Consider the following 72,089-nt stretch of genomic DNA (forward strand, 5'->3'; position numbering starts at 1 on the left):
GGAAGACTTCTTCCACACCATTCAGTATCCCAAGGAAGCATTTCACTTCAGCATTGCAAAAATGAACTGTCCGTCTCTGTAGAGATAAATATTGTTATTGAGGCTCTATCAATAGATTTTCTTTTGCTCCGTCTCAGTCTCCTCCATTAAGGAATGTTAGCCTCACATCTGGAAGGCCAGGTCTAGTGACCAGGTGTTAATTTATAGCTACACTGAGATGACCTAGAAAATAAGCATCTCTTCATTGAACATAAAAACCTTTAGTTCAGTAGCTGTAATTTTTGAGAAAAAAATGAGAAACTTCTTTAAAAATATACATTACAGAGATTTAAAAAACTGAAGCCAGGCCAAAACAAATGACTACATGTTTAAGTTCTATTTCAAAAGCAGATTTTTAACACCAAAACCATCAGAGAATTTTTCTGAAGGGCTGCACATAGGCCTTAGATCAGATCAACTCCAGGGACAGATTTTCCTTTCCGCTGTCCCTCTTTTGATAATCTTTGAGGTTAAGCAAAGAAGAGGATTAGCCCCTGGGTTTCCCTAGAGACCCTTACAAACTGCATAGTGGGGGATCTCAGGAGGCTTGTAGGCAAAGAAAATGCCAAGATTCAGCTGGAGTTTAATGGTTTAAAAGACTTTTAATGGGGCCATAAACAAAACACATCACTAAACACAGAGGCTTTGAGCAGCAGTCCCGTGCCTGTTTTCCAGCCACAGATTCACATGAAAATCTCCGGAGCCTGCACAGGAGACAGTGGCTATTAGGCAACTATTTAGCTTTTTGTGCTATGTTTATTTTGGGTGGAAAAGGTCATGTCATAGAAGCAGTGACAAAATTACAATCTGGGAGTTTTGTCAGTACAACTACTCTTACACCAGTGACTCTTGTTGGAAAAGCTGAACTGGCCAAAAATCACAAACCAGCCCATCTCTGCCCGTCGTGGTTCTGTTAGCAGATGTCAGTAGTGTAGCACAGGCTCTGTTTGCAGAACTCTAACCATAGGTTTTCTGTTACAAAACACAGCCCTGAAACAAACCTGCAATCAACTCAAAAACAAGAAAATGTAGGATTATAAAAAAAAAAAAAAAGCAAAAACAAAAAAACAAAGTGACTGGCTCTGTGTTTCTTTTAATTTCCCTAATGGTACCAGATGAACTTTGGAAGTAGCCACATGGAAAAAAGGTAGGGAATGAAAGCTTCCCAGTTTAAATTGTCAACATCATAATACCTCTGGCAGGGATATAACATCTGCAGAGCCCAAGATTTGGAGGCCATTCAGTTGGAAACTTCTGCATGTGAGACTAAATTCCTGCCCACTTGTATTAGAGAAAAATCTGTGTGCCTATTTATTTATTTTAGAGAAGGGCTTGGTTTTATCTTTCAGGCCAATTGCCAGTGCTCCTCATTAAGTTCTGCCTCTAAAAGTTTCTCCTGCAATTACAGCTAAATCAAACCCTGTTCCCTCCCTGTCCTTAATGCTGAAAGCAAAACTCAGTGAAATTGTGCCAATGCTCCTCTGTGATGGAAGGAAAGGATGCAATATCCACCTCTGAACAATGAATTCACCTATTCAGATTTTTTCAGGTTGCCATGAAGTCTGAGACTGGACACAGTGGTGACAGAAAAAAACAGAGGCTTATTGGAGTGCAGAGAAACAGGATGAAACTTTTCCTGTCACAGAGGAGAGATGCCCAACACTCATGTAAATAAGAACAAAGCCATCCTAATACTCTAAAAACAAGGTTATGACATAGCACAGCTGGATTTAGTAATTTTTATACCTCATTCACTGTTTTGAAGGCTAAAGTGACACCTGTGCATTGGAGTAAAGGAAAAAGTTAAGCATTATAGTACTCAGCATGTACAGCCTTCTTTATCAGTATTTTAGAAGGACTTTCTTCCTGCAAAATAGAACAGATTTTCTAAGTCCATTCTTTCTAAAGCAAGAAGGGGCTTGCTGGGCTCTCAAACCCAGCCACCATCTCTGTGTTACAGGGTCCTATTATGACCTTCACCTTTGTTAGATTCTGCAGAGATCAGAAAGAAAAAACAACAATAAAAAAACCACAACCAATTAATTTATTTGGGAATTTAGATTTTTAAACCTTTTTCTGGAAGAGGAGGACACTGAAAGGGTATAGAAGAGGAAATACTAGGAGTTCCAGCTGAAGTAATTCCCTCTATAAACTCATTTTATCAGTGCTCTGTACTGGTCTCCTTACACCTCTCCCCATCCTTTGGCCTTGGGGTGTAAGAGAAATCAAGAGATTAGGTTTGGGGTTCTGGGTAGAATTTAGGTCAGCTCAGCACAGCCCCAGGACACCTTACAGAGACTTTAGATGCTCTCACAAGACAGAGGAAGCAGAATCTGAAGCAAAAAGAAATGCTTCTCTTTACAAGCAGGAAGAGGTGAGTTTCCCAGTTCATTGCTAAGCAGCAACAGAGCAATCCAGTAATCTCATTTTCACTGGCAAATCACTTCCAATCAGTGCCTTTAGCCCAAACTGAGACCAACATACTTAAAACAAAGTGGACATGGACTGTTAAAGGCAACAGCCATGAATATTCTTTATGTTAAATACAACCAGAGTGAAGGACTGTCAGTGGGGAGACCTCAGGGAAATCTGGGACCTGAAAAGTCTTCTGCTGGTGGCTTTTTTACTGTACTGACTGTAAAAGGAGAAGGACAAGGATAATTAGACTTCTAATGCAGGTGAAATATTTAGTGCCTAAAGGTGTGGTTTTGCAAAAGCTAAAACTCCCCTCCCTCCCCACGACACTTTTATGACCCTTCCCTCGTTCTTGACTGAATTTGCAGTGAACCAATGTGGGGAGCAGCACCAAAAGAAAATCACACTGAACAAGGCAATCATTTGCTGCCAGAAACAGCTCCCTGAGCCTGACCTGCTGCATGGGGGACAGTGCCCAGAGCTGTGGGTGCATCAGTGTCTGTGGAAGGATGGGGCAGGGGGACAGACAGGCAGACAGACAGACCAAGACTGGCTTAAACTGCTGTGGAAACAAAACTCAAGTCGGATGGAATAAATCCAGGCAATGGGTTTCTTCCAGAGATTATTTCACCATCACACTGACTTTAGAAAATAAGCTGAAAGTTCTACAGATACAGATGTGCATATAAAAGCTGGTGTGATTTTTATTGCAGCTGGTGCAGGGGGTTTTACACCTTCATCTGTGCACCACAACAGGCAAGTACATCACTGGGTTACATACACAGTGCAAACTCTGGCTGCCAGAGGCTTGCTAAAAGGGTTTAGGTCAAGTACATTCCACACTTCAGGTTTTATTAACAGCAAAACAAATTCTTGTTTCCTTAAAAGAAGCTGTCTGTTGTAAAGGATATAGCCAAAAGAAATGTGTTCGTATTTTTTTAATAACAATGTGGTTGAAGCAGGAGTTCTTTAAAAATATTTTTTTTCTAGCATTTGAATCATTAGATCCAGATAGGAAGTCTAAGACTGAAAGGTTATGGATAAATGGTTAATGAAATGGAAATAAAACTGAAGTCTCATTGCAAAACTAAATAAACAAGTAAGTAAAGTAGATATTAAAAAATGGGAAAAAAACTGTGAGGGGAAGAATAGCGAAAATATTAAAAGGTTAAACAAGCATGGGATAACTTCAATCACTTACTGCAGGAAGAAACGGGCAGAAACTAAACAAAAAAAATTCAAAGATGAAATAGATAAAGAAAACCATTAGAAACCATAAAAATAAAACCAAATCAGTGGAAAACAATGAAAAGCTGCAGCGAGCAGTTTAGATCACCTACAGGTAGAAACATGGTGAGAAGTTCACCTGTCCCTCCTAAAGGCACTGAGAGAGTAAACCCCTCAGTGCTTATAAGAATTTTGGCTATGAGACTTCAGTCAGGTATTTAAATGCAAACCCTAATTATTACTTCTGTAAAGCTCCTTTTACACATTCTTATTCCAAGCTCAGTGCATGACACCTGCACCTTTGACATAAGCACCTTCTGTGCCATTCATTCAGCAATCAAAGCCAGAGCTGCAGAGCACAGCCTGGAACCCAAAGAGCTGAAGCAGCTGGGGAGATGCAGTTTGCAGCCACGAGCAGCTGCCAGGTCAAAATAATGTTTCAGCCAGGGCTTCTACTGGGTCAACAGGCACAGGCAGAACCCAATGGGTTGCTGAAATCAGATCTAGTCAACTTTAGCTTTTGCACGCTTGCTTGGCTCGTGTGGATCTGAAGGCTGATATCCGAGAGCACCATCTCTGAAGTGCTCTCAGATGGAGAGCATCCTCACTCCAGCCGCCCGAACAGGAAGATGTTTATATCTCTTGTCATCTCCCATTCATCTGGATTTTTAACACACAGCAGCCCAGTCTGGTTGCCAGGAAGGCGAAGAAAAGGTCAACAAACTCCTTTGGTGCAAGTTAGTTTGTCAAACTCCATTCTGGGCAGCATGACTTTACATGTTAATGTGAGTGTTCGCCTCTGTGCCAATAGCCCCTATTGTGTGCATTTGCAACACGAGATTTATGGTAAAGCTTGCAACATTTTTCAGGCATAATAAGCGTTTATTCACCATCCCAGGTCTATAAGCAGAGGCCTGACAAGTAATTATTGACACATTGTGCAGAAATAAAAGCAGTGGGCGAGCTGCTGTTGCGAATGGCAGCGTGGGTAGGGGGAAGGAGGGGCCGTGTCAAAGGAGTGACAGCCTTGGTGCCCAACATTGTCAAAGCCGACAGTGACTTGCACTGTTGTGTGTGCCTGACTGTATTTGTGCTCCCTGTCACTGGGGTGTGACATGCCAAAACAGAGGAGCGCTCCTTTTCTCATGCTAATGCTTTGTGATGACAGCTCTGTGATCCCCGGCTGTGTTCACACTCAACAAGTCAAGGTGTGACAGGCAGCAGAGCCCTTTGTCAGCGGGGGCTGTGCTGCCCCCATCAAACCCCCCATTCCTCCCGGACCAGAGGGGACCTGAGCCTCAGAGGACACTCACACCACCCTGCCACCTTTCCTGGGGATTCCAGCTGGAGCTGAGCATCCTGCTCCCAGGTTACTGCCACCCCACGGTGCCCACCACAGAGCCTTGTGCCACCGCTGGGTGAGGAGGGGATGAATTTGAAAACCTTCTCCCAAGTAACTTTTCACCAGCAGGGGCTCAAATCTGCTTTGCTCTGTTGCATAGGGAACAACTTGTTAACTTCAAGCTAAGCCTAGGAAAGCTCTGCAGAGGTTTTATGGTGGTTTAGCCCAACTAGTAAACTCTGCTCAGGATTAATTGAGTCTCTGGACTGCACAAGATATCAGCAGACAGGATTAGAATGTATTAGCACAGCAGTGTGAAGGGAGGTTGCTCGACGCCTGCTTATATTATACTTGGCTGTAAAACCGAAAGTCACATTAGCACCAAGTTCATCCAAAACACCAAAGCAGCCCTAAAACTGTATTTTATATGTGAAAGAAAGCTGGGCATGAAAGGGCAGAGTTCAGGCTGCCTAGACTAAGCAATGTGTTGGCTTCTTGGGACTTGGGGCTTGCAAATGGCTTGAAGAAGTACATTAGCCTGGCAACTTACATGAAGCTTATTCAAATGATCCAAAACTCAATGATCAGCAAAGCTGGGCTAGGAAACTGGCCAGAACAGGCTTTTTTTGCATGATTTATGGTGCTTCCTGCTTCTGGTTCCCAGGAATAACCAGGAAGTGAACTGAGTAAAAATGGAAAATAATTTTTAGAAAAGTAATGATCTCTTTTTTCAAAGGTTAAAGAAGTTCACTGCAAAAAAAATTGTGTCAACATTCAGACCTTTGTTTGTTTATTTATCCAAATTCTACCCATCAGCTGAGAGATTATTATTCTGAAATGTTAACATTATTGATGAGAAAGACAAAGTTAACTACCATCCAAAATCAAAGCTATGCTATCAGAAAGCACAGGTTACTTACTGTGATTATTTCCCCTCCCTAGTGACACCACCGGGAATCAGGGATCCCATTACATCAGGCATCCTGAACACAAAATGACCTCCACAACACAAAATCTGCTCCAAACAGCTTGACCCAAGGTTTCAGCACACTAAGGTGGTTAAAGGGGTAAATAGAGGGTGGAGAGGAAGACTTGAATGAAAATTATTTTATTACTTGCAATTCCAGCATCAGAGAGGTTGGGATTTTCAAAGCTGTCTGTGACATCTGGAGACCATTGCTCTGCTCAGAGGTACCACCATGCCATGAGCTCCCAGAGCTGTGCTAGAATGCTTTTCCTGCTCTCCCACCCCACAAGTCAGAGGCAGCTGAACCTCGATCTGCTGAGCAGCTGAGGCAGGGAGGGGAAGGCAGAGGTCCTGCACAGCGGGAGGGACGATGCTCAAAGGGCTCTGCTGGAAGGGACTGGCCCAGCTGCAGTGCAGAGCTGAGCCCCAGCCTGTCACCCAGCCCAGGGAGCCTCCCCTGCCGTGGGGCTGAACCCAGCACACTCCTGCACACCTCAGCTCATGGGAAACTCAGGTATCTGCACTGACAGAAATCCTGAGGAGCAGCAGGAAGAGCTTCAAAAATAGGAGGTTCAGGAAACTGCAAGGAAAAACCCCCACCCTCCAGTATGCACACATTACTTTGGCAAAGGCTGTCCAACAGAACCTGCAGTTTTATATTCCCACTCCTTGCTTTACCCCACATCCCAAGGTTTCTGTCGATCCTTGGCTGTGTTCCAGCTGCATGGGACGTGTCTGTTCTCCCTGAGCAGGGTATTTGTGTTTCAGAGTGGATTTAGGTGCTGGTCTAAGTGTTAATAAAGACTGAAAACTTCCGTGTTTTCTATCAGATGATTCTTTAGCTCTCGGAGTATTAAAATACCTGTAAAAACTTTGATTTAGTCTGAGGCTGGCTTTAACTGATTTGCACAGAAAGAGCTTCACAAAACTTCCTTCAGCCAGATCCAGTCTGAGCAGTTCAAAGAAGGAAAGTCCTGAGATCAGTGCAGGTTAGGAAGAAGCACTCCATGTGTGAGAGAACCCCTGCCTCTTGCCATATCTGAGAGCTGACCTGCATTTCATCTGCTCTTTCACTCCTCACTCTTGACTAGAATTCCCTAAGCCCTGTGGTCTTTCCCTGTTTTCACTGAAGATTCCACCATCCTTTTGACTTCTGAAATCCTCTCTTTTCCCACAATGGGCTCCGATCTGTGCAAATAAGAACTTGCAGTGAACTATCAGCTGTGCCTGCCATTTCCACTCCAGTACTTCTATACACTGAGAAATTTATTTGAGGTTTCTAAAGGGCCTGCAGTGCAGTCTGCAGTCTGCAGATGCAGTGCTATCTGTATCTTTCATTTTGCTGATATCTCAAATTACCCTCTACTTTTTGGTTTATCTTTCTTTTTGTGTAGCCTGGGCTCCACAAACAGAATCAAAACTGCCAAGTACCCTTTCTCTCTCTCATCTTTGTATGTCTGTGTCCTCTGCCCTCCTTAGTCTGAATTTCTTGGATAATTCATCTCAAATGCTAGAAATTTCAGATGGGCCAAGGTACAAATTCCTGGCACTTGTAGATTTTCTTGGAGAGGAAACGTGAGTAATGAAGAGAAGGTGTAAAGGTGTAAAACTCAGCAGGAATAATATCATCCAACCTAGCTCACCTCGCCAGGGTCCATCAGAAATACAAGATTCTGCAAGTCTCCAGCAACCATCAACGTGCTGGTACAAATCTGCTTTCAGCTGTTCAGAACTGCTCTGGAAAATTGCCCTGTTATTAGATATTCATTGCACCTTTCCAATGAGACCCAGCTTTGCAGTTAAACCTGCCAGGAGGGAGGCAGGAAGGGAGGGGATGGGGTGGTGTGGGGCAGTGCTGTCCTGGGAGAGCTCAGTCTGGTTTCAGGGCTCCAGCACAGCCTGTGGCTGCAGTTCTCAGTGTGGGATTAGCCAGAAGCCCCTATTTTCTGTAAACAGAAGATATTTGCCATGTAAATTGTGGTTTCATCAGCACAGGAAAACCTTGGGTTTAGCTTGATCTATTTTTGTTTAATTAATGCAGAGGTTCCAGGACAAGAGGGTATTTTAAGTGCTACTTTTGGCAAGGCTTGCATTGCCACTAGAACAGGCTGGAAATGGGAGATGACAGGATTCTGCACTCACGCTGTCACAGTCACATCTCACCAAGCTGCCTTGGGGCCAGCGGGGGATCCAGAATTGCCAATTTTAATCAAAGCCATTATGGCCCAAAGGCAGCTCACCCTTCCCATCCACGGGGAGAGGCCCTGCCCAGCAAGGAAACATCCAGCACAAGGTGCCAAACACAAAGTCTGCCACTTCCTTTTAGTGTGAAACCATTTGGAACACCTCTGCTGCATCCCCATATTGACAACCTGGCAAACTGCAGGGCAGGGAGCTCCGCTCTGCAGTTGACACAGATTTGCATGGAATTTTGACAAATGTGTCCCTGTATTGCCTGGTGACATCAGAAGGGCCAAGGTGGCACCAGGTGGGCAGTCTGAGACCTGTGGTGGGTGATGGACAACCAGCCCTGCTGGGCTCTGCAGAACTGAGAGGGGATGAGGGGACCCAGGGGTGCAACACAGAGGGCCAGGAAACCTGGTGAAGAGTCCATTCCACTGCAACAAATAAAATCTGCCTTTTGGTGCTTTAACTGACCAAATGCCAGGCTCAGGGAATGTTCACAAATGTGTCTGTAGTCTGCCTGGGCTTAGACATCAGCTAAAACCATACAAATGTTATTTAAACCAGAGCACTTACAAACAGATTTATGTTTGGTAAGCATTAGCATAAGTCTGCAGTGTAACACTCCCTTAAATTATTCACCTCTGGAATTTGGTGGTGCCAAAAGTCACCATCTCCATCAATATGCTACACACCATAAAGCTATACATGAAAAGGAAAGTGATCTTTCCCCTAAAGTTATGGCATCCATATGCCAGTGCAAGAAGGGATGTAGAAGGCAAAAAACACTTGCAAAGCCACACAGTGGGAGAACAAACAACAACAACACCCTGGTCTTCTAAATTTGAGGTCACAAACCTATGCAGCCATGGGCACCAAATACAAAGCATGAATGTATACATACTATGGACACATACACAGGAGAAAAAAAAAAAAAAAAGGTTAAATTCAAATGAAACTTGCATAAAATTGGATAATTATTGACACACTGAAATAATTTCAAAATCAATCTCAAGAAAATTTAATGGCTGGTTTAAGCTAAATGAAATCCAAACAAATTGTGATTCAGTACACATTTAAAACATTCTCTTGATTTCATCTCTGCCCTGGAAGGATGCTAAATGCTTTGGTTAAGGCATTTGACTGTTTTGGGTCCAGGCTTACTTCTTACATTTAGTGATACCATACATTTAAAAAAAAAACCAACAAAAAACAAAACTTTATTTGTGTGGATCTGGTTCCAAACTTGTTTTGTACTATGTGCATATTTGCCACTAACTTTTTCATACTTTTTGGAATTTTCAGGAAGACTGAAGTCACTTTATAGTTCATATTTCACTCTGGAGAATATCAGGGTCACCAGGAAAACAGCTCTCCTCAACACACTAAAACTCTTGGAAACATTCTGGTCAGACAGTTCCTGTCAGAGCTTTCTGATTTGGGTATGAGCTGTCCCAGTGGTGTTCCATTGCTTGTGACACTGGGAGCCCAAAAAACATGAGACAGCTTTGGAAGCCCCCTGATTTACAGGTGAGAGCTGTTTGAGCCTCCAGCCAGACCTGTGGGAGCAGGAGGCAGAGCCTCAGTCAGCCCAGCACTGCCAGAGCCAGCACAGCCTGGCCTTGCCATTCCTGAGGGGTCTGGAGAACAATTCAGAAGTGAAATCTACTGCTCCAAAGCCCTCCCTCACTGCAGCAGATGATCAGGACTTGAGCAATCATGAAATACATAAGTAGAAATAAGTATTCGTGCCCAAGAGGATGAAGATTGAGTGTCCAACCACAAATATCTGGTGAAGAAAGTGATATTCCAAGTTTCTTTACAAACTCATTGATTTCTGAAGTAAATAAATCCATTCTGTCAGTCCTATAAGCATTTTTTGTGGCCCTACACAGCTGCCAGGTCTCATTTCCCTGTTCCATTTAATAACACCATACCACAATCTAACAGCGATCAGCAAGAGGCCTTGCAGAGATCCAGCCCTGTCTCAGGGTAACTTTTAGAGGATATAAAAATGCAAAGATCAGTTTTATCAACACTGAATGTGATACACCTCAAGTTAGGAGCTCTCCAAGCCTTGCTGATCTATTTTTCCAGAAAGCAAATGACTTTGATGTGTTCTCCTCATCTGTCACAGTTATCTGGCTCCTATTTACATGCAAATATAATAAAGTGATATTTGCAGTTAAAGACAAGATCTCTCTAATCTAGTTGTCACAGAATTGGTTTCCTCTTAGCAACCTTTTTTTTAAATGAAACTATTCCAAAAATATTTTAGCATGTTAGAGATCCTTAATGAATAGGCCAGTCCAGTCCAGTGAGTCATGGAAAGAAAAAGGGATACCAGACAAATCCTTGGGTTAATGCAGCCTGGACAGATGAATGTCTGGTCTATCTTTAGGCTGATCCAGCTTCCATCAAGCTCAAAATAAGGGAAGGCAAACCAAGGACATACATCCCCTCTCAGGATTATACATTTTCTTTATTCAGCACAGTCCTCCTCTCATACCTCTATGGAAATATATATTAAATAGCCTAAGTTTCTCAAGCATAATAACTCACTTGTAAACTTCTAGGAAATTCCATTATCACAAGCCCTTCTTTAATTTAGCTTCACAACATCTGGTGAACACAACAGTGCCACTTGCAAAAAAAAAAAACAAAAAAAAACACCAAAAAAAAACTTTCAAGTTCAGCTTCTAGCAGGATTTTGGGGAAGATGGAGAGAAAGCTGCAAACAATCCCAGGAATTCCAGTATGGCTAGAAACACTTTATAACTGTTAGGACAGCTGATAAATTGGTAGCATGAGGAAGAAGCCAGATTGGTCAAAAGGAGCACAAAGGCCTTACTTTTCCATTGACAAAACTCCTTGTGTTCAATGAAGTATCATTGGGATTCCAAGTCTTGTTGGTGGCAGGTTGAAAAGTTTGCCATAAATATTTTCTTCACATCCTGATGCTCCTGGAAATGCTCTCACAAAGAAAATACTCATGGTGGGACTGGGCCAACTTCCACCCCGCCTTGGGAAGTGCTCTGCCACTGCCCCAGTCCTGTCCTGCTCCTGACTGACAGCTCCAGTATTAAATGCTTTTCCTCTGCAGCAATAATTCATTAATTAATTTTAATGTAACCCACACTATGGATGCTAAATATGAACAAAAGCAGGGAGCACAGTGCCTGTGGAAAAGCAGGATGTGTAACTTTCTCAGTCTCGCCTGAGAAGCCTGGGAAATCATAAGGAGGAAATAAAACAATCCTCAGAGACAGAAGCCAGCCTTGCAGGTGCTGTTTGTCACTTTCTTGTTTTGTTGCAAGAGAAGGTGGAGGGGTGGTGAGCCCCACTGACCAATGATGGTGATGTATTAGTTCACTAACCAATAAGAGTTTTACCTTTCTGTACTTTCAAGTATCGGTCTATAAAAGAAGATCTGAGGTAACAAACCTTAAGAGCTCTCCTGTTCAACTCACAAGAGAGTCTGTGTCGTTCCCAACAGAGCAGCACACACCACCCTTAGGAATTCTGTAGTAACAGCAAAATTCAAGCTTACATCTGATACAACCTTCCAGCTGCAGAAGAAAAACCAGCTTGGTGTTCCACACAGTTCCTTTAAAAAAAACACACAAAAATACAGAAATATGAATTAATGGTTTTCTGCTTATCTGTTAGTTCAGGGGTTGTTCAGTCTTCCTGGCTAGGACAGTTCCATATACATTTAAAATATCAATCTAATCTGCCCAAAGAGCTATTGATTTATCAGCTCCATCTCGGTGTCGTTATTGAATGTCTTCAGAAATCTGCCAAATATGTCTATCCTTTCCACTGCTTCTCTCAGTCCTCCAGCCTCAATGTCAGCTCATCTATTGATCCAAAAGCAGTTCTGCTCTTCCAGTCTACTGCTCTCCCTCCTCTCCTCCTATTGTAGATGTGCTCATAATTGGTGCATAAAATTCAAGGGTAATACTTGTGCTCCTTCCCCAACAACATTCAGCTCATCAGTCCAGTTCCTCTGAAATAAAACTTTTGAAATGAAAATGAAAGGGAGAAGAGATGAACAAAAAATAATATTTTATAAAATATATGAAATAAAGAAGAAAGTGTATCTTTCCCTGGGGTGTTTTTTTATTATAATTTCAATGAGTATTCAGATGAGTAGCCTAATTTTTCTGGAGATTCTGGTCCTGTAAAAAGTCAGAAGAAGTTCAGAACATCCTGCAGCCTTCCTTGCACAATTCCAGTTCTGTGTGCTAGAGCCAATCCCATCCTTTGGCCATGAGCCTGACCCAAGGCCCTTTAAGTAGAAATCTCTGGAGATAATCATGTTTCTGTCCACACTCTACATTTACAGATCAATTCTGAAAAGACACTTCTGCCACAATTCAGGCAAAATATGCAGAAAATCCACCCAGTGATGACTTGAGGAACAGTCACATATTCATCCAGCGATTGGCTGCCATTTGTGACTGCAATTAATCTTTAATTAATGATTATTCCCCACTTGCCCATGTGTTCCAGTCACCTACTGCTCCCCTGACAAACTCCTGCAGGAGCACAGGGCAGAGAGGGGAGCTGTCACTTGTTTCCATCTGTGCTGCTTTGTGAAGTCAGTGACATCTTGCAAACTTGACACAGCAGCACAACCCAGCAAGCCCCGGCAGAAACGAGCAGCTCCCACCCCCAGGATGTTTTCATACATTTTTCTGCTGAGAACAGACAAGGCACTCAGGGAACCAGCTGACAGGCAAACAAACCCAGCTTCACCTCTCTTTCCACATTCCTCTCTAGTGTTCAATGCTTGGCTTCATTAAGAGCCCCAAGTCTTTTGAAATTTGAATTTGGTTGACCAGATTTTTCATTTGTGGGATTTCCTATGAGCAAATGCCATGTGAAAGCAGACATCAAGGAAGAATTTCACAAGCCTGTTAATTATTCTGCCTGCAAATATGCAGAGGGACAACAATCCCTTGGGTCATGTCCCCAGCAGCCTGTTACTAGAAGAACATGTGCTTGTGGGGAATGTTAAGTCAGGCAGGCAAAGTGTTGGTGTAATTGCTGTGTTTGTTCAAGGACAGCAAAGACTGTGCCTTACCATGTCTGCTTGGGGGAGTAAATAAACCAAAAAGCACCTGGAGCTGCTGGGATATTTTCTAAAGAAAAACAATAAGTTTGATTATATTACAGAACAAACAGTTATAAAACTGAAAAATGAATCAAGTGTTTTTACTACAGTAAAATGTAAAGCACCTGGGAAATAACTGTTGGTATTCAGTCTCATCCATGTGAATTTAGAATTTCCTCAAAAACCTTCACTAAGGATACTGTAGTCAGGTCTGTGTTTTTTCTTTTCTCAAAATCAGTGAAGTTATACTGATAGAAATTTTAAAGAAGACTCAGGTGTATAAAGATTAATTTCTCCAACATAAACATGTCACTAGGAATGCAGATTTGAATAATTCCTTTAAAAGCAACTTTGTGTAGCTGTAGCTGTAGAGGATTTAGAACTTCAAGCTATAAGAGTATGTTTAAAGCAGTGTGGTTTTCTAATGTAGGAAAGGTTGTAAGCTGTATTTATAAGCTCTGCCATCTGCAGAAATCCTGTGCTTCATTGGGATATGCATGGAACACTTTGCAGGATCAAACTCCCTATCAAGTAGTTTATGCAAATAAATAAAAAGCTCTTTGCTCAGAATCTTACAATTTGTGGCAGAACTGAAACCTGAAACTGGATTTGCCAAGCCCAAAGTTTATCTTTGTTGCTATATCACCTTTCCATTTTGCTAACTAAACTTCTTCAAGTCACTGCACCTTCCTAGTTTTAGTATAGAAATTTCAAAACTGGAATACAGTTCCTTGAGATGCAAGACTTACAAGAGAAGTAGCTGCCTCTGAAAAAAGAGAAGTGAGGTTTGCATGGGATAAACCATTTGTTTATTTTTTTCTGGACTCTAGGACTTGGTAGGAACATGCCCCAAGTGAATTTCCCTGTTATTGTAAGGTAATGCAGCTAATGCTGCAAACCTGATTGGACATGAGTACAATCAATAGAGATAAGCAGAAGCAGCAGCCAGATTTCTTGAATAAATGAATTCTTGCAAGTTACTTGCTCAGCTGCTCCATCAATGACAAAACTCCCATCGATTTCAGTGGGAAGTAGGATCAGGCCCTGATTTCTGACACTGCTGCTACCATTAGTCTGTTATATAACAGGTGATATGCAATTAATTATAATTTCAACTACACATATTTTTTTTTAAATAAACCTGTTCCTTTGTCCCCAAACTCCCACGGTCCACTGCCCTACAATTATTAATTTTTCCCAAAACTATAAAGCAACGGAGCAAAATGGCAGTGCCAGCACTGCAGTTCAGACCTCACAGACCAGATTAATAAATTGGATATGGGCATTGGGGTATTTCAGGAGTGCAGTAAGTTACAGACCAAGGACTTTCCTCTGGGTGCAATTTTCTGTTCCTATTTCACACAAAAGTAATGTATTTATTCCAGGATCTCTGTGAAAGTGAAAAAGAGAAATGAAACTCCCAGTTACTCAACTGGCTTAGTGTAAAGATCAATTCCCTCACCTTACAAGTCAAGCATCCTTGGGGCTGGAGAAATCCTGATCTGTGCCCTGAAACTGCTCCTTCCACAGAGGCAGGATGCAAACACAGACAGCAGCTGTGGGCTGAACAGCACCTACCTTTGTGGGCATAACTATGCAGAGGAAGAAAGGAGTTTCCTTCTAGAACAAAGAAAGTTTCTCTTGCTTTTACTCACTGCCAGTGAAAGCAAGCCCAGCCTGTGACTGCTTGCACATCGTGCTGCAGGTAGGGTGGCACATTTGTGTGAAAAGGAGTGTAAAAGAAGAGAGGTTGTTATTCTACCTGCCCAGCTGATGACTAATGGAATAAGAAGGGATTGATGTAAAGCCACATTATCTTCTCAAGAGAGAAAAAGAAACCCCAGAGAGAAAGCTCCAAGACACACACAGTTCAGAACTGAGCTTCAGAACAAGTTTTGAAAGCACTCTCCTCCCTCTGGCTGATGGAAAATCATCTCTGTGGCAGCTGTAGAAATCCACCCCCTGGAATATCAAAGATAATGCACTTTTCAGCTGCCCAACACCATGCAGCCACCAGAACAAACCTGGAGCTAACGTGGGGCTCCCAAGGAACAGGGAACAAGGGAACAGCACTGAGGGACCAGCAGAATGTTGGGGGAACAGAGAAAGACACTCCTTAGTGCCCAGTCTTGTGTGATCAAATAAATTTTCACTAAAATTCATTTAATATTATTGCATCAAATGCTGCAGCTGATTAAAAACAAAACAAAATAAACAAACAAACCAAAACCCACAAAAAAGCTTGCCCAAAACAAAGTCCAGCAAACCAAACAAAAAAAACCCTTAGGTCACACATTTCAAAATAGCTCTGCATCAGAAAAATTGTTTCCAAGTCTTTGGCAAAATCCCCATCAAATTCCTTAGAAACTGAATTTGGCTGAAGATGAGAATTTCTGAGAATCTTTTGACATTCATCAAAAGATTTTCAGAGATACCCAAGACTAGAAACTTAAATTTTGGTGCTAGTTTTAAAGCCACTTGACATTTCCTTCATTCTTTTTATTGTTTTTTCTTTTAAAGCTATCAGATCTTGCTAGGAAAAAATCAACTGGAGGCAATGTGAATGTGAAGTAAATGGGGTACAAAAATAGAGGCCAATAACATACTTTGTACTATCCCTGGGGCACAAGAAGATGTGTTCAGCAGTGTTTGGATTAAAAATAACATTTTGAAGTAATATGAATAACCCAAACACATCAAAATGCAGTTATTTTAATTCACAGTTTTAATGGTTTTATTTATTTCAATTAAACCATGATGTCTCTAGTCCATTACCTAGTTAATAATGTGAATTAGAGAACGTCAGTTAACACTGGTGTTTGCAATTTCTCTAAAAGTGTCCAGCACCCGTTTGTCAGGGAAGTGGTGTTGTTGGCATGGAGAGATTCAGCAATGGTCTGACCTGTGTTTATCACATCATGGGCCTATTTTTAATCCTTTTCTTTCCTCCCCATCCTCCCCCAGGAAAAGGACCAAGTCGAAAATCAATTCCACTATTACAGAAAAAAGAATTCCTTAAGGATTAAGCATGATCAAGCAATACTCTTAAAAACACATCTGGTTTTGTCTACCCAAACCAATATTCTGTTTAAGGTTTTGCTAAATGCTGTTCACTGCCTTCCTTCCAACACACACTGATTTTTTGCAATATGCTGGAAAGGTTTAGCTCCAGAACAGGTGTTTTCTTTCAGAGTTTGTAAACAGCCTTATCTACCCTCTCACCCTGGAAAGGAAACCATAAAAATTCAGTGGGATTGGAGTAAAAAGTACAGTTGTGAGAACTCAGGCTACCTGAAGAAAGTACCTCCATGAAAATCATGGAGATGCAAGGGCTTTCTGCACAGGTACACTTTTTTATTTGGGTGGTTTTTGAGCTTCTGGAACTCCACTCTTGGTTACACAAGAAAACAGATACTTGCTTTTTAATGTATTTTTTTTACCCTGAATGAAAGACTTTTGAGAAAAAAAATTACAGTAGAGATATACTTAAATGTGTAGAAACTGATTTTAATTTACTTTCTGCTGTGATGTACAAAAGTAGTGTTCTCCATTAGGGGCAAGAGGATGCAGGAAGGGCTCTACATAACACAGTCATGTGTACAGGAAAGGGAAAAGAATTGAGACAAGAGCTTGAAAGCCTTATGGCAATTTTTGCCAGGCTGAACTTGTGCATTTTGTGAATTAAGCTTATTTTTTCAGACACACTCTTTACATGCTGTTTCCTCCTTTGTAATTATTATACCCTTAACCCACAAACAGTTCCTTTGCTTTACCTTTTTCTTGAGCAGGCAAGAAACTGAAATGGGCTCAGAGGCTCCTGGTGGAAGCCACACATCTTTCCTGTTTGTTCATCTCTCCTGATGTTCCTCCTCTTTGAGCCTGTGAAGACACAGAGAAAATGGAGGAATTGTCCAAAAAAGGAGAAGTTGTCATTTATCTCCACCTATTTGATTCTTTGAAACATGAGAGCAGCATTAAAAATGGATCTATAACCTCGAGATTACCAGGAATTACAGAGAGTAGGTGTGAGTTTTCTCTCTGTCACCCATCCTACAGCCTTGGGAGAGTTCATGCTGTTTCTACCCCTCATGTTCTGGTTCATGAAGTCTCCTCCCTGTGCTTTTTTCTCCATGGGCCCTCATATCCACACACACTCATTTTGCCCTCTGAACCGAAGCAATGACCCATTCCTTGTGATTAAATTAGCGTAAGTAATAAGATATCATAGAGCTGATTGATTTCCCCAGCAATAGTTATTAACCAGCTCAATTCAGAGGAAAGCAGAGCCATTATTCTAAACATTGATTCCTGGACAGAACTGCAGGAGAGGAGCGTGCTCAGATCTATGGAATGTGCATGCAAACAAATCTCAACCTAAAAGCAGAAAAAGTGGAAGTTTCCAGTCCCAGCCAGAAACAGAGTCAGGTTCCCCTAAGAAAACAAGAGGTATGTTGGATGATAAAGGGGACTAGGTGCAACATGTGCTAAAGTTGCCCCTATCATGAATTTGTTTCAAGGCAGCAGAGACTGAAATTTGTTTCAACAAGGCAGTAACCATTGGGGATTCAGGATAACCAGACTGGGGAGTTTCTCCTATTTCCTCATGGCTCTCTTTTCTAGGAACAGCTGGCACAGCTGCACCTCTCCTACAGCCTCGGTTGGTCCAAGCACAAGGACTGGGAACACCAACTCACTACTTGCCCTCTCTTCTTCTGCACCCACTCCTCCAGCATTTTTTGGGATCCAAACCCTCCTGGAAGTTCCTCCTCCTCCTTCAGCTTAATTTTTCAGCTGTTCTCTGCAGTATTTCATGCTGCACATCACCACCATGCAGAGGGCTGGGGACCAAATTCTCAATTCACTCTCAAGTAACCATGTTAGCTCTGCAAGTCAAGAAGCCCAAATTGGTTTCTGTTGTATTCAGTCTCCCAAGATAAAATAGAACCAAATTACTCTGGAAGTTCCTGACTGTGCCCAGAGCATGGGCTTCCTGAGCCAGGATTTTGTTGTGTTCCACAGCCCAATGGAGATTTTTCTTCTGTGACACAATCTAGCAGGTTTTGGGCCCACGTGAACTTTACAGGGTCTGTGGCATGCTATGGGCAAAGAGCTGCACAGCTTAAATCTATTTTTAACAACTTCTGTTTGTTTTGACCTTTTTCAATGGTTTCTCTCCTCTGAAGCCCTCCTGGGCCTTGTAAAGCAGCTGGAGCTTACTGTGTGGAGGAGAAAGGTAAGTATATTAACTGACACAAAAATTACATGGTGTGGGTAACCTGAGGAAAGCAGACTGGTGTGAACTGCAGAAAAAATCCTTGGTAGAAGTCAGGGGAAGTTCGTGGGGCCGTGAATGAAGCAGTCACACATTCAAGCTATTAGAAACACTAAGTATCAACAAATAGCCCCACAGTAGTTCAATTTACTGCCATCAGTTTCAGTTCTGACCCAAATAGCTCTCCCCTCTCCTGGAATTCGAAATGAGATGTATTACACTTTAAAGAATCTGTGTGAGTATATGTGTGCCTATGGGACTTTTTCAAGTCACTTATTTGTCTGAATGCCATTGATTTTTCTCCTAATTGTTATTCACTATGCTAATTTCCCTCACAAATCTCACATGCTATTGATCAAAAAGTAATAAACTCTCCAGCAAACAAAACAAGCATTATTGCAATGTTGGGAAAACATCATTTAATATCAATACCATATTTACAATTATCTTTAACCCAAATTTCACCCGCAATGCAATGCATAATGAAAATCAGAGAGCTACGGGCAAAAGGGTACTATTAAAAACTCCCACTAGAATATTTTCTAGTAGATTATAAGAAGAAAGGCTGAAACAGGATAATCTCAAACAGTTTAAGATATACAGCTAATGCTAGAAATAAATGCTGCTGAATAAAGTGTATTCTCCCCAGTCCATCTCCCTTCTCATTTTGGAGACAGTCACGATGCAAATAAAACTAAAGAAATGGCAGCATCAATTTCTGTGCCAAAATATCAACCTATGGAGAATCAGGCCTCATTTAAACTGTGGTTTCTGAATTTCATTTTATTTTTTTGATAAGGACACACTGGATTCAATCCAGTTTCTAGCACATGCCTGCTGGTTTTCCTCCCCTTGAGTGGTAATGGTAGTAGCAACAAAGGTAGAAATTTATGATCATTGCAGTCCTGAATCTTGTTCCAAACATTATGAAATCCCCCAAGCTATCAGTTTTCCTTTTACCCCCATAATTTTCTGAATTCTGCCTTTAATTTTCTTCATGTTAACTTGAAAACTATTACTCCTTTTCCTCTCTACCATGCTAGCAATGCAAACTCCAGGCAAGTTACTGCAAAGTCAAGGAACTCAACCTGGTGTAAAGTAAGGACTAAAGAGAAGATCAGGCCCTGAAGGGGACCTGAGAACCAACCCAATTTTAAGTCAGATATTTATTTATCCAAATAGAACACATTTAGCTCTTCTTTTGTTTCCTTTATCCCCAGAGTATTTCTTGGTAGAAAATAGACAGTTCATGTTTCAGCTCACTTAGTCCATTTGTGATGAACTCAGATAGGATCTTTATCCTGCACTGGCTGTAGTGAACTGGGTTTGGCTGCTGACTGCAGACAAAAAGGCATCACTGGAAGCAGACACAAAATAAATCTGAAAGGTTGGAGGGTAGGGAAGCTGGAGAAGGGCAAACACACATGCATTGGATGCCAGGAGCACGACACATAGTTGTGGGGAATTCAAAATCTGATTGAAATCCCACAAGATATTTTTATTTGGCACCATGGATCACCTTTAATTTCAGCATGAGCATGGTGTCTCATATTTGGGTCTGCATCTTCGAAATTCATAGAGCTCTTGTGCTCCATCTCAATCCTACTCTAAGGGAATCTAAGGTTCCCTGTTATTTTCCTTTAGTTTTCTCTCCCTGCCCTTTCTGGACACTTTAAAATCTCTCCTTTACTAGTCCAAGCACACTCAGATTCAAGGATATTATTTCCAAGCTGCATATTTCCAAGAGCTACATGTCACAGAACGTGACGAACACAGAAATCTGTAGCGTGGGTGGATTTGTGAAAGAAGAGCTTTTGAGTGTGGCCTGCCATTCAACTCTGCACCTGGCAGAGAGGGAAAACAATCCCAGCGAGCCAACTCAAACAAAACAAAAAGCAGGAATGGAATCAGCAATCTCAGGGCAACTCTTGCCACAACCCTGCTAAAGTTTCACGAATCCCACGTTCCCTGCAGCTGGAAGAGCAGCCAGGATTCTGTCACTAACCAAAGCCACCAGCATTTCTGTGACTGGTCACCTCCAGGGTGGGGATTATTGAGGTAAGGGGCCAGCTCCCTCGCTGGTGTAAAGTGGCATCATGCCAATCATGACACACCAGCCAAGGATCCAGAACACGATATTTTGCATCTTAATAGGCAGACGTGGAATTATTTTGTCTCTGCAATTATTTCTGACTAATTCCTGCCATTATACCTCTTTGCATCCAGCACACCCCTGGGGGAAAGTAGATGATTTGTCTGGTGATATCAAGCTAAGTTGCCAATCAAAACAGGGGTTATTAATATAACACTGAAAAATATATCTAATTAATTTCATAGTATTTAAAATCCACATTCTGCTCTGCACACACCCACTTCAGTAGTATTTTGAAAATAAGTCAATTTTTGGAACAATCTGAAAACAGTGATATTAATAACATTCAGTAAATTGATGGCACACCCTTCCTTGGATGGCTATGTTCACTCCTCACTCCATTTCAAAACCAGATGTAGCGGAAATAAGCAGCCCAAGAATGGAGAAGGAAAGACTTTTTGAGATTCAGGGAAAGACTTCCATATGATATTGGTGAAAGAACTTGATTTAGTGAGAAGATCAGGAAGAGTGAGCAGCAGAGAGAACAGCACATGTGTTCTTTTTTACCCTTATGAAACAGAAACAAAGAAACAGCAGGTAAAGATGAATGAAAACAAATTCAAAACCAATAAAAAAAAAAAATCTCTTTCCTGTGCAGCTCACGACCAAGTTATAGAGTTGATTGCTTCATATAAATTATCACTGATTTAAGTATTTATAAAGATCCAAAAAAGATTAGTCATTGGCACTGATAATCAAAACAATACGTTCAAATAAAAACTTAAAAATATGGTTGGACAAATGCCAATTATTAACTGCCTGAGATAAAAATACCTCACTCATGCAAAATGCAATTCCCTGGTTATAGGGTATCATGTAGGGTTTCTTCTGAAGTGTCCTGGCTGGCTACTGATGGAGGCAGGATATGGGATCAGAAGGCTTATGGATCCCATTTGCTGAAGCAACTCATCATTTCTTATTTGGTGATTCAGGGGGCAGCAGGTGAAGTACTGCAGGGGTGCCCATCAGGCACTGAAACAGGCATGAGGAACATCTGAGCAGAGATTAGATAAAGGGTAGATATCTAAGAATAAAATGTTCCTTTTTGGTTAAAAAAAATGGTGTTCCACATAAGGGAGGAAGCTGAGGAATGTGTGTGCTGTGCTGCTGCTCCTCAAATTGCGTCTAGTCATCATCTTGACCAAAATTTGCTAGATACCAGCTCCATTTCTGAGCCTTCCTTAGATGATAGCAGATTCTCATTATGAGATGTTATTCACTGAAAGGTTTAAAGGTGGCTAAAACAGTTTGTGGTAAGCTTTGCTTTGGAGATCCATATTTTATGTTCAGCCACTGAGGGTCACCCCCAGAGCTGGGTGCTGCTCAGCAAGGTTTCCATCACCCAGCCACATCAAAACACTTCCCTCCATCCTGACATGAGAGAACATTTTCTGAAATCCATAGAAGTCAAGGAAAGGGGACACATCCTCTTCTTCTGATTATAAAACACTAAATTCTGCTGCATGAGGCCACTGAGAAATCATATTCCTTCAATTTCCCAAATCCTCTTGTCTCCCTTGCCTAGAAGCTGTAACATGTCCACAGTCACCCCTGGTACAGAGTGTGGGGCTGTTTTTTCTTGCTGGGCCAACTTATTCTATTTTTCCACTCCAAATTCAGTCCTCCTTGGTCAAAAGTTATCTTCAACATAGTTTAATAGCAAGAAACATTCCGCAAAGGCTGCACAGCATTATTTTGTTCTTAACATACTGGGAAATGAAGTGTGTGGGTTTTGGATTCTAGGATCCAGACCATCTGTTAAACCTATCAGAGGTTTGAATTCTAATTTGCTGTTGATTTAAAAATAGTCCCAGCATTACCCTGTCATTTTCTGTAAATTATATATTATTTAGTTTGCCATTTTTAAATATTATAGCGTCGTCTTTTCTCTTCTCTTATGGTTTAATTTAGATTCCTTATCATCTGTACTGGTACCATTCTTCCCTCCCAGTAACTGATCCTTGCCTCTGTTCTGTGCCAGGGAACCTACCTCACTACTCACAAGCTGGCTCAGAAAATGATGCTAATGTTATAATCTGAACACAACCTCATAACAGCTTCAAGATGCCATCTCTGTATAAAAAGCAAAAACCAACAAAAATTCATTTATTCCATTTATTTCATCAGTTTACCTATAGCTACCACACTAATAATATGTCTTGCAGCGTTACCACTTAAATGACCAGTAATTAAGGTATCACTGCCACTGTAATAAACTGACAAGCTTTGGAAAAATTTTCCTAGAGAGTCACAATCTGTGTTTTTCATTGTGAAGATGGACCTCATTCTCATATTTTATCTTTACCAATGGACTCAGCACGTATCATCATGGACTCTGCCACGGCACTGCCTTCTCAGTCCATCCCACAAGGTTAAATATGACCTATTTTCTCAGACTGAACTCTAGGGCTTCACTTTGCCTCTAATGAGGGTGCAAGAAGTTAGTCCTGCCCAACATAATCCTGGCTTTTTCTGCTGAAAGGGCCACCAGCTCGAGCAACAAGAACCTGATGGTTCAGTTGTACTGCAGGTTACCCGGATGCTCCTTTAAAGTTCTTTAGAAATTCCTTTTATTTGTATTACCCACATCACAGGAATGGAAGTTGCTGTTCTCAGGCTCTGGTTGCAGCAGGGTCTGACACAGACTCATGCCACAGACAGGGGCAGAAGCTGGATTTAGTGATTTAGGTTTAGGTAAAACCTGACTGTGCAGCTGCCCATGAGAGAGGGGTGGTACAGCAGCGCTCTGTGGAGATCAGGATTTTTTACATCTCCTTCTTCAACCCCAGCCAGGGAGAGACACACCCAAGGTCCACATTTGACAGTCTTCCTGCAAACAGTGGCATACACAGATATTTTATTGCCTGGCACATTCCTGCCCCCTCACTTCAGACTCCAGCTAGGGAAGAGCACTTGGCACAAATGGGAGTATGTGCATGCTCTATCTTATTAATTATTTGTAAAACACACACGTCTAAAGCAGTGATTCTCAAACATGGCCAGTGTACAATAAATTTATTTCTCATTGCACAGTTGTATTTTGGTTTAGCTATCAAAACTGCAGCTGTCATGAATTTGTGTGGCTGCAGATGCGGCCACATTAAAAATGAATTGTGTGCAGTGGGTGATATACATGAATTTACAGACTGAGCAGGGTGGTGGACAGACAACAAGTGAAAAAAAGAAGAAAAAAAGTAAAAAAAAAAACAAAAACAAAACAATCTAGTAATTCTTGGGATTATATTTAATGCTTAAGATGATGATTTTTATTTTTTTAATAGTTATTAATCCCAAACTAAGGCATCTTGGAGTTATCATCCCTGCAGGTGCAGAGCCAGCTCCAGCTCTCAGGCACACTGAAACCAAACTCAACATCTGTGCAACATTCACTGCAGAGAACTGACCTACTGCAAACTCTAATCCTCAGGGTAGTTCTATCCCTGACATCTAAGTTCTCCAATTAAAAATGTGTAAAAATTCAGGGATAACCATCAATAATCAAACTAAAGAGATATTATTAGATGCAAAAGCCACCCTAAGCCCCTCCACAGCCAAACTAAAACACTGCCTCAAATGTCAGTACCCCTAAAGGTCTGACAAATTTGTCTCATGAGAGTTTATAATGGTTTATAATTCAAAAAACTTGTCATATCTTAAGAATTACAGAGCTTAATCCTTTCAAATTGCAAAGATCAAGAGTCACACTTTGGTCCTCTTTTCTAGGGCAGGTTTAGAAAGGACATGTTTGTTATTACATGAAGTGTTTTGAGGATTACAACCAAAAACTATCATCTACTGACCCTAGCACTGGGAATGCCAAGAATTCCTGCCACTGAGTATTTGTCACAGAACCTCTGGACTGCAGGCAAAGATTGGTGCATCTCCCAGAAGTTCAAATTGCCATATTTTTCCACATAATTTTAGATCTCCAGTAACAGATTTGAAGACTCTCAACTCGTTCTCCAGCCTCTCTGTCTTTCCACGTCATGGGAACATAAGGCAAGCTGACAGAAGTGCTTGTCCACATTTAATGGTGATGCATTTGGAGTCAGGACAGGAGCTTCTAGGAAATGTACAACAAGGAATTCAGCAGGGCTGGACCCTACTGTGCTTCTGTGGAGCTCACTTGACAAGATACATCCGTGCTGACAAAGAAATTACCAGGGAGAAATCACCTGGAAGACTGGAAAAAAACCAGCAAACTGTAAGAACCCAAAACAAGAGCTGCACAGATAATGAGGGCAAGGAAAACCAGCCCTGCAGCAATGAAAAGGACAGGGCAGCAACTTTTGCAGAGAAACAAACTTTACCAGCTTTCCTGACGAGTTTTAATTCCCTCCCTGGATCAACCCAACCTTACAGTGGCTTCTGAGAACGCTTGGCGTGCCAAGCTGCACACAGAAGGCTGGACCCGTGAAAGCCCCAGGGACTGGAGCTTGGCAGGGTAGCTCTGATGAATGCTGTGCCCAGGAGGCTCAGCCCTGTCCCACCGAGCTGGGGTGGGCTCCAGCAGCCACCCCCACCCTCATTCCTGGGCTGCTCTTTGCCTAAAGTCACAGGCAGACACAAGAGGGCTGTGGTAACACATGGTGGTGGTGGCCTCCAGCAGACTCTTTAAACCATAAGTGTACATTAAGACTTTGTTTTGGCCAGACTCTCCTTTGGGTGGTTTATTTTTACTACTTTTTAATTACTCTAATTGAAGGGGGAATATTTCCCTACATTTCTGCCATTCGGCCGCTTCACCTCCTCCCACCCACTGCTCCCTTTGAGTCTGTGCCTGCAAACACCACTGTTAGTCATATTTCTGTGTGAGGGTGAAGCCTGCTCGGGCCTCCCCCCTCCCTTAATTCTGTTGGAAAATAGAGAACAGATGAATTTCATTAACTCCCTCAGCTTGTAGGTTGGCACACCCTACGACTCATAAACACAGGGATTAGCGAAGTCCTTCTAATAACCAGAGGAGCAAAACAAAGATCTGTCCACTCTTTGTTTGAGGGATTTTGTGTTTACAAAGGAGAGGGGAGCATAGGGGAGCAAACCTCCTGTTGAGCCCTGTTGGAAGGAGAATGGCTCAGAATAAGGAGAAAGGTTTTCCTCACCCTCAGATTTCAAGGCAGTCACCTCCAGATAAAGGCTGAGGCCACGGCACCTTCACAACCCTTCACAAACCTTTGAAAAGACTGATCTAGAACATTCTTTTTTTATTGGAAACCACAGCTAGAACCCAGACCTGCACTGTAGTCTTGATAGGTAATTAGCTGGAATGATTTAATTGCTTCTGTGTATGCATTGAGCTGAGCAGCATGAAGCTGCATTGCCCATTCTGGCAGATGAGGGAAGGTGAGAGGCCTTTGAGCTCTGGGATCTGCTGGAAAGGAGGAGCAGGCTCTTCAGAGTAACTCAGGAAGCATTCAGCACCTGCTCTGCTAACACAGAACAGGCTTCCAAATCCCCTGCAGATTTTTTTGTTCAACATTTGATATCCATTTTTCACATCCAATTATTAATCTGCATATACTGAATTCTTTGGTTTCTGCAGATCTGCCTGATTATTTAAGCCCTGAAATAAGAAGGCAGAAAATGAGAGAGAAAATGAAGATCTGATTCCCAGATGGATGCTAAAACAGGGAGGGAGGTGGGGGCACACAGACTACGTCATTATAATTCAGGATATTTATTTCTTGTTCTGCAGTCTTACCAAATAAGAATTTGGATCAGAAGAGGCAGGGTAGCTTGGGATTTAGTAGTGATTTCTGTGAATGACCATAATTATTGCAAGTTCTCAATACTGAAGCCTCACATTTCAAGGTCTTCCCCATCCTGTTGTTCAAAACAATTGGCCTCAGTTTACATTTCAAGTCTTGGAGTAAGAACCACACTTTAACATATCTAACATGGCTGATATAATGGAATACCTTTTATTTTTAAAGCCATCAGGATGTGCTGTAATGGACACTCACAAAAATAATGAAAGTGAAGAAGGGTAAAACACAATCTGAGAGGTCAGTCCTTAAAAAGACACTTCTATGCATAACCTCAGGTCCTTCTGGCCAGGAGAATAAAACTCACAATTTTTTGTGTACATCTGTCTTTTTACTAATGTCTTTTGTGTTTTCACCCTCCCCTCCTCCCCCTCCCCCAAATAAACAAGTCTATTCCTCTTTTAAAAATGTTTTCATTTTCTGATAAGGAATCAGATCCTGAAAAGGTCAGAAGCAGTACCAGCAGATTAGTAGGTGCTTCCACTGATTGCAACTGGGTTATGCAAAACACATCTCATTTCCTTTGAGCTCTCAAGCCAAGGTTTGAATACAGAGAGTGAGCAAATATAGCAGCACAGCTGCTTTAAGCTTCCTCCGATCCTCACTCATAATGCACAAGTGGTGCTCCTGCACCAAACTGTGCTGCGATCAAAACCAGCTGATCCTGAGTTTATCAGGACGCCACTGTTTAAATTGCACTTGAGTTTTTACATTTTCCCCTGGCATGTTTTACAGGGCCCTTGTAAATCGGATAAAATGCTGGAGCAGCTATAGCTAAGTGCTGCTAATGCGTCCCTGCACAGTTTTTTCCTGGTGCTCTCCACTGCCTCGTGTGGTCCTTGGGGCTGCCTGCCTCTGACTCTGCTCTAAAGGAATCATCCATCCTGTTCATTCCTTGCTTCTGTTGCTCAGAGTTGGACACCTAAAACACCCTTCACGTGCAGATCACAGAGTGCTTATCACTCATTAACAGCCAATGACAGAAAAGAACTTAAATTGCAAAGCAAGGCAATTTAAATAATTCTTTAAGACTTGATTTAACACACTTGGCAACTCAAAACAACAATGTGGGCAGAAACCACTATTAGATGAATTCAATTTCTTTATCCTGTCAGAGATGCAGAAAATGGTGGGTGTGAAGGCCTCACTAGCTAGATGACAGATAAGGTTGAACTCACACACTGACTCACCTTGAGTAGTTTCAGGCCACATACAGCCAGCTTAATTCATGGAAAAGATGACAATTTTTAGTTCTGAGCTTTAGAAAGTCTGTGTTAACAACTGCCTAAGAAACTGAAGTGAGTGTCTAAGATCAGTTTCCAATCTCCTGAGCCTGCCTGGCTGCCGCTGGATGCAGCTCACTGAACTTCCCAGCACGCGATGTGAGCCCATCCCTTCTGCAGAACAGGCTCAGGAGAGATTTCCTGCTGACCTCGTGGCAAGTTCTGATCTGATGACCACGTGCCTTCAGCAGAACGCAGCCACCATCTGCAGTGTGTCTAAGAGCAGGTGTTAACATCCAGTTCAAACCATGCAGCTTGGAAACTCCCTGAGCATCAGAGAACCTTCTTATAGTGAAAACCCTCTTTAGCTCACAGGAGACTGCAGCAGTAAGGCCAGCTGCCCCAGACCAGTGGGGGTTTTCTGATGGCAGCAATGTGAAGTATGTTTTCAAGGCTGTGTTGTGTTCCAGCAGCCACTAACAGCTCCTTTTCACAGGAGCTGCTGTTTTAAGCATGCAGTGATTGTGTCTCTGATACTCCATAACACTAAATGTGTCTGGTTCACCTGCCATGGCAGAGACAACAAGCAAAGCTGTTAAATTGCCCTCCTTGAACTTACAAACCTCTCCAAAGCAACATCTCTGCACATGAGCAGCTTTGCTCCACCTAAAACAGCTCTGCTTATCCATGTTAAGCCTGCCATGCAGGACACCATTTCCTTTTATTTTCTCCCCATAAAAAGTTAAATTATTTAAAAAAAAAAAAAAAAAAAAGCAACAACAGAAAACAGAAAAGAAACATTTTCTTGAGTGGTTGCAGGTCACTCTGGATCAGTGAGGTTTAACTTTAGTGTGTTGTGATGAAATATTAATACTGAGTCAGTGTGTTTATTTCTTCAAGCGTCTGGAGCCACTGAGTGTTTATGCCTCAAGATTAGCAGGAAGTGTGCCCATGCATAGGAGCCCTCTACTTAGAAAGTCTGAGATTTCAACATTTGAAGACTGTCCACAGCAAATCAGCTGCATCAGATTGTGTCAGCTCTGCTGTGAGACAGAGAGTCTTTCCCACGGGATTTCAATCCCATAACAAACCAACAGATTGTCAGGTTAATAGCAGTGCTAGCAAGGCATGTCTGAGTCCCTTCATTTCTGCTGCAAAGTATTCAGACTTATCTGGAGCAAGCAAAATTAGGACATAAACTTACTACCAGCAGCCGAGATGGTGAGAGAGTCCCAATTTATTCATTGTGACAGCAAATATCCTCTGGTCAGGTATAGCTTGCTTTGTGTTTCAGCATCTAAGACATTACCTGTTCAAAAGAGAGAAGGAGTTCTCCAAGTTTTGAGGAAATAAATGAACTCATCCTATGGTAAATGGACACAGTTTGGCAGGTTATAAAAGCTTCCCCCAGTGCCTCCTGTGAGACTCAGCCGCTCGGAGAGGTGGGGAGGGAGAATTGTTTGCACAGAAGGCCGGGACAGGAGGGCTGAGCGAGTGCCAGGAAATCTATAGCCTCCCTCAAAGCCAGCCCGCACCACTTCACTCCATAAACATGAGGGACAGGAAGCCACTTGCCTTTCCCATTTGAAAGGTTAGAAGGGTCCTAAAGGAAGGGCAAGCGTAGGAGCAAAGGCAAACGTAGAGGAAAAAGGATACTGCGACGTCCTGCCCCAGTTTCACTGTGTGGTTGGGGGCAGAGCCACTTCCCTTGTTCCTACAACAAGTGGAAACAGGATTTGTGTTTTGGCTGAGAGTCTTTCTCGTGTCATTTACATGGGGCCATCTCAGAATTAGTCTTTTTGGGTGGGTGTTTCTGTAAATGGATGAGTCACGAAACCAAGGTCCTGGCCCCACAGCAATGCTCGGTCTAGATTTCCTTGCTGTAGTTTTCAGTCTGGCACAGACAATTAATGCCAAAGCAGCTGGAGCTGCTCGAAAGGAAATCCAAGTGACTGGACCAATTTGCCTTTGCTGCACAGGAGAAAATCCAGCACAGTGCATTAGTTATTATGCCAAGCAGTTTTCCTGCAAACAGTAGCCCAGGATGTCTTTCTGAGAGGAATATAAAACATTAGTGTGGTGAGATGAGAGTTCCCAGGCATGAGGTGTTCCTCTCATGGGACACAAGGAATCTCTGCATGGACAGGTGCTGGGATGCTGCTGAGGAGGTGGTGACCCTGACAGGGATAGGGTGTGACCAAGGGGACAGAGGGAAATCAGCACTGGTTGACACGGCAGGGACACACAGGTGAGGTTTCAGAGGAAGGCTCAGAGCAGCAAAATCAGCCTGTTTGCTCCCATGTCTGTGTGTGCATGTTTGACATTCGAGCCTGACACACAGGTGACGAGAACATGGGGTTCCTGCTGGCTGAGTTCATGTCTGGTGGATCCTTGCTGATATTATACAGCAGTTTCCTAAAACACTTGATGATGATTCAATAATCCACCAACTGCTATCCAGTCTATAGACACAGTGGTGTAGAGGATTTTTAATTCTAGTCCAATTATGTAAGCAAGAAATTAATGAGCATGATTAAAAAATTGATCATCTCTAGTACAAGAAAGCCGTAAGTCAATAAATATTCCTTTCTAAAGAATGGTGCCAACTTCACAGACATTATACACACCTCAGTGTCTATTAAACAAATTTATACCTGCAGAATACAGCTGTGTAAATTTGAGCACAAACAGAGATGCTGCTGGGATCCTACAGAACTGCAATCATTAAGACAACAGAGTGGTGCTCAGAATGAGGGGTCTGGTTCTGCCCTTTCTAGAATTATTTTACCTACCTAAAAAAGAGGGCTGAGGCAAATATTCAGGCCTCTTTCAGATCCCCTCCAAAAATAAAGGTATGTACGTAGACAGACATACAAAGAGATTATCTCCACTTGACATAAACATTGGCAGTGGAAGTAGAGAGAAGCACACACAAAGAGGGAAAAATAAATTAGATAAGTCATAATAGTACTACAATAAAACTATAAAGCAAGAGACTGCTCCAGGCATTTGACATGCATCTTGGCACTTTTAATGATGGAAAACAAAAGACTCAACCTGCATCCTCCAAAGCCTCTGTGTGTGAGAGAGAGGCAGAGCAGGCGGGGCTGGCTTGCGGGGGGAGGAGGACACAGGGGAGGAAGATGAAGGGGAGGAAGATGAAGGGGAGGAAGATGCAGAGGAGGAAGATGAAGGGGAGGAAGATGCAGAGGAGGAAGATGCAGGGGAGGAGGATGCAGAGGAGGAAGATGCAGGGAAGGAGGATGCAGGGGAGGAAGATGAAGGGGAGGAAGATGCAGAGGAGGAAGATGAAGGGGAGGAAGATGCAGAGGAGGAAGATGAAGGGGAGGAAGATGCAGAGGAGGAAGATGCAGGGGAGGAAGATGCAGGGGAGGAAGATGCAGGGGAGGAAGATGTAGGGAAGGAGGATGCAGGGGAGGAAGATGCAGGGGAGGAAGATGCAGAGGAGGAAGATGCAGGGGAGGAGGATGCAGGGGAGGAAGATGAAGGGGAGGAAGATGCAGAGGAGGAAGATGCAGAGGAGGAAGATGAAGGGGAGGAAGATGCAGGGAAGGAGGATGCAGGGGAGGAAGATGCAGGGGAGGAAGATGCAGAGGAGGAAGATGCAGGGGAGGAGGATGCAGGGGAGGAAGATGAAGGGGAGGAAGATGCAGAGGAGGAAGATGCAGAGGAGGAAGATGAAGGGGAGGAAGATGCAGGGGAGGAAGATGTAGGGAAGGAGGATGCAGAGGAGGAAGATGCAGGGGAGGAAGATGCAGAGGAGGAACATGCAGGGGAGGAGGATGCAAGGGAGGAAGATGCAGGGGAGGAAGATGTAGGGGAGGAGGATGCAGGGGAGGAAGATGCAGGGAAGGAGGATGCAGGGGAGGAAGATGCAGGGGAGGAAGATGCAGGGGAGGAAGATGTAGGGGAGGAGGATGCAGGGGAGGAGGATGCAGGGGAGGAGGATGCAGGGGAGGAGGATGCAGGGGAGGAAGATGTAGGGGAGGAGGATGCAGGGGAGGAGGATGCAGGGGAGGAGGATGCAGGGGAGGAAGATGCAGGGAAGGAGGATGCAGAGGAGGAAGATGTAGGGAAGGAGGATGCAGAGGAGGAAGATGCAGGGGAGGAAGATGAAGGGGAGGAAGATGCAGGGAAGGAGGATGCAGGGGAGGAAGATGCAGGGAAGGAGGATGCAGAGGAAGAAGATGCAGGGAAGGAGGATGCAGGGAAGGAGGATGCTGCTCGCTGAGGCCCATCAGGTAGCTGTAAATCTGCCCCGCCGGGCGCTCCCCGCCTTGCTGCTCACGCTACATTAGGCTCGCTGTACTCCCTCTGGTTTATGGAGGGCTGTGGTGCTAAATGAGCTAGAACAAGAGCTGTGCTATCAGGGGATCTGGTGGCTCTCTCCACCAAGCAGCTCCACTAAGTGAGGCTTTCTCCATTCCTCCCTTTCTGTGCTAGGACAAAAGTCAAACGCCCACCCCCAAACTGCTGTACAAGTGATTCGTGCACACCCCAAGTTTCTGGGTCTGCATTCGGCATTCCAGGCTTCGGGAAAAATGTTATTTGTCTCAGCCGTCACTAAAATGCAGTTTTGTGACTTTCTCAATTTGTAGAGAAGCAAAGCATCATTTCCTACCAAATCCCTCGCACATGGATGGACAGGTCACAAGGCAGCATTCTTTGGAAAAGAAGGAAGATGTGCAATCATACTTTAAACCCATGGCTGGAGCATAATCCTCAGCTGCTGCTTCCCTCTGGAATTCTCAGCTCCTCCTAGAAGCAGTTTTCATCTTTTCCCTCAGTGTTGTTCAGTTGCCTCCTGACCTTTCAGTATTCCAAATTGATATTTTTTTTAATTTTCTTTAACTAAAAGTCACAATTCAGCCATTGCTGTATTATTTTCATGCCTTAAAAGACCAAGTTTTGCACAAGTGCGTGGGCCATGAAGGAATATTGGTGGGCAAAAATCCAAAACCAAATCATTTGCCAGACATTCATAACATTTCAAAACATGTTTTCATGTCACACAGGGGCAAAAATTCAAAATGTTTTAATGGAAATATAAGAAATGAGATGGGATGTTAGAGTAAACCAGTGCTCTGTACGATTTTGATGTACTGAACGTGGTTTCAAGTTCCTTCTAGAAACTAAAATTTCAGCTTCAACCTTTGATTTTCAGAGCACTCCACTGTGGGACTCTAATTTGTCTGATAGCTGTTCAATTCTAAACAGTATTATGAAAAGACCACTTTAACAACCACACCACTGTCTGCATTAGGAACAGGTATCTGCACTGGCAAAACCACACACCAAAAGAAAAACACAATCTGAACCCAAGTTACAGGATGATAAACTTAGAACTAACTACCACATCTCAGAGAATTCATTGAATTTTTGTCAAAATCTAACCAATGCTTAGCTGTAGACAAAAAGCAAGGGAAAGTTAGAAATTAAGAAAGAAAAACACTTCCTTGGTTGGCTCCAATATCTTCGGTATCAGATGCAGTTCTAGTTGCCTCAGCAGAATTGCAAAAAGTACATCAGACAAAGAAATAGGCACAGAGATATCCAGGAAGGACTGGACAGACTAAACAGACTCCTAGAAAAGAGGGATGACTCCTAGAAAGGAGGGATTACACCAGAGGTCAGCAAAAACAGAGATCAGTAATAACTACAGTCCCATCCATTGTATTGGACAGTTATTAGGAAACTCATTCAGTGGTTCTAATCCAGGAAGAACTTGATTATCCAATGGAACAGGAGGTTTTGAGCTGCAAAAGAAAGGATATTTTCATCCTCTACATATTCAAACTGTCCCCAGTGCATGTTCTCAGTCCAAAAAATGTGAGCACGTAAAAAATATGAGGAACTGAGAGTTTCACAAGGGTAGGTGTGCCCACAAGAGTAACAAGTATTTTCTGGGAGTCTGGAGTACCCTGGAATGTGCAAACATGCCCTTGTTGCTGGAAAGGAAGCACCTGACTTGTTTGTCCCTTGGTTTTGAGCAAAGCTTGGTGTAATTTCAGGACCAGGGTATCCAGGCACACCCCAAACTGCCTGTGCCCCCTCCCCAGCACAGCCCCTGGGGGAAGTCAGGAGGTCGTGGGACACCTGAACTCCAGCTGAGAGCAGGTTTTAGCTTCTCACCTCCTGCCCTTCCCACTTTATCTGAGGATGCCATGACCTTGCCTCGCTCAGCAGAACTTCTGGGGATGGACTTCAATGGACACATATGGCTTTGTATCCAGAAAAACAAATGGTTAACCAGCAACACCTCCAGAGCAGATTCTAACACAAAAATGTGTGTCTGTATATATATATATGCATCTGGATTCAAAATTTCAAGACTAAAAAAATAGTATAAATCTTTAATATATCTACCCTGACTCTGAAATGAACCCAATTTTGTTGATTCTGGGAAAGAAAAAGGAAATTTATTTGACTGTTGTCCTAATACCCTGTAAAGTTTTTCAAAAAAACAGTAGTCCAGAGACCCAGGATGGAGAAAACCATTAAGGAGATTTAATTCTGATTTCTTCCCACTCTCATGGTGCCATTTGTTCACACAGAAGAAACATTCTCTACAAAAATCTAACTTACTGCATGTTCTGGTGGCTATAATCACACATATGGAGGGCATTATGATACCACCAGGACAAAAATACAGAAAATGATTTAGAGGCAATGCTTAGCAGAACATATAGTATCCCACCCTCCTGCTTCCTGACCATCTTGGTAAGAAAGTATTTGCTTGATTGCTTTAAGAAGTTCTTGGCCACACCTCATTTAACTTATTTTCCAGATCAATCAGGTCAAGCCCCTGAAAAATCCCCTCAGGTTGCCTTTTTAAACGTTGACTTGCTGCCTTTTAAGCAAACCAAATAGAAGTTTCCTTTTCAGCTGGCATGAGCTGGAGTCCAGATGCAGGGCTCCAACCCAAAAACAGCATTCAGCAAAGGACCCACATACCAAGCAGGATGACTGATTTTTGCCTTTGCTTCCCCTCCCCCTTTTTTTTTTTTTTTTTTCCCCCTGCCTTGGGAAATATTTGGGATGCACAAGTAGACAGCCTTTTTTAGACATTGCCTGCTTCTAGGAAGAAAGGAGTGGGTGAATGGATACAATAGGCCCAGAAAGTAGAGCTGTTTAATCAAAAGCAGCCAGGAACAAAAGGAAGCCAAGGAGCCCAGGAGGATAATTATATTTCACACATCAATTAACATTCTTTTGCTGCCACTTAAGAAATCCCATTTAATTGCCCTGCCTCATTCCTGAGTGTATAAGATGTTGTAGAGAAGGTGAATTGGCTGCAGTGGAGGGTGCCATGGTACAGAGAGCACACAAAGCTCTGTCAGAGCTGGCTTGAAGCCTGCCTGTTCTCTCCCATGGATGGAACAGGACATCCTCAGCCTGCACAGGACCACAGGCAGCCTTCCCAAACCTTCCAAACCTCATCCCAGCCACCCCACAGCGCTTAGGGTGTCAGCTCTTTATATTCATATCACAATAGCAGCTAAAGGCTCACTGAGCTCTCTGAACACAAGACACTCTCTCCCTGATAAAGTTAAGGGCAAAGGAAAAGCAGCATGCCTGTAGTTAAGGCAGGGAGCTCAGTGTTGGACAGATTGAGCAATTTAATTAAGCAAGATCGCAAGAGAAGAGCTGGAAAGTGGCCTCAGATCTTGGAGTCTCAGTATCTTAATAACAGGTATTTTTCTTTCACTGGGATTTCTAAATACTACACACACACAAAAAAAAAAGAAAAAAAAAAAGAAAAAAAAGCATCATCAGCATCTTTCTTGAGTCCACTTTCCATGAAAGAAGAGGCCTTTGAGAAAAGGTTGATGTGCCCAGTGTTTGGCAAATAGAAAATGCATTTTTCCGATGCACAGAAATATTTTTTTTAAAGTTTGAAAGCTAACCAAACCATTTCTACTGGAAAACCCACAAAATAAAAAAAAAAATAAAAAATAAAGCAAGCCAAAATATTTTTTTGATTATTTATTGGAACACATTTGAGCATTGCACGGGTGGCAAGTCAAAAAGCATCCTCTGCTGGCCCTCTGGCTCCCACCACAGGCATCCTCAGCAGAAAATCTGCCCAAACCCTTCCTCCCACCACACAGCAACCACCTCCTTCTGTGACAAGTTTTTGTAGCCCTTTTTGTTTTTGTAGCAAGTTTTTGTAGCCCTGATTATTAATTTTTAGCAATTAAATTTTAATAATTTAGTAATTAGGGGACATTTTTCTGAGTCCATCCTGCAATCCCCTCTGGATTCCCACAGGAGCAGAGACCTGCCTGACACCTCAGAGCTCAAGGAGCTAGGCCAGGAGGGCTCATATTTATCTTGTTTTTCCCTCCTTTCCCCAAAATTCTGCTGAAAAGGACTTTGACTTTGCACTTTGATCTGCAGGAGCACTGCTGCTGCACAAGTGTTGATTTGACATGCAGCTCCTACTTCATCCATCTTCATAACCAACAGCTCCCACAAAACTTCTACACTTAGAATGTCTCAAATATAGACTGGATAATACAAAAATCAATTAATTCAAAGCCCACTGGCAGCAGGATATCTACAGAAATACAGATTTTAATCCAGCCATACAGAATAATATTTTTTAAATGTTTAACAAGAAAAAGAAATTAACTTCCCTTCACTTAGTGAGGATAATGAAAGCTGAATTGTTCCTTGTGTCTTTATGGGGTGCTGTATATCTGATAGAGGAAAACCATATTAAAGATACAGCATGTTGTTATTTTTAAATCATGCCATTTTCTCTGTCACTAAGAAGTAACAGATTTTATTCAATAAAATAGTTAAAAATATATGGATTGTGACAGCCACACACACAAAAAGAATAAACAGGAAAGCATGAAGATATTTTCCTGTTCTTTGAAGTGGAGACACTTTTTTCACCTAAAAAAATCCTACATTAATTTAGATTAACTGAAAACACTACTACTTTTTTTGATTAATTGCATGATCTTTCCACAAAGTATGTGACTCCTTAGGCAGTCCTGCCATATGGACTTAAAAGTCTCCACGGATGGACTGCAGCTCCACCATAGATCTGTTTCAAATCAGCTCCCCCTGCTCAGTGTCTACAGCAGGAGCTATTTATGAAATGGGAGTTAGGAACTTCTGATTTGAACACACCGATTTCTTTTAAAGTATTTAATTGTCACGAATTTTGACTTGTTATTATCAAGTAAGAGATATTATTATTATAATTATTACCTTTTTATTAGCACAATCTGTGACATTTGTTTGTAACTAAAGAGTGTGCTTTTTAAACTATTTTTCTTTAAAAAAGTAAATTTTTGAGTTGTAAGTCACATCTTTAGAGCACAGGACAAAGGTTATATAAAATTTAATTGAACTGACCAGGCCAGCTGGTTCCCCTGCCAACATTCAGCCGTGCCAGGCTCCCCCTGCCCCACAATGAGCTGGCACAGGGTGCCCAGAGCAGCTGGGGCTGCCCCTGGATCCCTGGAAGTGTCCAAGGCCAGGTTGGATGGGGTTTGGAGCACCCTGGGACAGTGGAAAGTGTCCCTGCCCATGGTAGGGGGTGACACTGGGTGAGCTTTAAGGTTCCTTCCCACCCAAACCATTCTGGGATTTTATGAAACTGAAAGGAACCCGTGGCGTTGCTTGAGGAAATTAAAGCAAAAAATGAACTTTCAGAGAGGGTCACCAAATGTTCCATTTTACTGGACAAACACACGCAGTTTTAAGGTGACTAAACTAAACCCATTAAAACTTAATACCCACTAAACCATTAAAACTTATTTTCATATGTAGCCAACATTTTTGTGGATGCCATTTTACATCTGCAATTTCCTTACTGAGACATGCAACTCCTTGTCTTACCCTATGTATACGCCCAACCCTTGGAGTCACACACCTTGTTCCTGTTATTTCTCAAAGCAGACTGGAGAGGCAAAAATGGAAGTACAATTTTTATGAGTGCAAAGCCATGCCATGCAAAGCTCGGGCAAAATTAATGCTGGCAAAGGGTGAAAAAAAAGGAGAAAGAAAATAAGAAAAGAGGCAGAACATTTCTTTGAACCTCAAGTACCAGTGATTTGTTAAATCAGTGTTGTAGTAGATTAGAAAGAGTTTCTAAACCTGAGCTGTAGCACTGATACTGGCAGGAACTTCAGAGTAGTGAAGTCTCCTTCCTCAGGCCTGCAGCACAATTTTACAGCAATAACACAGACCACTGCCAGCATGTCAAGCATGTCCCCTCTATCTCCAGTGACTTTCAGTAGAAGATCTAATCAATCTCTGCCTCTGTCCTCACCTCAAAGGTGCTCAATACCTTAAAAAAAATCTAAATATTTGAAATGAAGGCTGCAATGCATAACAAATACCACCAGGAGCTGGGGACCACCACAGTCCTTACTGCCTTCAGTTCTACTTCAGCACCTTTCCACCTCCCCTCTCAGGTATAAGCACAGAGTGACACAAATATTTAAAATCAAGAGAAGAAACAAAGAGCCTCCAAAAAGGCCTTCTGAACAGTAGGGAATTCAGCCAGACATGAAGCCCTTAAACTAAGGACAAAATTAATCAACCCGTGACACATTAGTCATATTTCTCCAAGCATTGTAGCAAGACACTTGGAACTACACTAATGAAGGATACAGAAGGAATGGGAGAGAAAAGCAGGATGGTTTAATGGCTGAAGAACTTCACTGGAAATTATAAATTTTGTTTTCTATTTTCAGTTTGCTACAGACCTCCTGACTGATATCAGACCAGTTAATTATTTTGCCCACCTGTTTTTTAAGCAAGATAATGGCATTAGTTGTTCCTTTCCTATCCAAAATCTCATTTTTCTTTTTTTTTTCTTACAGATTGGACTGCATTCTCTCAGTCACACTGTACAGTATAGACAGTACATCTTCAGTGAAAACACTGCTGAATGCAAAGATTTTTGATTATGCTTTTTTAACAAAAATGCTTAGAAATCAGTCTTAAATCACAACTCAGTTTCTTAACGTATTACTTTTTATTAAAATCCGTTTTATTCATGTACTTATTCACACACAATAAGTTTTCAGACTAAACCTTAATGAGAAAAAAACCAACCACCTCTGGTCTTTTTGTTGTTATTTTCAAACCCAAACTGTTCTCTTATGTGTCCAGCTCCTGTATCAGGGTATTTCACCCTCTGGATTGGAAAAGCCTGGATTCTCCTCACTGTTGGCTGTCCAGAGCAACAGCCATGGGCTGCTGTAGTCAGCTCAACACCAGCAAAGGCTGGCATTGCATGCCAGGAGCCTGGACCAAAGCCCAGTCATGTTTGAGCTATTAGAGATCTAAGAATGTAAAAAGAGACAGAAGCAAATGAAAAGGAAAATAAATAAATAAAGGAAAGTGTTTAGAGGAGGGCTGGGAAAAGAAAAAATCCGGGCCCTACTGGAGATTAAAACTTTGTTCAGTGTCCAAAATTCAAAAGCGGCTCTTCTGCGGGTTGGCTCCCGGTTCTCTACAAACAAGCTGGCCCAGCTTATAACCTGTATTAATTTATACAGCCACCAGCAGAGCCGGAGCCCATCCAAATCCCCGCCCTGCCGGGTGTTTCACAGGCAGAGCGTGCACAGGGAGCCGCCGCTGGGTCACTGATCCCCTTTCAGCTGCTCGGGACCCCTGTGTGCCTGCCCTGCTGCTGACAGCGGTGTCCTGTCAGGGACAGCCCTGCCGGAGCCAGCCCACGGGCCCAAGGGCTGGCCTGGCACGTCCCCGGTACTTCCCCGGTACCCCGGTGTCACAGGAGCCCGGTGTCACAGGAGCCCGGTGTCCCCAGCAGCTTGGTGTCACAGGTGTCCAGTGTCCTGGTATCCCGGTGTCCCAGTACCCCAATGTCCTGGTACCCCAGTGTCACGGTACTCCGATGTCCCATACCCCGGTGTCCCATACCCCAATGTCCCGGTACCCCATGTCTCCATACCCCGATGTCCCATACCCTGATGTCCCATACCCCGGTGTCCCGGTACCCCAATATCCCAGTACCCCAATGTCCCGGTACCCCGGTGTCCCATACCCCGGTGTCCCATACCCCAATGTCCCATACCCCAATGTCCCATACCCCGGTGTCCCATACCCCGGTGTCCCATACCCCAATGTCCCATACCCCAATGTCCCGGCACCCCAATGTCCCATACCCCAATGTCCCATACCCCAATGTCCCAGTACCCCAATGTCCCATACCCCAATGTCCCATACCCCGATGTCCCATACCCCGATGTCCCATACCCCGGTGTCCCATACCCCAATGTCCCATACCCCAATGTCCCATACCCCAGTGTCCCATACCCCGAGCCGCTGCCGTGGGCAGGCGCGGCCACACACACTGTGGAACAGGGACGGGCCCCCCGCCCTGCTCCCCCTGCTCTCTCCCTTGGCAAAGCTGTGCAAAGCTTTGTTTCCAAACACAGCAGAATGAAGGCGGGGTCGCTTCCAATGAGCCCCCGGTGCTGTTCGCGCCTTTTGGTGGAAAATGAGGATCTTTGGGATAAGGAGCAGGGCACAGCGAGCGCCTGGTGGATTCGGGCTGGGGACAGCTCTGCTCCCAAGAGCTTCTCTCCCTCAAATGGGAGAACATTTTCTTCTTTAGCAGGTAACTGTAAGTAGATTTAGGCACCTTTTAGACTCATCATGTGTTTGAGTGAAGAGGCAGTAACACAGGTACAACATCACAAGATTACCCAGAGAAGCCGAAGCTGCTGAGTTCTCCCACCCCGTGCACAGCCAGCAGGAGACCGAGCCACTTGCTTTAAAATAACCCAGGCGGTGAGCAGCCTCTTTCATTCCCTCTCTGCCCCCAGAGGTTATAAAAACACTCCCAGTGATTGAGGAGATATCTTACAAAGCACCAGTTCTTTTCAGAACAGAGGTCTGTTTTCTCTATCGCTGGTAACTTTCTGCATTCATTTTTCCCAGGTTAGTCCCAACCATGAGCACCTGCAAGGTTCAGACTGCCCCTGCCCACAAGCATTCTGCTGCCTTTACCCACAACCTGTTCAGTTTTCTGCTGGTTCTTCCTGTTTAACCTTGGTTTTGTTCTGGAGCTAGGAAAAGACCAATTTCTTGGGATCAGGAGAGAACTGTTCATTCTAGAGCAGGTGAAGCCACTACATTTGGGGTTCCAGTTACTGCACTGGAAAGTGAGGAAAACAAGATCATTCAAGAGCCAAATCCACCTTCCAGGTTACTGCATCACATGTGGTCTTTATGGAAACCCAGCTACAACCCCGAATGCAGGCATTAACAAAGGTGCTATAAAACAATATCTTTTACTGATATAAAGACATCTGAATTGTAACAAAGCCATGAAAATGCCTCAATGTAAGCCACCCTGCCTGGGGGCAGACCAAGACAGACGTTCAGTGATCCACCAGGAAGCAGAGAGAGCTGGATGTAAGGGTCAGGGTATGAAGTCAACGTGCATTGTGGCTCCTGGCACACATAACCAGGGCTGTATTTGCATTTATGCAACAGAAAGCATATGAGCAGTTCTGCTTAGTCCTAAATTCCACAAAAGATAATGAGGGAGAGTAGTGGAAAAAGGAGAGTCACCACACTGTCCTCTAGACTGATCTGCACCCACTGGAGCCACCAGAGCTCACACCAGGGCACACGCTCCGTGTCTGCGTGTCTGAGACACAGCTCCTAAACCAAACCCCTCTGAAGCAGCTCAGAATATCCCAGGAATTCCTGGAGCTCCAGCAGGGATCAGAGCTCACACCACCCATTTTCAGTCTGCTCCTCACAAACTTTATTTGTTTTTTATTTTTGCAATCATGTTTCCAAAACCTTACTCACAAACTTAACCCTTTGCCAGAGCAAAGAGTGGTTTTATTTTAGGCTTAAGAAATTATTCAATTCCACTCATTTCCAGCAGACACACACGAAATTTGAATAAAAAGTTGAGGACTGACAATCTTCTGGGGTATTGGATGTTCAGGTGTCATTCTCTCTAGGTTCCCCCAGTGAATTTTTATTCCATAGAGCCCTGGCTGCCTGCTGTCCCTCTAAAAGTTGCTGGTCTGTAGATTGTGTCCATGTCTGCCATGCCTGCAGGAATGTTACACTACACCAGGGCTTCAAAATGATACTAAAATATAGATTAAAATAACATATACTGTATTAGATGATATTTAGTTAACTCCTTTCCATCCTGATTTCAGAAATAAAATTATTTTTAAGACCTTTCACATTTTAAACATACAATTTATTCCTACTTGTTACTAGCAGCTTCCTCAGAACTTACACCACTAAAGAACTTCTAATTCTTATTCAAATCTTCTGGAGCAGAAGCAGCTCTGGAAGACATCTGCCCTCTCTCTTACACCTTTACATTGTTGCAGGCCATAAAATTCATTTTGTTGATGGAATTGTGAGTTTGGAGACAGCATCCTTCAAAGTTGGATTGACAGTGTAAAATCTGCTTCTGTTATGATAAATATCTTCACAAAATAAATACTTTTCCTTTTCAAAAGCAAAGCTTCATAACAAGAACATAACACAAAGTGTTACAAAGTCAGCGAGAAAAGCAGATCTGTGATTATGAAATATCTTCCAGCATCAACTTGGAAGAAGTAATCCCCTAAGTAGCACAAACTGCACAATGAGATATCATTAAGGGCATAAATGGGGCATAACTTCAATACAGATGCCATCAATATATTAATTTCTTATAAGTTCGAGAAAATCGAGAAGCTTTTTTCCAAATGTAAATGTTGCAATGCTCAATGACAACTTGAGTTGTGCAGAGATTCAGAGCCCAGGTCTGAAATACCTTGTAGCTGATAAAAATATTTATTTTGTCACTTGGAAAGCATTGGATTGTGTGTGTGTGTGTGGTTTTTTCCCTACTACAGCCTGGGTTTTCAGAGGGTTTTTTTTATTCTCACATAACACAAGAGAAATCGCAGGATCAGCTTTGCCCAACATTTTGGAGAGACCATGATTTTTGACAGCCACTAAGAAATGAAAACTCCAGCCTAATAGGTATTTTTTTTTTTTCCAGAGACCCTAAAGCACTGAAAGCAGTGCCATAATGGAAGATATTTTGCATCCTTAACTGCAGAGTGGCTGCTCCTGGCGCCTGTGATGCTGCACGGACCTGCAGGGACACAGGGAACAGGCACTGGAGATTGCAGTTGATCTTTTTTTCCTCTCTTTTTAACTCAAATTATATGCTGTACTCCATGGGATGAGTTCCCTGGGTAGAGCTGTATCTGAGGGAAACTTTGTCCTCATACTGCAAAAGGAAACCAAAAATAGAGGCCTTGCAGGTCTGGGGCTTTCCTAGTAGCCCACTTGTAATGAATGTAGGAAAGGACACGGTGGCCTACTTTTAAAAGGATATTTCTGCCAAGTCACAAAATAATAAGAGAAAGAATTTATGGTATAACCAAAAAAATATATCTTTAGGTGGTGGAAATTATGATGGATGACATGTCTTGCCCCTGTTGCCTGTGATTTGTTTGAACATATACAAGACCTTAATTACAGCCTTGAAATAAATGATGAGGCTTAAGGAATACTCTTGGCCCACATGGAGGAGCAATGCAGGCAGAGGAACAGAGCTGGATTAAGCAGAAGTGTCAAGGTACTGGAGGATAAAGTGAGCCTGGGAAGGAGAGTGACTGGAAAGCACCAACCTTTGTCCTCTTTTCTTTTATGGTAGGCAATGCAATCTCACATCTCCAATATTGATTAATTCATCCTCCTTGGCAGCCAAAACCAGGCTTTTCCTGATCATATACTTGCAAATCTGAAAGCACAGTAAAAGAAAATATCAAAAAATGATCAAATTCCTCAATATGAAACACTGAAACCAGAAAAATTATTATTATTATTATTATTATTATTATTATTATCCATCTGCCTTCCCCTTACAAAGCCTAAAACATCCTCTGTCTCCCCCACGAAGAGATGCATTTTTTAAAAAATGCTTTTACCTCAAGTAAAATGTGCTAAACCAAAAATGGTCAAACTGTCCTAAAAGAAGCCCAGGGTGGACCCAGAGATCCCCAAATTCAGACTCACAGATGGAAGTATAGAGATGCCACCAGGCTGAAGTATTTTTACCAAAACCATGAACTCCAGGACAGACTTTACATCCCAGCCTTTCCTAGGGAACCTCAAATGTCTTCAGGATGCTTCCTCACCCACACTCCAACACCACCAAATAGACTTTAGCTGATATTGAATTTTACAGCCCACCAGGAAAGGTCAGGCATAGTGCTGGATTTTTGCAAGAATAGCTGAAATTTGACAGGAAATTCTAAATCTGTGTTTACTTCAGCTGGGACGCGGAGGGCTGTGCAGGGCGTTGACTGGAGCTTTAAGATGATGTAAGAAATGGTGCACAAGGGCCCAGTGAAAGGTGACTGTGAGGAAATAAAACACCGTGAAAAGCTGTCTTCACACCATGTGTAACCAAGCCCTTGCATTCATGGCCATACAAATTTAAATATTGTAGCTGGACTGCTGGAAAAACGAGCTAATTTGGTGACCAGCAATGAGATGGATATCAGTAGAAATTAAAGTTGGCTGGACTTCACCATACACCAAGTAATTACTGCAGGGGCCCTCTCATTCCAGATTTACTGACACAGGTAAATCTCTTAAGTAATTCCCTCCACTGCAGGCTTTTGCTGTCCTCTAAAACATTAAGTTTTGCCCAGTGCAGCAAATTTTATATATATATACATATACATATATATATATATACACACATATACATATATATATACATATATATACATACATATATATACACATGCATACATATATACATATATATATATACATATATATATATACATATATATATATATATATATATATAAAATATACAAAACCAGGGTGACAGGTCCAAAGGTAAAACGCATAGGTGCCAGCACAGAATGTACACACAAATCAGTATTTATTTTTATTTTTTTTACCCCATTTTGTTAACAAAACATGCTCTTTAAAATAGGATGTCGGAGAAAATCATACCAGAGGAGCACTATGAACACCTCCTGCAACCACCAACATAAGGTGGGTTAAAGAATCCCACCTCTGGTGGAGGAACACTGTGCTTCCCTTCTGCATAAGTAAATATGGTTTTGGGCAGCACCATGAGGCTGGCCCACAGGCTTTTTCTAAAAAACCTGATCTGAAGTTAAAATCCAAGTGATGATGGATTTATCACTTCCCCTGGTAAACTGCTCCTATAGTTAATTATCCTTACTATTTAAGTTATGTCTCATTTCCAGTTTCAAAAAAAAAAAAAAATTGCCAAAGGCCTCATAATATTTTTCTACAGTGTCTATGAGTGTTTTTTGTGTGTGCACACCCACACACATACTTGTTTAAAATAATCCCTCTTTAATTCCTGTTCTTTTTCCACATGCAATATTGTATTATCACTGGATCTGAGAACTGGGATTTTAATTCAGAACTGCTGCTGCACTGATATGTAGCTGTATGGCAAAAGATTCCAGTTCCCTACCCAAAGTCAGGCTTCCTAAGGCAAACTGACAGCAAGCAGTTGGATTTCCCTTAGAAAAATAGGAGTTGCAAAAGGTCTATATTTTCTTCTGCATTTTTAGGCCCAGAATTGAATGCATGTGTGTATTTCATCAGTTACTGCTGCATGGTTTACATTATAACTATTAAAAGGCTGGCCACTGCTTATAATTATCAAATGTAGGCTTATAGACAAGTTTACATCCAAGTTATGAGACATCTTGAGAAAAGACTCTTCAGCCAACTCACGGTCAACATGAATTTTTCTTTTTTTCCCAAACATTCTAGAGTTTTCACAGCTTTTCTTTTGTGATCCTGTCAAGATACTATTATTAATATTCTGAAAACTTCTGAAAAGGCTGGAAGATATGAAGCTGTATCGAGGAGGCTACATGAAAAGAGAGCTTGCTTTGTCTCTACTCCTGCAAGATTTCTGCTGTCCAGCTGCAGTCTCTCTCACAGACGATGAATCATATGCCTAGAAAGAAACTACATATCTGAGTAAACCACATTGGGTTGCTGTCTCTGTTTGGTTACATATTAGGTAAACCCAACCTATCAAAGCTCATCAGCTGACACAGAGGCCAGTGGAATTAAAACGCAGACGTACAAAAATTCTTGTAAATTATTAGTAGGGTCACACGAGGCCTTAAATATTGAGAAAAGCAAAACAATCTATTAATAAATGAAACACTGATAAAGTTTCTGCACAGTCTAAAAGAGAAGAGACAACCAAGAGGTAGAGTTTCCAAGTTTTTGCGGTCAGTGAGTTTTTAATCTGATACAAAAATGCTTGCGTGCCTCCATGTCCTCGGACAACCAGGATCCAGGGCTGAGAGACAGTTCAGCTGGGGGTAAATGTATTAAAGGATTATGGACAAGGGGGAAAATAAAGGTAGGGAAAACACTGTAAATCATTCTGGTCATATGCAAAGTGAGACGTGTTTTTATGCAGCATCAGACGCAGATGAGTCGGCAGCTGTGGCCCGACTGGTCCAGCCTCTGTTGTTTCTGCTGCTGTTTGCATCAGACCTCTGGGATTTGTGCTAGCAGGACACCAGGAGCACAGTCTGGGGATCCAGAGCTACTCAGGAGGCTGTCCTGAAAGAGCAGGGGGCAAGCAGCCAAAGGTTTGTCCTGCAAAGCCTCCAGCAGCAGGATGAGCACCACACTCAGCAATGCAGAGGTGCCCTGTGCTGCTGCAGTGCCAGGAGCCAGCGTGGAGCATCCCACGGGTGCCAGGCTGCCAGAGCCCTCAGCCTGATGGAATGGGCTCATCCTGCTGCCAGCTGAACTGCCTCTTCGGGAAAACTGTGGCCTCAATGTGCAAGCAGTGTGCAGGGTAACCTGATCCAGTCACAGCTTGTGTCATCTCAGGTCAGAAATTATAGAGAAAGAAGAAACTGTGGGTTTTGTTTGTTTATTTGGTTTAAATATCTGGCCAGTGCAAAGATCTGTTGTCAAATGGAAAGCATTGGTTGAGAAGTATTGAAAAAAAGAAACGGTCCCAGGAGAAGGGTCCTCTGTGCCACAGTGTAAAATCCACAGGTCCCCAATCCCCTTTTAGGCTCTGTCTGAGCAGGTTTAAACTAGATTCTCCACAGATCCCAGAAAAACTGCTTTGTATTACATCCAAATCCCAGCATTAGGCTGTAGAGCTGCAAGGCAAAAGCCTGTTTGCACTGAAAAGAAAGAAGTCTCCCTGAACACCAAGTTATCTGATAGCTGTCCTTTCAAGAATACATAAACTTCCTGCTGAAGTAGCATCTGGTCTGGCCACTGGCTGGAACAAGACCCTGGGCTGGATGAACCAGTGGCCTGGGCTGGTGACACAAATCCCCATGGCTCTGGTGAGTGCCCAGCACAGACACTACTGGGGCATTTTCCCATTCAAGTGCAAGCCATATGTCAGGAATGAAAAAACAACTTCAAACAGCCCCACAGCATCCACTGTGCTTTTGGAATAACAGCCTGGCTATCAAGTATGGGCAGCAATGGCCATCAGCCCTGCTGCTTCTTCCCATTCTGAATCACATCTAATAACTATTTGAGAGACATCAAAGCCCTGTCCCACAGCTCATAAAACACTTTGGCAACTTCTGGAAGAAGGTTTTCTTGATGTAGTGGATGGCTCAACGCTGTTGTGTCTGACCTGCCTCAGGGCCTGACTCCAGTTCATTGCCCAGCTACACACCTTGGCTCAGGAGATTATTCCTCTGTGCCAGGTCTGGGACAACCTACACAGGTCTCTGAATAGCCAAAATCTGCCTGTGCTTTCAGCACCCCCAAATGCACACGGACCCCCCTCCTTGGGGACCACTGTGCATGGATGTGCCTGGTGCAGTAAATTTTTCACATATCAACCTTTGAGGTCTTGCTACAAAAGAAGCATTAGGTGGATATGATGGTCAGGGATTTTCATAGGACAGCACTAGCACTAAATGTGATTTAAAGACGGGTTGAATCTCCAGAGAGAAAATGGGAATGCGACCTGCAGGGCCGTAGGAGCGCACAGAAGTCCAAACCAGCTCTTGAGATCACCCAGCACAAGCAAGTGCAGCCACTGTTCCTCAAGCTCTGCATGGATAATCCATCTCTCCACTATTGCAATGGGAGCTTGCAAAGAAGCCCCAAAGTGAAGTGCTGAACGTTTCTCACATGAACATCTCAACTTCTTGACAGCTGTCAGTCATCCTGAGACACCACTGCTCACACAGCCAAACAGGGATTATGAGGGTGTCACAATACAGAAACAGGTATTATGAGGACAAGAGGATGTCCTTCCCTCCCTGCCAGACCTGCCAAATGAGATAATTTAAATGAGAGTTTTGCCAAGAACAAAAAGCTGGTGAGCACCATAAAGCAGTACCAGCCCAGCCAAAGAGCCTCAAGAATGCTGAATAAATGCCTTGAAAGGCTACTGGCATCTAAAAGCAAACAGCACAGAAATACAGCAGCTGGATCCGTGCTGCTGGGTCTGATGCACAGTTTCCATCTCCCCTATGTAAAATGCAATGCAATTCATGGCAGCTTTAAATGCAATGAAGGTAGGGGAGATGTCAAAGTGTGGTGCCTTTTTCTCCCCATTTGGAAATATAACATGTGATGAAAGGGTGCTCAGTTACTCTGAAAATTCAGTCCCCAGTTTAAACTCAATTACTTTTTCCAATAACTGAATCAAAGATAGGGCTTCCTGTTTTCCAATTGCAAAGAAAGCCTGCCAATGAAATAAGTTATTTTTAAATTTTAAATCAAGTGTCATAGAAAAACACCACATTTTTCAAGTTCCTCTGCGGATCATTATGCATACCAAGCACCCATGACTTACACCTTTGCCCCACAGCATGGATAAGGAACAGAGAGAATCATCTGCCATGGCCAGCCTGGCCACTTCCTTGGTTCCAGAGGAAAAAGAGACTCTTTCAGTTCACCTTCATGAACATTTCAGCCTCCCCAAGCACAGGTGTTTAATTGTTTTTCAGGGGGTTTTGATTTGGATCAGGGGTTGGGGGGAAGGAATTGAAATAACAAGAATAAATCTGGTGACATTTTAGAATGGGATATAAACACAAATGGAAGTAATTATATGTCAATGATGGACTGATCTCTGTCCTTACTTTCTTGAGGCACAAATTATGGCCAGGATCTTAGTTCTTAGGCCCAAACTTCAAGTGCTATAAGCTCTCACAGATCCATGCTGACTTATCCTGGCAGAAAACTTGGCCATTATACATATGCCTGTGACTAATACATTTGAATGGAACTTTGAAGTCCAAGCAAGTTGAGGGAAAAAACAAGATATTACAGTAAAGGCACCCAGTCCGCAGGCCAGCTGAACAATCCTTGAACGAAATCCAGGAGAAAAAAGTTTGGACTTAGTCCATTCTCAGCTCCCATGGGACTGGAGAACAAGCCACAAATGCCAGACTGCAGCTCAACTTTGCTTTTATCTCTCCCACCTTGTTCCCATTCTCAGAACAGCACCAACAAGATGATGAATGTTATTCTGCAGTGACCCCTGCTCCGTAGAAACAGCATGGCAATCCCTCCCACTCCTTTCATTCCCAACCCCTTTTCTTCTCAAGAATCACTTTGAAGGTTCATAACATTCAGCCCCGAAGGCAAGAGGGTTTTTCCAATGTAAATTTCTTTTGGTCACTGCAATATGAGCAGAAATCTTGGGCATCTCTGTTCCATGACAGGGTTTTCATATTTCCTTTGCCTGCCCAGCTATTTATCATTTTCCAATAATCCCATGCCCTGGAGACAATAACACTCAGAAAATGGCCTTAGCTCCCCTCCCCCTACCCCACACACACAATTATGTTTCCATGCCTGAAAGTCTGTCCGTCAACGCCGATCGGAAAGAAAGATGTTTATCTCTACATATGGCAAGCCACAAAAGTTAGAGATGGAAAAAGTTCTATTAGATCATTGAGTCCGAAGCGCTGCTAGTGAAGGACAGAGCCCCCAGAGAACACAGAGTTGTTTTTAAACAGATGCAATAAATCGTCCTTCATGATGTGGTGGCCGACTGAGATATTTCACGTCCTTGACTTTGAGGTAGGGGATGCTGCAATGTGGAAGTTTTTCTCCTTTCCCAATAGTCATGACAAGAAATTTGTTGTTGGTTTCTGCTAATGCACTCTAGTTTCCAAACGACAGACCAGCCACAACCAGAATCCTTCCGTCACTGCCTGATCCTAATTTAGTTAAGATACTTGCTGAAGTCATCAGTTGGACTGTTCTCAAATGACCCCAAGCTAGGATCACATATGGAAATATAGAAAAGCAATGTGTTGCAACAGTCCAACAATATCCTTCAAATTAAATCTTAAACTTTGGTAGGTTCAGTTGAACACCACCTCTTTGCCCTCCTGACAGTCTCTTGTTCACTACAGGGCTCACAGTCAAATTCAGTGCTCTGGAAACACCCAGGGTGCACCAAACCAAACCAAAAATGAGTCTTTGTCGTGTGGGACTCTGAGGACGCAGCCAGAAAATGAAAAATAAGGAAGGGCAAACATCTCAGAGTAATTCAAGTGTCTAAGAAAGCCACTGAAACACATCCTGAGCATCACTGAGGCCGTGAACATTCGTGAGAGTCATGGGCCAGGCTGGCTGTTCCTGATGGATCACGGCTGATAAGGACCTAAAGGAAAGGAATAATACCAGCACAGAAAGTAGCTCCAAGGTCAGAAGTGTGGCTCTGTGTTTGGATACAGTTCCAAACAGGTATTAAACTGCAGAGCACATAGACTAGACATTCATTATTATCAGCTTCATTAACATATTTCAGAAATTAGAAAGTTCAGTTCAATGTTAAATCTAGAGCTATAAACAGCTTTATAAAAGTGGGACACCTGATGGAAATTAATCCCACCTTTCAGGCTTATGTGACACTGCATATCACTTTATCCCAATGGGAGACAGAATCAGGGATGAGGCGTGGACATGCAGCTATTGAAACTCTGAAAATCCTAAATCCTTGATATTCCAATGGCTCGCTGGGTTTAGCTGCACTGGACTGAGGTGGCACATTTTGGAAATGCTTTAATTGTTCTAATTGACACATTTTTCAGCAAAAATCAAGAGATAGGTAGCAGTGGTCAGAGTAACCTACAGCAGCTGCATGTCAGTGTATGCCCATGTAACAGTGAAATTGGGTACATAACTCCTTTCAATCCATATGGAAATCCTAGCCAGAAAATAATTTCTAAAAAGGCCTTAGCTAAAAGTGGATTCTGAAAGCATTTAAGAATATCCATCTTTTAAACACAGCCATCCAAATCTAGATTGGAAAACAGGGACTGTTGCTGGTGACTATTCCTTTTTCAACACATCTTGTTTGGTGCTGTACTCAGGTTTTCCAGCATCCAGTGAATAAATGCAACTTCAGAGCATCACTGAGATCACATCACTCATCACATAAGAGCCTGCCTTCCACACTCAGAGCAGACCAATGCAGCCTAATATTTTTATAACACAGGCAACAGCAGTATGTACATAAATAAATAAATAAATAAAATATATTGCTCCACTGGGGAAATGGAAAATAAAATGTGTCTGGCAGATGTAAGTCATGCCAGCTACCAGAAAGTGTTTAGATTTGAAAATAATGAGAGTAACAACTAACTAGGTGGGGAGTTTGTCAGAGCTAGGTGGTGTTTCACAAAAACTCCTTCAGAACATTCATTTTCCATTTTGTGTATAAACCTTGATTCAAGATTTGGCTTTACATATTGACATATTGGATCCCAAGAATCTTGTCCAAAATTGCTCCCTCATCTCCCCCTACCTCCACCCTAACACTTTTTAATGTAATATTGACACAAGTGCAAGTAGTAGCCTTTCTAAATTAAAACATCTCTTTATAGCCTGGGCATACAGTGCAGCACTCACAAGGCTCTGTGAGGAACATCAAACCCATCTTGAAAGATGTGGTTATTCTGTCTGTGGTATTAGTCCAGTAGCACAGTTCCTCTCTGGAGCTTGTGTAACAAGCACCAACAGATGAAATGCTCAGATTGCATCTCATCTTGCAGTCCTGCCTTGCTGGGTTAGAGTGGCAAACAGAGGAAATCCTTCAGACTGTGCCCCAACTTGTGTCCCCAGGACTGAGTTTGGGCAAATCACATGATTTGTTGCTCATCAGAATGAGGACATCAAATACTGGTGCTGCAGTTTGCCCTTGAAAACCCAGAATAAAGTTCAGCTGGTCCATCTGTGGTGCCATGAAAACCCCTCAGGATCTGCACATTAGGAACAGGTTTTCTGTGAAGCCAAAGGACTAAGACGACATGAAATACTCCAAATTGAGCTTTAAATATTCAGTATCAGATCCACTCATCCCTCAAAAGACAAGATTATTCAAGGCTTTTTGGGTTTGAAAAAGAGCAGTGAAATGCCCATGCCCCATTCCCATTTGGCACTGCTTGATTCCAGCCAGGAGCAGAACCTCAGGGTTACCACAGGTAGCTTCTTGCACTCATAAGAGGCCTATGGAAATTCTCATTAACCTTTCCTAAAAAAAAAAAGGTAAAAGGAGACAATTCATAGAAACAAAGAGCTCATAGGGGAAAAGAAAAGGAAAAGAGAGCACCCCCATTTAGAACACTGCAGATATTTCAATTTTCCTCTGAATTCACACTTTTTTTTCCTTACATTTCATTTTTACCACATGACCTTTTCTAAAGGTCTTCATTTTCCAAATGGATAAAATGAAATTAAAAAAGATAATGACAAAAACCTGACAAAAATTAAATCCAGCAGCAAGACATGAATCTTTTGTATTGAAAAACAAAAAGAGAAAAGAAAGGTTTATCCAGCCTTGAAAAACCAAAGTTTAAAAAAAAATATATTATTTTTTTAATTAGATAACAATTTCAGTCTCGAAAGGAGTTTATCTTCCCTTATAAGAAATGCAAAAGTATCTTGAAGTCACAGAATGATGAAAAACAAACAAACAAACCAATCAACCAAAAAAACAGAACCAGTTCTCTTTCTTTTCTCTCTGCCTGACCCAAAAAAGCATAAATAAATACCTTCTGGGATTTTCAATCTAGTTGCACAGTCCCTAAAGATTTGAACCATTAAAATATTATGTAAGTTTTTATTCAGACCAACTACTTTGAAGTCCATCTGTTTATATCGGAGTTGGCCCCAGCAAAAATCTGAGAACAAAACACACACACGGTGTGATACTGAAATCAGATCCAAGTTTTCTTGGTTGGTCCCTTTTCTGCCATTTGCTGTGAGTCCATTAGTCAAAGCCACTCTCCCAAATGTTGTGGGGAATATTTCTCCCAGGGTACCCCCTCCAGACCTCAAATACACCAACAGCCTGGAGAAATTAATCTCTGCCCCTGATAGCAAAGAACTGATAAGTGCCCGATGCTACATTTCTTCTAAATCCCTGCTTCACCCTGGATCAATCTCCTTTCCAGAAAATGTCCCACGAGCAGCCAAACACACAGGAGAGTTTATTGTTTTGTGAAGCACTGTCTGGACTCTGAGTTATTCTTTTTTACACCCAAGGTAACTGATGGGGTGATGCTGCAGTTACTCACCCCACACTACACTCCTTGCTGTAGGCTTTTGGGTTAATTTCTCTAATTATCTTAATAAAGGCTCACAGCCTCCTTCTCTCCAACAGCATTGGGTGTGAACAGCAAATTCTGCCTTTTTTCCAGTAATTTTTCCCTTCTCCCAAGTATAACTCTCCATATCTATGTCCTCACACACGCGTGCCTCCAGTCACACACACACACACACGTTTGTCTTTGGAGGATATTTCAGACCTACCCAACCTAAATAAGGAGAACTTTAAAATGTATTTTCTTTTCCCCTTGATGTGGTGAGATTCACAGGCTGTGGAAAAAGAGGCTGGGACAAGACACAGTTGCATCTGGAGCGGGGGAGGCATTCTTTTTTGTGGTCGTCTGATGAATTATCAAAGCCGACTTGTAAGGAGTTTGGGGCCCAGAACTTTAAACAGATAGAGATTTTCCTCTCTCCTTCCCTTTCTGTCTCCAACTGTCCTGGGGATTTGACTGAGTCATGTTACACTCGCTGTGACTTCAGATCAGTCGTATCTGGCTTTAATAATGTCTTTATTTTTATTGCTGTTATTTTTGGCTGCCTGGGTACTCTTCAGAGCCTTGTTGCACTCCCGGCAGAGGCAGCAGCCGGCACTCCGTGATGGGAGCGGTGCGAGGACAAGAGGGATCCAGCGATGGAAATGTCAGCATGGAGCCTCTGGGACTCACTCAGGGCCAGCTCTGAGCTCCCATGGAAGCCCAGTCAGGAATGCCTGGCATTCCCAGCCCTTCAAACAAGATCACTCCGGGCTCCCCACCTCAAACACCTCCCCAGTGGGGCTGTGCAGGGATTGAAGAGACGTCAGGACACTGGGGAGAGGGAGGGTGGAGGTAAAGAGCTCCTGGGACATGTGAAACACACATCCAAATGGGGCAGCTCTGCTTCAAAGCTAAACAAACCCAGCTTAAGTCAACCTCAAAGGCTGCAGCTGACGGGAAATCCCTCTGGGGAGGTCCAGGTGTTGGGAGGGAAAAGACACCCCAAAACTTCCCCCCACCCTTCTTTTTCCCCTTTTTTGGCAACCAGTTTTAGAGCCTGAAGTTACAGGAACGTGCCTCAGTGGAGACACAGGAAAAGGGAAGGAAAGAAGGATTTTCACAGGTCAAGTCTCTTCCATTTAATTTATATTTATTAATTTATTTTAAATAAAAGAGACAGTACATCTCCAACTTTTCATAGGAGTGCAAATATGAAGCCAAAGAGGTTCCTGCCCGAGACAGAGATGGGGGGAGAAAGAAATGGAATGGCTTATTAGTGGCTACATTTCATCCTTCAAAGGAACATCTTGGAGGCCATCCCAGAAGGATCCTGCTGTGTTTCAATAAAGTGGCTATGAGGCTCGAAAGCCCAGTCGAGGCACCTAAAGAACAGAGCCAAGAAGGCAACCAAGACCATTAGGGATTTATTTTATTCATGCACAGAAGATACAAGGGGACAGGGGAAGGATGCAGAAACACATCTTGAAGGCACAACATGCTGGGATACTATAGAGGGCTTTAGGGACTGAGTCTCCTCACCCATTTCATCACTAGAATATATAAAATATATAAATGAGTTCTAACTTCCCTGTTCAAATCAGTTCCACTGCTAAAACCTTTGATGTTAGTGCAAGGGATCTCTCAGAACAGGCCTTGGAAGAAACAGAAGTGTTTTTTATCTACAAACATAACTTCATTTCAGTCACTTACAACAAATATTCCATTAACATTCACACTAGTTTTTCTTCTTTGTGTCAGCCATGCAAAGCAGAAAGGCTGCATGACCTACAGAATATCCTCAGAAGCCAAACTAACACATATTTATAGAAGAGAGAAGGGGAAGTTCAAGACAGGAAGGAAAATATAAATTTCAAATATCTTCTTCCAGAGCAGAAAAGATAATAGGCAACTCTTGCAGCCATTGCTATATCACATATAATGAAAAGTCACACAGCAGACAAAGAATCTTCATTAAAATCAGCATAAACATGAAAATTGATGTGAATGGCAACAGATCAATCACTCATAAATGACTGCTCACTCCAAGTTTGGGTTGGACATGGGCATTACCCAAAGTAGCCTGAAAAGAACATCCTCTCAATCACTCATCCCCCATCAAGCACTTAATGCAGATATATTGTCCCTCCATGATTATTATTTTAAAAAACCTTCAAAACTCAACTTCTTGGAGCCTCATCTCTGTCCCTGACCTTGCTGCCACAGCCAGCTCCCTCTGTCAGCTTTCCTCACACAGATATTGCACAAAGGCAGGGGATGGGCACTGAGTACACAAACATTGAGGCAGATAGCAGAGATATTTCTGTAGTTCACTCCCCAAACCAATCTGAAAGAGAGAGCTGGGCTGCAGAGTTGTCCCTAAACCAGGGAGGTCTCATGGATCATGGATTGAGCTCTTCCACATTCCCTGCACAGAACACACCACTGCAGCCTGAATGCAGCAGCACAGGCTGGGTGTTTCTCTCCAGATGCTCAAGCCTCTTTCCATTTTCTGTTTATGTGTTTGAATCAGACTGGAAGCTCTTGACAAAGGTCCATTTCAAAAGGCAGGGACAGCATTTTGCTGTTCTCTGAGGGATTGTGAGAAGATTTGCTGAGGGTACTCTGAAATCATAAATATGGATTTTCAGCTCCACAGGCCTCACTTTTCCTATTTACTTCCATCTTTTAGAACTATCACTGGTGGGAAGAATATAAAAGCAAAAGAGCAAGACAGCACAAAATAAGCACCGTGATGTACACCTCAAACCCAGTGCAGAGACTGTACAGGTGTGTGCACATGGAAGGATGGAGAAGTCAAGAAGATAAGGAATTCAAAAGTTATAGAGCTCCAGATAACTCTCTGGAGGGGCACTGAAGAAATTCCATGGTTTAAGAGCTTTATAGATAGTGTTTAATTCAGATGCAGCTATAAGAGGTGATAATCACTGTAGGAAATAAAGAAGAATCTACTCAAGACCACCTTATACAGCAGAAACTCAGCTGCTCTCTCAGCCTACTTGGCAAGAAATACATTTCAGCAAGGAAAAGGCTTCTTTTCTTTACCCTGAATATGAACTTACAGAAAGTGTATTCTTTACACATTTTTATTTCAAAATAAAAACAAACAGCCTTGGATGCACAGAGTTCAATGCTGAAACAGGTGAATGGTCACGGACAAAAATGCATTTCAGCAAACCCTAATAGTCCATTTCCGATTTTCAAAACTTCCTGAGAATCTTCAATGACCAGAAGAAAAAAAAAAATCATCACAAAAACAAAGGTAATTCATCCTTCTTGGTCTCAGTAGGTTTTAGAAATACTGTGTATTTTTGGAAATCCAGCAGGAAAAGCTACATTTTTTCTTAACCCCTTCTCCCTATACAGATTTATGTTTAAGTTAGAACTTAAACTTCAACAATTAATATATTTTATCCATTCATGATGAGAAAATCTCTGCTGATTTCAGACACAGAACAGCTGAAAACCTGTCAAAGGCTGGTCAGAAGAGGGAGTAACTTAAGCCTATCCCTTTGAATCATAGAATGATTTCTGAGTAGCAGCAGGGAAAAATTATCAACCAGGATACTCTGTTTTGTTAGCTTGGATTTTGCTTTTTTGTCCAAGCTGCAGTACTAATAGTACAAGAAAGTGCCACAAATGCAAAAGGAACATTTTTCAAATTTATAAGCTGGCTCAGGGATAAAAAAACTCTACCTGAAATGAAAAAAACTGAATCAGGATTTGCCCTGTGTTAGCCAAGGCGGTGAAAATTAATTCTTGGTCTCCTCAGTTTTATTGAAATAAAACCTCTCATGTTGAAACCATAGATTTTACATCATAATACATTTGAAAAGCTGTTTATTCCAAAGTTTAAATCATGTTTCAAATCTCTCTTGCCATCTTAACATCCTCCCCCCTGCAGGGCTGTTTAAACAGGTGTGCAGACACATGGATAAGTTTCCCCCAGGTAAGGAGATAAACAGTTTTTACCACTGCACAGGGAGGTGCTGCTTATGATTTGCTATTCACCAGACAGAGGTTTCATTCTCGAGAAGTCTGATCTGTTTCACCAACTAATTCTAGGAGGTGGGAAAGTCTGAGGCAGACAAGCATCAGATGTTTTACAGAGAAACTGCACGGGAAAAGGTAGAACAGGAGGTATTGCCTTATTAGAAGTTAAGGTTTTGCTTACTGAAAGCCAAGGAAGTCCAAAAATTGAAACCCAGACAAGGTCCCAGACACAAGCCATGTGGGGTTCTGAATTCCAGCCTCATTTTCCCTTCACCAGAAATAATCTCATGCCCTGCAGCTCCAGCTATAGCTGAAAATGTTAATAAAACAATTTTTCCATTCCTATATGCTAATTCTTGTCTAGAGATAAAAATCAGTGGTCAAAGGAAGAAGGAAGGAGCCCCGTGCCACAGTGGCATGCACTTTGGCAGGCAGAGCATGTGTGTGGAAAAGGGAATAATGCCAGAGGGGCAATTTGAACTTGGATCTCTGAAAAGCAAGGAGAGCACCTTAGCCCATGCAACCTCAGGTTACAGAGGAATTTGGGAGTGTGGGGGAAAGAGGGTAACAAGTTTTTTAAGGTCTTGATGCCATTCTGACACACAATATACATTTCTTTATAATTCCAAAACGTTTTACGGGCTCATAATTTATCCTACCAAACTTTACCTGGTGCTTTTTCGCCAGCAGTGCCCCAACATCCTCCTAGATGGGACACAGATGCTGCACTGACTTGGAGAAGTCTATTTACTGAATTAGTAATTACCACATCCTACAGCACCTGAGTTTTCCTTGGAGCTCTCCCAGCCACGTCCTGCCCATAGCCTGCACTGCTTAGCTGGTGAAATCTGACATGTTCTTGGCCAGCAACACAGCAGCTTTGGCCGCCTGTCTAGAAATATTCAACCTGCAGAGAGAGCTGAGCCAGAAAAGATTTCTAAATAATTTGGCAATTTCACTCCGCCTGTTACTGGTTCCTTCTCGTGTTCTTTTTACGCAAAGAGAAACTACACCAGGCTGGATTGGTTATTTTTGTGTGGCAGCTGGGTGGGTAGGGGAGAAAATTCAGCCTGTGGAATACAGAGCACTGCTGAAAATCTGGCTCTTGGTTAACACACACAGAGACTCCCGTATCAGATATCCTACTTCCAAGCTGCTCTCTGTAGAAAACAAGAGTTTCTCCCTGGCAGAAAACAAAAAATATGCAAAAGAAATAAAATGATAATAAACAGAAGAAAGCCCCAGCCCTGAGGAGCAGCTCAGCACTGAATGAAAGGGAATGCAAGCTGTTTTACATGCTTTTCTTGTCTTCCTTCCCTCTGTTGTCATTGGTTGTTTCGTTGTTTGCAAGGCTGGAACAGAGGGGGGAAAGCTGCATGTCAAGTATTGAAATTTCTCTTTGAAGGTCCCTTTTTCAGATGAAAAAAGGAGCTTCAGACAGAGCTCCCGAACCCCACTTCGACCTTCAAAGTTTGACTAATCCTTTGTCAGAGTGGCATTTGCCACTTAAGGCAGAAAGCCCTTTTTAGCACTCAGATCAGGAGCCTGTTTTCATACCTCCTCCTAAAAGCATAACCACAGCAGACTCTCATTCATCCTAAAAGTGTGGGAAGGGGTTGTTTTGTTTGTGCTTTTATTTGCCAGCAAGGGGGCCAGGAATTCAGCTCCATGTTCCAGGGGAAAATACAAAACTTGTAAAGCCTGAGCTGATGTGCCTGTGCTTCAGAGGGGCTCAGAGGGCATTTGGGGTCAAAGAACACTTTGGCAGGAAGGCAAGAGAGTCTGTTTGCAGTCAATACCCACTAAAGACCTGTCACTGGGCACCCTGGTGCTGAAATGGTGGTTGGCACATCAGCCAGTCTGGTGCAAAATCTACAGCCTTGACAGTTTTGGTATCTCACCAACCTGTCACAAGGAGGAAGCCACTCATTTACATGCAGTAGAATTAAAAATGTAAATGATCTTACTCATAGGGTTCCTTAACTTACAGGTAGTTGGAAAACGGAAAAATATATATTGCAAAGGGTGAATTTCATGGAGTGAAATGTGCTGACTGCTGGGATGAAACAACACAACCCTTTTGGAAGGCACAAATGCTTAGGAATAGGGATTTTTTTTTTAATTTTTAAATCTTAGATTTCATCGAGAACTTGGACTGAGTGGTAAGATCCAGTCAGATCTTAGCCAGATCTCTGGATTTCATCCTAATACTCTCACAGAAGCTGCTTCAAGGTCTTTTCTTGCAAGGCTGCCAAGAATGGCACATTGGCAAGCAACATCCAGAGCTACATCAGCCTCGCCTGCACAGCAGCCTCTGTAGCCTCACTAGAGAGCCACCATAACAGGGGACACAGCCTTTAACTAAAGTCCAGATTGAGATTTACACTTAAAAATTCCAGATCCATAAACTTATTGTCTTAGCAACCTCGCCAAAATGTTTTCATCCAGCAAAATGTGAGGGATGTGTCCAAGTAGCAGTGAAAGGATGTGGTTTTGAGTGCTACCAGAACCCCAGCTCAATCCAAGAGGTGCCCCAGAAATACTGACAGAATGCAGAGGCTGATGCAGACACAAGGTAAATTCCAGGGATTAAATTCCCTCTTAGTATCTATAAAAGCCTTACATGGCTATAAAATAATACTTGTTGCAAGATCAAATTAAATATGAGGAATTCTTTATCTGGCTGAACAGGCCCGTAGCATTACATCTTTAAAAGGTTATAAAATCCACAGATTCAAACTGAAAGAGTGTGGAGGGATTCTGGATTAAAACCAGGAAAAATGTTAAAGATAACTGTTCTTCTGCAAGTGAAGAATTCACACACCTTTTTGGCATCCCAAGTGTGTGCTGTTCAGAGAAAGTACAGCCTGTTCCTACCCTACCAAAATGAAATCTATGCAAAAAGTGAGGAAGATTTTTAGAAATTGAGAACAAAAGCAAGGAAGATGTGGTGGATCTCAAAGGATTTCCTTCAGGTCAGGAGCCACCTTGGAGTTCAGATTTAACAGGAAATTTTTATTCTGAAATAGAGACCATAACATATTTTTGGAGGAAAACAACAAACGTGAACCTTCAACCACAGCTGAAACCAAATGCAAAATCTATCTTTGATGAAGATGAAAGTTAAGAAGTTAAAGGACTGGATCCATGCACTGTGGGATACCTGGAAGCCCCACTGAGCACCAAGGAAGCTGCAGTTAGAAAGAGCCGTTTGTTATTTTCTGTCTGCCCTGTAGCAGCTCTACATTGCTCTGAGGCTTTTCTGTGCCTTTAGCTCCAGCTCCATTTTCAGGGCCAGTGAATCAACCAAGTACCAACATCTCTGCAGTGATTGTAACTCCCAAACACAGGTGTTAAAGGTAAGAAAAATCCATGTATTTTGATAAAAGATCCATATGGAAATCAACCTGTACAGTCTTTAAAATGACATCACCACAAGAACCAACTCTTCCTGAGCTGACAATCTGAAATCTGCAAAAAAAACCAAAAAACGAAATATCTTAGTGAGATCAGGGTAGACAAAGCCTCTCGTTCTTGCAATGGTTACAAGTGATATACTTAGTGAACCAAAGACTCCAAAACCAGATTTGTTTTTGTGGTGGGTTTCTTCCTGGGTTTGCACTGAATTAAACTCAGGAAAGTCTATACAACCACCATGAAATGGCTTCAGTATTTACCATGCTAACAGAATTGCCAAAAATTATAGTAGCAAATGCAGGATTCTCCATCCACCCCTTCTTTTATTCTTTACAAACTTTCACTCACAAACAAAGCAGATTGGCTAATCTTTCACACCTGCTTGGGAATAGAAGAAGAAGAGAGAGAAGAAAAGGGTTGCAACATCCAATGGCCAAGCATAAGTGAAGCACAGGATTGATAAGAATATTTTCAAGCCATTAAAAATCCGCTGCTACAAAAACCCATCCCTTGATGAACAGGAATTTCAAGTTTCCCATCTGTCTGCATGGAATATGAGAATCAAAGAGACTGAAGAGAGTCAGGAAGGAGCAACACACCACTGAATAAAACTATTCCTGTCACTGACTTGCAGCCACTGATGGCCAGTCTTCAGCAGAGATGCACATGGACAGTGAGCCTCATCAGAGCACAGTGCAGGGAAGGATCAAAGTGTACATTTTTCAACAAATCAGTTGCAAAATCTTTTGTAATACATCAGAGAGGTAACAAAACATTTAGAGATAGAGCTGGAAAGGTCTGTTTTGTCAGCAGCCTTAATTAGAGGATAAAATTTAAACAATCTTAATTAAATTCTAAGAAAAAGAGATGATGTTTTCAATGGTTGCAATTCTACAACAAGAAAACTAACATTATTAGCTCCTCCAAGTTTACACTTAATCCCCTTTTTCTTGCTAATGTTTTAATTCTTTTTTTCATATTATGAAAAACCTAAGGCAGGATTTAAGAGGAGGTCTACATACCTAAAAATAACCACCTAAAACCCCATTTAAATTATTACAAGAACAAGTAACATTTGATTTTGTGACAAACTCTCTCTCTGCAATGCCACTGCAGTGCCTGGTGTTTCTGCAGGGCTGCTCTGTGACCCTGCTTTGGGGCTGATTGCTCTGCCCTGTCCTACTGCTGTTATTTGTTTATTTATGATTATAAACTCAGAGGACTGGGACACAGAGCAGGTGTTTTTAAAGGTAAGACAGTGAGCTTCAGAGCCTAACAAGAAGAGGTGTGTACAGGAAAATCTGTTCTGTTTGGTCTCTCTTCTTTGCTGGATTCAAATATTTGCATCTGAAACCTTCCACTGGCTCAATGTTTTCAAGGGATTTCCTAGAGATCCCCTGTTAATCCATGAACACACAGACACCTGGAACCCATGAGGAGAGCCAATTCATGAGCTCTAAATTCCAACAGATGAGAAGTTCTCAGGGCATCTCTTAAGGGAAATATCTGAGTCCTTTCAGTTCCATCTGTTTATTGCACTCTGCCTGTCCTTTTAATCAAAATAAAGGATCTCACCAGAGGACAAGTAAAAATCCTTTTCATGATTCCATCCCAGATTTCTGACAGCAGAATGTGGCAGCTCTTCCAAAGCCTTTAGGTTCTGATGTGCCCCATATCTGAAAGTTTCAGTTATCACCTGCCCTAGAGAAAACTTGATTCCTCCTCTCACTCTTAAAATATGACCATGCAAACCCCTGCATGTTAGTGCCACAGAGGATTATCCTCACCCTCCTGGAATTTTTTTAAAGTACACCCAGTCTGTCTGAGCACTTGTTAAAGGGTCACAACATTGCATTTTATAGATTTGCCTTGACAGTGAGAAAGAAATTACTCGTTGTTTAATCCATCTTGAAAACCTCCTGAACTAAAATCAAATTAGGATAAATACATGTACAATTTACAAATGTTTATTTACAGCATCAGAAAGTATCTCTGAAAAATATTATGAGGAAAGAAAATGGAAATATCTATGACATTCCTATATGGGAAGTCTAAATCTGAGACATTTCTTCCCCTTACACCTAGGAGAAGAGGTTGTCCTGCTCACTCTTTTTCAGCTTATCTTCTTCAAAATGAACATTTTTAGGATACACACATTAGTTTATGTAGCTAAGCCCATTTCTGAAGTTTGCAAAATACCTGAAAAGATTCAATCTTTCCCCTAAAACCTTTTATTTTTTTCTTCCAGTCTCTCCACCCTCCTCTCCAATATCAGTTGCTTGTTCTGGAGAGGATTTTCTACATTTTAAGTATGAGCTACTGCAATGTATGAGGATGAGAAACACAAGCAGCCAATTAACAACAGAACACCCTCCTTGTTCCATTTCTTCAAAGAAATTAATTCCTGCACAAAAGCCCATATATGCACTTACACAATCACAGAGGCACAGAGTGATCACGTACACCTGTAGAAAACCTACTCAGAACTCCATCCAGTAAGAACTGCAAGCACACCAGAAAACAAAAAATCAAGGCAGGAATAAGTAAAGAGAAGAAAAGGAAAAAGCCAAGTATCTCACTCACTCTTGCAATCTCAGTCTAAGAAAGCTCTGTCAGTAATTACTACTAATCCAAATTATTTTTACACTATTAAATATCACTGAAGTATGAAACATAAGATAAATTTAACGACAGAGATTCTCCAAGCCAATCAGACAATTTGGGAGTCCTCTTGCAATAGGTGGAGCTAATCTAAGACTACGTGGTAACTTTGGAAACCTCAGCCAAAAAAGCACAATTTATTTTACCTTAAACCATCATGAATATGCTTAACAAACAATCAAATCTAACCTTCCAAACTTTAGAAAGACAAATATATTATGAACACATATTATATCCAGGGTATATTATATTATGAACATATTATATCCAGAAGCAAGAGGGGCAGAAATTAAAGTAATTATAAAACAGAATAATTCAACAAATCAGCACCAGACCAGCAGTGCCCCTGGTCTGACTGAGCAAAGCCTTCTAAAGCAAGGCTTCCACCAGGACAAACACCCAGGGAACCAAATTCCTCCCTACACTATGAGCTCTCACTCCCTAGAACAAAACTATTTACACAGCACCATTTAATGTTAAAGACAAGGCTAAAAATAATTCTATTTCTTTTCAGGGTGTGAATACAAATTTTGAAGCAACCCATCAATTCCAAGACAGAAGAAAAACTCTCTTAACTTTGCATTTACAAACTCTGCATGATTTGAAATTGAAGAAATGACCAGGGATTCTTTTGCCTGTAGCACTGTTAGTTTCCCCATACAGGCATAAATGATGCTCATCAATAGAAATGTGATATTTCCGAGTATAAAAAAGCAACATAAACTGCACTTACTAGGTCTCCTCTGGTTCCCATTTAATTTCTTTTGTCTAATGTAAACTCACTGGGCTATGACTAACAGCTAACATATAATTTCTAGTTGTATGGCATTATGTTATGTTAGTACAAAAACATTATCAGAGCCAAGAGAGACAGAAGCAGATCGTTCAGTCTTACTGGGAGTAGACAGGAATGGAAAAATACCATCAGTATCAACTGCATTTGTCAAAGAAGGAGATTAAAAGCCAGCTTTAATGGGAAAAAAATTTCTTCCTACATTTTGCTTTCCTTCTTTTTAGATCATAGAACTGTTACATAAGCAAACCAAAATATGTTCACCTTTTCCAGGGCTTATGAAAAAGCAATTGGATGATACAGGACATTACTATTTTATTCTTTGGAAGATGTTCTGTATATTTCTGCAGGAATGGCCTGAAGCTTTAGAGAGATATAAAGCCTGAAGCCACGTGATTAGCCATAGAACCCATTCTTGTTGCAGAATTATGTTCAGATTTACATTTGAAAGAATTATGAGCCAGAGTCTCTGCAAAAAAAGGAAGGGAAAAAAAAAAATCTGATTTACACCCTGTAGAGATTTCCCTCCCTGGGGAATAAACCAAAGGAACATAAATCAAGAGTAAGGCCATGTAGAAGTACTCTCCTGAGCCTGCAGATAGTCTGCAACAACAGCTGCAAGAGTTTCCATTAGCCCATATCCTCCTACTGCGCTGACCAGGAGCTCAGCACGGACAAATGAAATGGTAAATGTGACAGACAGCACTGGCTATGTTTGTGTAGGGCTGGCTGTGTGTGATGCTCCTCTGCAAAGCTGGGACTGGGCACCTTGTCCCACAAAACCCTGCCCAGAAAGCAGCGTGGGAGAGGAGCCCAAGGCATGGGACACTGAGAGTGCCCAGTCCCTGCAGTGCAGAGAGGGAGGGATGGAGGGACACACGGACAAGCAGGAGCAGAGACAGGGACCAACCTGAGAGCAGCAGGGAGGGATCCACAGCAGGCTCCTTGAAGGGGAGTGGGTGGATGGAATTAGTTGAAATAGGCACTTAAAAAGGACTGCCTTGACTTTGTTGTCATGCAGAAAGCAAATGAATTACTGAAATCAGAGCAAATCTGAAGATCTATCTGCATGAGAGAGCAAAGAAAAGAGAATTTGTTTATACTGTCCTTAATTTATTCTGTCTTAACCCAAGTCAAATCTGGATCTTGATCTGAATTTATGCTGTTTTAAAGCATCTATATACTTTCTTAGCTTGTGGTCCAATAAAACACATCTTTTGCTATTTAAAATGTTTTTCTGAAGAGCTCACTTTAAGGAAGAGGTACAGGCAGGCCCACCTGAGAGCTCTGGGGTCCTGTTCAAGTAACACACATTGCCAATAGCTGCTGCATCAGTCAGGACTTCAGATAAAGTTTCATGATGACGCTGTTTGATCAAGCAAAATCCCAAACAGTCTATTCAGTCTGTAACCATTTAAGCACCTGGTAGAATTCCAGGAGCTAGGAAGAAACTGCAAGGAGTGCAGGCAGAGTTTTGGTGCTGTCTTAGGGATGTTGGGTTCACTTCCAGCTGCATGATCACAGCCTGCAGCACGGCCCCAGCAGGTCACCCCACCTTGTGTTTCCCTTCTCACACAGCCTATCTCCATTCCTTACAGCTGCAAACTCCTCAGGACAACATTTATGTCTTGTCATTTATGTCTTGTTGAGTGTTTGTTCAGGGTTTAATATAAGAAAGCTCTAATCTCATCTGGGGAAACCTCACAACAGCAGGGTGCAAACACCAGGCCTGTGCTCTCCCTCAGCACAGGCCAGACACCATCCATAAACCTCTACAAATCTACTCCATTTTTTTTCCCAGTCAGAAATCTCACATTAACCAAAAAAGAAATCCTAAAACTCCATTTTCCTGACCTTTAATGTCATTTTCACCCAGCATGCACCTGGCACCCCCAATCAAAACCTTCCAGGGCACCGTAACCTTGATACTATTGACCAGCATTGCTCTGATTTAAATTTCAAACAGCCTGCAATTTTGATTCTTTTTTCCCCCAGCTCTGAAAGCAAACATTATGGATTTTATAGGGAGGAAGGCCCTGGCCACACACTTGATTCGCACAAACTTCGCATACGTGAAAAGCCAGTCAATACAAATAGAATTCATTTTAATTAACCTTAATATGCTGATGAAAATGGTGGGGAGTTTTCATGAGCAAATAAGTAGAGCCACATACACAAAAATATCTGCTTTGTTAATTACACATGCACACATCCAATAGTACAGTCAGGGTTAATTATAGTCCTTGTTTCCAAACTTACATTGTTACAATCAAGCTGAGGAGCTGCTTCAGTCAACAAGCACCTGGACTTTTTTGGGTTAGGTGGAGTAGAACCTGATGCTGAGATTTTTATCTTGTCAAAGATCTTCAATTTTCAATCTAATCATCGAGCCACGGGTGCCTGTTTGGGATAGGAAGATACTTATTGTACTTCCACAGCCTGGAAAATCCACTGGAAAAATCCCTTTGGATCAGAAGCACTCTCAAATACAGCATCTCTTTGGTAAGTCCAAGAAGTTCAATTCAGTAACACAAAATCAGAAGCAACTACTCAAAAAATTGGTTATGCTGATGAAAAAAACAGAGAAAAGAGGAGATCAAGAAACCAATCTATGAAATTACTGTATGCAACCAGAAGGCAAATACCAGCAAGTGACTTAAGATCCCTCTTACTCAATTTAAACCTATGCAGACAGATTTAGTGAGGTCTGGGTAAGGAATCTCTTAATGGACATGCTCCAAGAGAGAAGAGGTAACTTCTGAAGAAGGCATAGTACCACGGTGATTTCACTGTTCATTGCTGAAAAAATGCCAAAGCAGACACATAAACACGGACAGGTCGAAGGTTCCCCGGCTTTTACAAAAAGCATAGCCAAATAATTTTAAACATCTGTATTTCAAATACAAACTCCACGAGGAACAGCTCTCCCTCTAAGTCTTACCCAGGCCCAGCCAAAAGAATTCAAAATGAACCTTGTGTGGAAAGGGCGAAGGAGTCAAGAACTTGAAAGAATGAAACCCTTTGCAATTGTTTTTGGGAATATATATGGGCCTCATTCTGAAAACTTGCTGTGAAATATCTGTGCATCAGCCAAATTTCTGGCTAGGGCTGAGACTTTTAGTTGTTTCCCAAAAGCAGAATACAGAAAAGGGGGAAAAAACTGTTCTCTTAGGTTTCCTCAACACTCTTATCTTATCTGCACAGTGAACACGTGCTGCAAAAAGAAGGCAGATCCAAGACACAAACCTGGGTATTTAATGTTTGTTCAGTTAGAAGAAAAATATTGCCAAACCAATGGATTCAAGAAAAATAGAGTTATGCCCTGAAAATCATGAGATTTGAGACCTACTCTCTTTGCTTTCTATTTTTAATCTTCCAGGGTGCTTTTGAGTTACACATCTACATTTGAGAGCCTGCAGGTCTGGAATTTATTTAAGATGCAGCTAAGAATCTCATTAATAACATGAACCCAGGAACTGGGCTTTGAAGAAAATATACAGGTAATGCAAAATTTAAAGTCATGATAAGTGGCACCAGTGCATACAATATCAATATCTTGCTAACAGACCCATAATTGGTTAATGAGCTGAAGCCCACAAGAATAATGGAAAAAAAAGAATCAGAAATGTGGCTGCTAAGAATTATACCAAATTATTCAGAGTCACAGACAGTTTACTTATATAATGATGGACTGGACTAATTCTAATGTCACAAGGAGTACTTTAAAGTAGGTAAATGTTTTATGATATACCTTGATTTGCATCTATATAGCCAAGTGAAAAAGAGACTAAACAGACACTTCTGTAGTTAAGCCAAATAAGACGTGTTCTTAAGATTGTACATGAAACCACTACTTAATTGTTTAGTGGGATAATTATAAATAATGCTATTGATAGTTATCATTTCATCATGTCCAAAATCAAGGTGGTGTTAGAGTTAGGCTGTTAAGGTTCTGACAGCTGAGGATAGACAAGCATGTTATAAAATGCATTTGGCAAGGCTTCAAAACAAACCAGTACTGGGCAGGAACACTGAAACTCCCTTCTTGCAATATCTTCTTCATGTTTGGAACATATCTGACCTATTTCAAGTCTATTTTCATTAGATGCATCACCTGACCTGTATAAACACTGCTGCCATCTGCCCTCCTTCCTGAAATTATTGACTAAACTTGGAAAGTATAGGAAACAGCACTGCCAAAATCCAGACTTCAGACTAAAAGATGCAAATCATTGTTCCTTCAGTAATCTGCCTGATGCTGAAAATAAGTACTGCAAACAGCCTGGCTTTTCTGCAGAAACTTCAATGCAGAAGTTCATGAGCACAAATATGGAAAGTAAATTCCCGTCCTTGCAGCTACATTTCCCTCTATTTATACCTTAATAAATGCATTATGGAAATAAACATTTACCTGACACTTGTCCTTAATAGAGGTTCTCTCCTTTTAAATTGATTGAGAGCTTTAGAGTAAGAGAAAAAAAGCACAGGGGGATGTAGAGCAGTGAAAGTTTGGAGTTTAATGAACAAAGCCACTTATTCCCTCTCAAAGGCAGAGTGAGGCAGAGAGGGAGATGAAAGCTCTTGTTTCATTTTATGTGCAAAACAGAACAGACATCTCCCATAGACATGCTAATGAAACATTGATTTGCTGGGGTGACATCTCTTACCACAGGGCTCTCCACCTTGGACTTCCAGGAGAAACGATTCACAATTAATTAACTCCTTTCACAGATTATCTAAAATCTAACTTGGGCTCAACCCCACTTCATGATAATATTGGTTCTGTTAGTAATATGCAGATCAACAAGCATAAATATATATATAAAGATGTATTGCAAACTTTTATATACATACAAACCTATAATACATTATATATAACATATAAAAATAGATTGTATATAACATATCAAATGTACATTAATTTGTAGCCATATAATTCCCCTTCTGTAAACTCATCCACAACTTTCTGCCATCAGCTCAGCAACCCCATGGGAGACCCCAACACTTCAGGCCAATCCCTGACCAACTCACCCAATCCCCTTCCCACAAGTTAATATCAAACCCTGGTACATGTTAACAAACATTGATCTCCACTTTCCAAACCACTAAAAGAGACTGGCACTCATCTCTTAACGATAATAACAACAACAACAACAATAATAAACCTATTTAGGGGTGATCTAAAATAAATGTTTAAACAAAACGATTCTGAATTTTATTTTCTTTCAGAAAATAGAAGAAGGAAAAGCAATTACAAAATTCTCTTTGAGTTCAAAACAAATTACACACACCCACAGATTTGTTTTCTGTATATGGACTATATGACAGAGACGTGAAACACCAGATATTCCATATCAAGGGTGTTTTAATCTCATTTATCTCGTGCCTAACAGATCCACAATCCAGGATTGCAGCCTGGTTGATCACTACATGAAATTTTGTCACAAACTTGGGTTTCCCCACATTTTTGGGAACCCTTCTGTAAAGGGCTCAAAAGAAGGCAGCAGAACAGCTTCATGACTGGTTTATTTGTCAATATTGGAAGTGGCAAAAAAGTAGCTCACAAGGGCAGCAAATGTTATATTTTCAATTGGAATTCCAATAAATGCTGGTTAAAGATCATTTCCCCTTAAAATTTGTAAGGAAATTAAGGAAAAATTCTGTGGATATTGTATTTCCAAGCTTTTTTTCTTCTGGTTGAAAAACAATTATTTGGGAAATAAGAAAATGAGTGGATTCTTTTTTATAATCCACGTATTTAATTTTTATCAATAAGAACTCCAAAAAGTTCTGGAAGTGGATATTTATTCCTTGTTTGAAAGAAACTCTTTTCCTTAAAACCAAATAGTTAATGTTCTATGTTTAAAGTTCTGTGACAGGGCCTTAAAAGCTGAGGTAGATTTAAATTTTTCTTTAAGGGATTTTAACTAAGCTCCAGGTGACTTTATCCTTTTTCTTCTGGGATGCTCAACAGAAATATGAGTATGATATAAAAAATAATTCTTTGGTATATTTTGATTTAAAATTAAAAGTAAAATTGCTTTTGAGTAGCTTATCTAGAGAATCAAAGGCCTACGGAACAGCAACACCATAAATAATATTCAACCTACTACTCTTTAAAGATTTTAACTGGAGAATTTGAAATAAATCTCTAAATGTTCACACACATTCCCTCTCTCCTTCCTCCATGAATACCATTAACGTGAATTTCAAGCAAGGCTCACCTTCACAACAGCTATTATTGACATGGGGTAGATGATCAATACAGAACAGACTTGAAGCTCATTTTCAGAAATTGATAAAAGTTCAAACCCCAGAGGGGTGAGATGATTTACAGCAGAGGTTAAACCTATGCATTCGACTTTTCTCAAAAGCAGGGGTTTTCTAGATGCTTCCAAATATTTATTTTTTCCTAAATGCCTTTAAGTTTGAATACAAATTTATTTTCTGTCTTGAAATTCACAGTTAGACTAGAAATTAATTTTGCTGAGAGTATCTATCAAGCAGGTAACAGCACACAAGACAACTTTCTTTGTCTGATAGGTACAATAATCATGGAGCTGGATCCTACTGCGACCTACTCAGTATGTCCCAAACCCATCCTCATGAACAAATTGTCCTATTGCACTCATTCCTGGCTGGAATTTATTCCACACCCTCCTGCACCGGCACCAGTGTTCACCCTGACCCCCTCCCCACATGGATGCTGGGAAGTGCTGAGATGGAACTGAGGTCTAGCTGCCTTCCCATCTCAGGGGGTTCACGAGCCAGTGACGAGACAATGAGGTTTGATACATCCATGAAGTGCATAAAACCAACATGGAAAACAGGAGCCATCAGCTTCCTGCAGAGCTGGGGATACGCAGGGCTTGGTGCCAAGGAAAACTGATGGAAAAGGCACCTTCTCCAACAAAGCAGAGCAGGCACAGTAACACACCTCCCCATGAGCTTCCCTTTCCAATTCACCCAACTTCTCACCCACCCTCCTCTCCTCCCCTCAAGGCAGCATTCTTGATTAGGAGGCAACAGGAGCTGGAGGCTAAAGCCAGCTCTCCTTCCCAGGTCATCACTAAAGACTGGCCTCAGTAATGAAGTGAGATAATAAAAGAAAGGCTGGTACAGAACTCCTGTGAGTCCTGGCCCAGTCCAAACCCTGATGTTGGTGTTGTTATTTAAAAGCAGCACAGAGTAGGTAGGGCAACCCCACGTCCATCACAGCAGTCAGAGGCCATTTCGTATTATATGCTTTTAATTATTTCATTGACACCCTTGGACTTGATAACTTCCTGAATTTTCCTGTCAACACTTTAGTCCTTGGTTTTCTTCATTAAATCCCAGTTTTGAATTGCGATTTTTCTCCACCCACACCCCAACTATTTTTTTTGGTTTCTAATTCCCTGAATACCCCGCGCTGTTTTAAATTACACGCTCATTTCAGAATACTTGGACTATTTATCTAGGAGGCAAATTTCAGAGTCATCTGAAATTAATTTGCTGACCCCAAAGACCCTGGGTACCAGCTTCCAACTCAGCCATGGAATTTCCTGATGGTGCTGTGTGGTTTGGGTTTCTCCACACCTCCAGAGAGCCACCCCAGCAGCTGCAGGGCTGCAATGTGCCCTCCTGCTTCTGTTCCTGTCCCACTCACCTTTCCAGCAGCAAAATAAAATCTACTTTAATTCATTTGCAGATGTTAGTATAAGGTAAGCTATATAATTTTTAAGGTTGAATCCAATCTTGGGATGTGGAAGCGTTTCAAACAGCTGAAGGATATGCAGCAATCAGCATAAAATTCAGCCTGGAAGGTTGTTACTAATTGCTTTGCCAAGTTCATTAATGAGCATCAGCTTCCCTGTATGTCCAGCAACACAAGTTTTAGAAGT

This window comes from Poecile atricapillus, chromosome 15 (assembly GCF_030490865.1).
Source record: "Poecile atricapillus isolate bPoeAtr1 chromosome 15, bPoeAtr1.hap1, whole genome shotgun sequence".
In the NCBI taxonomy this organism is placed as follows: domain Eukaryota; kingdom Metazoa; phylum Chordata; class Aves; order Passeriformes; family Paridae; genus Poecile; species Poecile atricapillus.